This window comes from Silurus meridionalis, chromosome 4, assembly GCF_014805685.1.
Source record: "Silurus meridionalis isolate SWU-2019-XX chromosome 4, ASM1480568v1, whole genome shotgun sequence".
Lineage (NCBI taxonomy): Eukaryota > Metazoa > Chordata > Actinopteri > Siluriformes > Siluridae > Silurus > Silurus meridionalis.
The window spans coordinates 10752989-10825077 of record NC_060887.1 but is presented as its reverse complement, the minus strand read 5'-3'; the positions used below and the strand labels follow the sequence as shown (position 1 = coordinate 10825077).

Below are 72089 nucleotides of genomic sequence, written 5' to 3'. Positions count from 1 at the left end.
GAAACCATGGCATTATAAAATGCATTTTTACTTAAATTACAGTGCTAGATCTATAACCTAAACTATGAATAATAGAAAGAAGAGTATACAAGAATGTTTCCCAAAGGTGCCTTTTTCTTTGTTTTGGCTCTTTTAATTATAAAAAAGATATCATCTCCCTTTTTGTCTTAATTTCTTTCATTCAATAAAATATAGAAGAAACTTCTATGCCAAAGTTGACACTTACATTTTTGTCAATTGGCAGATGCCTCTATCCAGAGTGATTTATAATTGTTCCATTTATACATTCATACATATTTTCAAGGACCCAGGAGTGGGAGCTTCCAATCAGAAGTCCATTGTCTTAGTCACTGAGCTACCACTTTCCCTAAATGAAGCTGTAGTAAATGAACCAAGTGTGTGAGTGGAAAGTGGATGCAGAGGTTTTCTTAATAAAGAGCACACATAAAATAGACACAAAATAAACAAAGAAACTAAAAGAACAAAGGTAATAATGAAGATCATGGAGAGATAACCAGCATTAAATGGTGAATTTATATAGATAAGTGGTACATACACAATCATAGTCCAAATAATACCATTACTAAACAATATGAAAACAAATATGAAAAAACAAATCACTGAGCCAAGGTTTGGCAAACAGCAGAAAACAAAAAAAAAGTCAAATGAATATATTACTTTAGTAATTAGGTGGTGACCAAACACTTTTATTAATTTATTATTTTATTAATTTTATTACTTTTTTTAGTACCTTAATTTTCTTTGTTCACTCAATATGTTATATTCTACATGTTCTTGCAACATTTACAGGTAACCATAAAAACACACACATACCATAGCATGCTTAAGCCTTAAAGGGTTAAGCATTACATAATGAGAAATGGGTTGTGCTCATGCAAATGTTGCATGAATGCATATGTGTGCATTGTTCCCAACAATGGATTGTATAAAATAACAATTATAATATTTTCTATTTATTTTTTTTTAATTATTTTATTTAAAATAGTATTAATAACAGTACACAAAGGAATTTTTTTAAATGAAATAATAATAATAATAACAGTTTTTAGTATCTGAACTAATCTGTACTTTTATACATTTATGTAATTTTTTGAAATTGTTGTATTTTTATTATTTAGGTGTTGATAAGAGCTAACATTATTATTAGTTTTGGTTATCCAAATGGATTTATTATAATTAATAAGTTAATACGTTTTTGACCATTAGCCAAAAAACTGGTTAGGCCAGCCAGTGGAAACTTGTTTCAACTGATAATTTCAAGGCAAACACAGGTGTCCCTTAAATGAAAACCCACACACAAATGTGTTTGTCTCTTTTGTAATTTGTAAGGTGATATATAATTAATTAAGCAATATATATATATATATATATATATATATATATATATATATATATACACACAGTGAGGAAAATAAGTATTTGAACACCCTGCTATTTTGCAAGTTCTCCCACTTAGAAATCTGAGGGGTCTGAAATTGTCATCGTAGGTGCATGTCTAAATAGAGACATAATCTAAAAAAAAAATTCCAGAAATCACAATGTATGATTTTTTAACTATTTATTTGTATGATACAGCTGCAAATAAGTATTTGAACACCTGAGAAAGTCAATGTTAATATTTGGTACAGTAGCCTTTGTTTGCAGTTACAGAGGTCAAACGTTTCCTGTAGTTTTTCACTAGGTTTGCACACACTGCAGGAGGGATTTTGGCCCACTCCTCCACACAGATCTTCTCTAGATCAGTCAGGTTTCTGGCCTGTCGCTGAGAAACACAGAGTTTGAGCTCCCTCCAAAGATTCTCTATTGGGTTTAGGTCTGGAGACTGGCTAGGCCACGCCAGAACCTTAATATGCTTCTTACAGAGCCACTCCTTGGTTATCCTGGCTGTGTGCTTCGGGTCATTGTCATGTTGGAAGACCCAGCCTCGACCCATCTTCAATGCTCTAACTGAGGGAAGGAGGTTGTTCCCCAAAATCTCGCAATACATGGCCCCGGTCATCCTCTCCTTAATACAGTGCAGTCGCCCTGTCCCATGTGCAGAAAAACACCCCCAAAGCATGATGCTACCACCCCCATGCTTCACAGTAGGAATGGTGTTCTTGGGATGGTACTCATCATTCTTCTTCCTCCAAACACGTTTAGTGGAATTATGACCCAAAAGTTCTATTTTGGTCTCATCTGACCACATGACTTTCTCCCATGACTCCTCTGGATCATCCAAATGGTCATTGGCAAACTTAAGACATGCCTGGACATGTGCTGGTTTAAGCAGGGGAACCTTCCGTGCCATGCATGATTTCAAACCATGACGTCTTAGTGTATTACCAACAGTAACCTTGGAAACGGTGGTCCCAGCTCTTTTCAGGTCATTGACCAGCTCCTCCCGTGTAGTTCTGGGCTGATTTCTCACCTTCCTTAGGATCATTAAACCCAACGAGGTGAGATCTTGCATGGAGCCCCAGTCCGAGGGAGATTGACAGTCATGTTTAGCTTCTTCCATTTTCTAATGATTGCTCCAACAGTGGACCTTTTTCACCAAGCTGGTTGGCAATTTCCCCGTAGCCCTTTCCAGCCTTGTGGAGGTGTACAATTTTGTCTCTAGTGTCTTTGGACAGCTCTTTGGTCTTGGCCATGTTAGTAGTTGGATTCTTACTGATTGTATGGGGTGGACAGGTGTCTTTATGCAGCTAACGACCTCAAACAGGTGCATCTAATTTAGGATAATAAATGTAGTGGAGGTGGACATTTTAAAGGCAGACTAACAGGTCTTTGAGGGTCAGAATTCTAGCTGATAGACAGGTGTTCAAATACTTATTTGCAGCTGTATCATACAAATAAATAGTTAAAAATCATACATTGTGATTTCTGGATTTTTTTAGATTATGTCTCTCACAGTGGACATGCACCTCGATGACAATTTCAGACCCTCCATGATTTCTAAGTGGGAGAACTTGCAAAATAGCTGGGTGTTCAAATACTTATTTTCCTCACTATATATATATATATATATATATATATATATATATATATATATATATATATATATATATATATATATATTGTATTTCAGTTTAATAAATAATAATAGTAATTAATAAAATAGTAAATTAAGTCATAAATAATGTTCGGTTTATAAACAAGAAAACTTTAAAGAATTTACATTTGTCTAGTAGATTTGTATTTAACAGTCAGAGGAAGCTGCTTAACAGAATCTCTTACAACTTATAAATACACTGGTGTTGTTGCATTCTTTGGTTCAAATATGGCTCTTAAATTGTTGTTAGATTTTTATCAGTCCTGAATACTTTTAATTATGCACAAATGTATCTTTGAAAACTCACATACAAGCAAAATAAGACATTTTGTGTTAACTTGTGTACAATATTCTGTCTATAAACCTAGTTTACAGACTTAACTGAAGCCTTATTTCATAACTTTTTAAGTATATATTTTTTTCCTTTTTTCCAGTTTTACCACCATCTGACTGCTTTACACAGTATAAGGTTCAAACAAGGTAATCCGTATCAAATTAAAATTATTTATTTGATATTTCAAACACACAACACATAAAACACTACAAACAGCAATTATATATAAATATATATAATCATCATTGTCTATTTTGTTTTCAGAGTTTCGATCATTAATAATGACAGCAAAAACAGAATCAACCCTCAAGTTTGTCTCCTGGAACACAAATGGTCTCAAATCAAACAATAAGTTTTCCACCTTGTTGAAAATTCTTAGTGACATCCAGGCTGATGTTGCCTTTATACAAGAGACACATGTTGGGCCAGATTGTTATAAAAAAATCTTGAAAAATCATGAAGGCTGGAACGTCTTTTTCACTGTGCACAGCTCTAAAACAAAAGGAGTCGCAATACTGATAAAAAAAACTGTAAAAAAATTTAAGTACATATGCCACGATGAGGACTGCAATGGAAGTTACATTGTGCTTTTCTGTCATCTGTTTGGTGAACTTCACACCCTTGTTAATGTGTACAATCATAAGGCAGACAAATTTTTCTTGGCTAAATTGAAAGACTATCTGGTGGAAACAGCTGAGGGTGTTCTAGTGGTTGGAGGTGATTTCAACACGGTTTTACATCCCAGCTTCGATCGGAAATCTTCAAGTTCTCAAGCAAGACATTCACCATTTAGAGAATTTCTTGAATTGTTCATTGTTTCTCTCAATCTCAGAGACACTTGGTCATACTTACGACCGACTGATTGGGACTATACACGACGTCAGAACAACAGTTTCTCCAGGATAGACATGTTTTTGCTTCCAGAACACAGAATGGAACGTGTGCGTACTATCACTGTAAAGCGCAATATCACTGAACAGCCAAGTTTTTCTGATCATTTTCCTCTTGTACTAGATCTTACAGTTCGGCACGATACTGAAGAAATACTTCCGAAAGTTGCCTCAGTGTGGTGTAAGCCTTATGAACCTGACAACAGACCAGGAAAGATTAGTGGCGCAGAAATAGTGAGTGTCATTAAGTCATTGACGGAATCAGAAAAGCTGCCACTTAATGGAAAGGATGTGAAAAAGTTTAAAAAACAGTGTTGTCAACAGAGTGAGGTCTTAAAATATGAATATAATTCAATGATGGAGAACAAAATGAAATATGATCATTCAGAAAACAGACACATCTGTAATATTCAGAGTTTGATATTATCACAAATTTTGGCAAGGCGCCTCAGTGCATTTAATTCTTTCAAGGGCAAGAAAAAAATGGACCATAATAAATGTTCTTATGTAAAATTTCAGAAAGGCCAACAGAAAATCAAATGGTCTTTCCTTGAGCACATTGTTAAGAGACTACATCCTGAGTTTGCCAAACATGCCCTACCCCCAGATTTCAGATTTCTGAATTTCCTTCTTCCGAAAGACCCAATCTCTTCTGAGTTTAGACTTTTGGAGTCTGGGTATCCACTCACTAATGCAATCATTAGGCTGGCTCTGAAAGAGCTGAAAGTGCTAGTTTCAATTAATTTTTGTAAGGGAACTGTTTGCTATGAAAGACAGGTGCTGTGCATACATACAGAACTAAATTCTGATTTTCAGAATTTTTTCATGACCTGTATCCAAGAAGAATCAGGACTTAAAATAAGCTTTTAAACATTGAAGAGTCTGCCACAGATAAAGACCATCATTAAATCTTTATTTCTTACATACAAAGTGATCTTCAGTTATGTTACTTCAAAAGATCAATTCTGTTTACTTTACATCTGTTTTACTAATTGGGATTGTTTATTTCAATATCAATAGTTTTGATGGCTAACGTGATTGCAAATGTGCAAACAGACAGTAAATAAAATGCCATTTGTCAATTTATTTTGAGCAAGGCTTATTGTTTATTTGAATAGTCAAACACCATTTCTTAAATAACATTTTTCTTAACAATGGAAAAAATGTATCCTAATACATGCTTAAAAACAAACTGATGTATCTCATTTTTATATATACTAATAATCTCACAAGCTTAATTTCTTTGACAAAATATGGCAAACATAGATTTTTGCTATTTATTCTAGTCATAGTTTTATTATCTTGTCTTTTACATCTTCATATCTATAACAACATGTACAGTATATTACAGTTTTATGTCCTCTGTTATCTACATTAAAAAAATGTTTGCTCTTTTTGTTTTACACCTTCAATGTACTCATTGCAAATATTAAATGTATCTTGTCTAATGCAGTCAGTGATTCCATGCTTTACATCAGTAAAATGACTACAAGAACAATGAAATTTCTTGTCATCTGCTGTGATCTTCTCATGCTACCCATTGTAATTGCTTGAAAGCTATCTTTGTGTGACTTTAAGTGTAGAATGAGTGCCCTGTAGGTGAATAAAATGTTTCAATATTCTGGAATAAACAAAAACATATGCTGTTTTTTCTTTAAAGGTAAAAAGGAACAAACCCTCAATAATCTGGAATGTCCATTAGTAAGATGCAGTCTGACTCATGACTCATGAGTCAATTGCCAGCCTGGTGCGGCCTTCCAATCCAAATACCACAATAAGCACCACCCTATTGCTTGCTTGCTTTCTGCCATGGTCCAGCCTGAGTCCGACAAGGCGGCCTCTCAAGCCACTTTTAATGCCAAGCTACAGCCTGAGGCCGTCAGGGTAGCCTGCAATGCCACGGTTCACACCACGCTGCAGCCCTAGGCAGACGGGGCAGCATCCCAAGACACAGTTCCAGTCATGCTCCTCCCCCAGCCTCCCACACTATGCGCACCCCATGCTTGAGCCTGAGGCTGACAGGGCGGCCTCCCACGCCATGCTGCACTTAAGCCTGAGGTCGACAGGATGGCTTTTCATGCCACACCACACACTGCACTCAAGGTCAGGGCAAACCGGGCTGCCTCCCATGTCACATTTCCAGGCCCGTCCAGGCAATTCCAAGCCATAGGCCCATGAGGGGTTCTCTGACCATGACCAAACCATGTCAGGGGGCAACACAAAGGTCAACAGGACAGATAATGCCTGCCACCAGGACCAGGTGTTCAGATGGGCAGAACAGGGGACAGACCACCGAGGGGAGACATTGTAAAACAGCACTCCACAATGAGTGCCTTTTGGAGTGGGTGGTTGTCAGGGTTTACCAACTTCATTTTGTTTGTGGCACCAGCTATGGCATCCCCTCACTCCATGGCCCGGTCAAGCCAGGGGACAACAGCCTTTCCATCCTGCTCGTCATGCTCATGGCACAGTTTGGCAATATGACCTCCATCCAGCAATATGTCATCAGAGAGCTGGGTCCAGCGACCTTAACAAAGACAATGCCTGCCTCCAGGAAAAGGATTTCGAACGGATATTTGATCCAAATGAGTCAGACTACTGAGGAGAGACCTTGTAAAAAAACAGGTAGAGTGCCTTTGGGGGGAGGGGTGGTTATGTCAGGGATTCCCACCTTTGTTTTTTTTGGCAGCAAGAAGCACACAATAAAATGCATGCTGGCTGCATGGTTTGTTTTAGGTTTCATGAGCTTTTGTTTTGTTTCTGTCTCACATATCTTCTTTTGATTCATTCGTCATGTCCCGACATTGGTCCTTATATTAACATATCATTAGTTCACAGGTGTGCCCTTTTTCTGTGTTTGATTAATATTTGTACAAATACCTCTTTGGATTCACGAAGTAACTCGACTCCCTTGTAATGATTACACAGCTGTTTATGTTCCACAGTTCATGTGCATGGTTTCACAATTTTGCATCTAGTTTCAGTTTTACCCCTTTACACCTTTACCCCTTTACACCTTGCCTGTTTCACGTTTACATTTTTGTACTTATTTTTAAACTCAATGATTCGGAATATCTGCTTATTTATTTAATAATCACCTATCTGTACTTGCATCCTCTGTTTCGCTGTAAATTTGCTCAGCAAAAAATTATGTGTATTCTATTAAAAAAAAAACACATATTAGTTTCAATGATCTGTATTCATTGTGGGCTCTCTGTCTATAACTATAATGGTCATGCTATAACATAGTGAAATTTTTTTCTAATTATGTGTATTTAGATTATTTCCAGATTTCATGTAATTATTAGGTGTAGAAACCAAATAAAATGAGTCACCTGAATGACTATACCTAGTTCCCAGTTCCCTAATAAATAAATCTACACTGGTCCGCAAGATTACAAACTTAATACAAATATATCTCTTGAATTCTACAAGGCAAACTTGGAAGGTGCTAATTTAAGTGTTTCAGGAACAGGTAGGTCTTCAATTGTCACTTGAAGATAGTCAGGGACTCTGCTGTAAGGACATCTAGGGGAAGTTTATTCCACCACCTCGGTGCCAGAACAGAGAAGAGCCTTGAAGTATACGTACCTCTCATTCTGAGAGAAGGTGGTACCAGTCGAACAGTGCTGGAGGATCTCAGACAGCGTGGTGCAGTGTGAGATGTAATGAGGTCACTGAGGTAAGATGGCGCTGGTCCATTTTTGGCCTTGTAGGCAAGCATCAGTGTTTTGAATCTGATACGTGCAGCTACTGGAAGCCAGTAAAGGGAGCGCAGCAGTGCGGTGGTGTGGGAGAACTCTGGTTGATTGAACACAAGTTGTGCAGCTGCGTTTTAGATCATTTGCAGTGAACGAATAGCATTCAGGGGAAGACCTGCCAGCAGAGAGTTGGAGTAGTCGAGTCTTGAAATGACAAGAGACTGAACAAGCACCTGGGCAGCCTGTGTGGACAGAAATGGTCGAATCCTTCTGATGTTGTAGAGAAGAAATTCACAGGAACGAGCCACATTAGTGACATGTGGGAAGAAGGACAGTTCATTGTCCATAGTTACCCCAAGGTTACAAACAGTGGCTGAAGGAGAGAGCAGAGAGTCATAAAGTGTTATTTGGAGATCTTGACCTGGAGATGAATCACCTGGGATGACCAGCAGTTCTGTTTTGCTGGGGTTGAGTTTTAGTTGGTGAGCACTCATCTATGAAGATGTCTGTCAAGCATGCTGAGATCCGAGTGGAAGCTGTTTTATCTGATGGAGGAAAAGAAAAGATTAGTTGAGTGTCATCTGCATAGCAGTGGTAAGAAAACCCATGTGAGGATATGACTTCACCAATGGAGTGGGTATAGAGGAAGAAAAGGAGGGGACCAAGTACCGAGCCTTGTGGGACACCAGTGGTGAGTCTGCACGGGGCAGATATGGATCCCCTCCATGTTACCTGGTATAGGCAACCTTCCAGGTAGGAAGCAAACCATTCCCATGCTGTTCCGCCGATACCGAGGCTCTTGAGGGTTGACAAAAGAGTCTTGTGGTTGACTGTGTCAAATGCTGCTGAAAGGTCCAGGAAGATAAGTACAGATGACATTTCAGCTGACCGAGCAGCATGCAGTTTCTCAGAAACAACCAAAAGAGTTGTCTCTGTGGAATATGCCGCTTTGAACCCAGACTGGTTAGGATCATGGAGGTTGTTCTGTGAGAAATAAACAGATAGTTGGTTAAAAACAATTCATTCCAGAGATTTAGAAAGAAAGAAGAGAAGTGATACCGGTCTGTAATTGTTGATATCTGATGGATCCAGAGCAGGTTTCTTCAAGTTGGGAATGACCCTTGCTTGCTTGCAGATCTGAGTTCTCGTCGATTGCTGCGCAAAATGTCTGACAGCCATGGTGTGGAACAAGAAATTTCCTTGGGTTTTGTAGTCAAGGGACAAAGGAGGTCCATGGTTGAGAAGAGAGATGAGAGGAAGGAGTCGGTAGCAACGTCCAAGGGTAGAGAGGAAAAGGAGTCAGGGTCAGGAAGAGACAAAAGAGTACAGGAAGCTACAGAGGAGGGAGATATGGAGTGAAGGTTAGGATGGATAAGAAAAACATGTAAATTATTTTTAGGTTGAATAGGAAGAGTGATTGAAAAGGAAACCAGGTGATGATCAGAGATTGGAAGTGGAGTGGCAGTCATGTCTGTAGCTGGGGTAGGGTGGGAAAAACCAGGTCCTGGTCATTTCCTCCCTTGTGTGCTGGAGGGCAGCTGTTAAATGTCAAGGAGAAGGTATTTAGAAAAGGCAAGAGGCAAGATGACTGAAGTTTGTCAGATGGGAGGTTAAAGTCACCAAGAACGGCCAGAGGGGTGCTGTCAGAAGGGAAAGTACTGAGGAGTGTGTCTATTTCTTCTAGGAAGTCTCCAAGGGGACCAGGAGGGTGGTAGATGACAATGATGAAGAGGTTGATTGGAGAGGTAACTGAAACTGCACTTGTAGGTGAGGAGAGAAGGCCTGGGGAGGGCTGGGTAGACCTGGGGTGCAGTCAGCGTTCACATTCATTCCAAAGGTGTTCAATAGGGTTTTGATCAAAGCTCTAAAGCTGGAGATCTTCCACTCCAACCCATGCAGAGCATGGTGCAGGCTTGTCCACTGGGGCATTGTCATGCTGGAACAGGTTTGGGTCTCCTAGTTCAAGTGAAGGGAAAATGTCATGCTACTGCATCCAATGACATTCTATATAATTGTGTGCCTTCAACAGTTTGGGAAAGAACCACATATGGCTGGGAAAGTGAGGTGACCCAATACTTTTGGCAATATAGTGCACATAACATTTATTGTTGAGCAATACTGAGCACAACATCAACTAAATCATCATCATCACTAAAATATATTCAAGCAAATACAATACACAAAAGTGCGAAAAGTAGTGTCAAGAAAGTGTCAAGGTGTAATACTAGGAAGTTGGAATGCTAGAGAAATATATAAAAAACCATATAAAAAAAAATGAAGAAAATGTAATTATGTAAGCAAAAAGCCCGCAAGTATCGAGGTTTCACTGTATACATACAGTATACAATAGCCAAAAAACATCCAATACTAAGTATTCATTTTACTGTATATTGTTCAATAATAACTTTATTTACTCAAAGCGTTGTATTTAAAATGAAACATTTACAGGTTACCCTAAAAATATGAGTGTTCAGAATGTAACAACACACGTATTTCCCCACAAATGCTTAAGCTTACGTCTTAAAGGGTTTTAAATGTGTATGTGAGCATTGGTTGCTTTTTGCGATTCTATTTTTTATATATACAGTTGTGTTCAAAATTATTCAACCCCCAATGCTGTAAATGGTTTTAGGGAATTTAGTGTACATTTGTAATTGTATTCAGAATGAAATCCTACAAGGACTTCTTAAAGAACCATATGCAACTAAAATGACATCAATTAGTTTTGTAATACAGTAGTAAATGTTTCTTTTGTGAATTCTTCATTGACATAATTATTCAACCCCTTAAAGACTACCACTCTGAAGAACAGAGGTTCAATGAAGTGTTTTCAATCAGGTATTGATAACACCTGTGGATATCAGGGAGCAGCAATAAAGCCTAATAAGCACCAATTAGGCAGCTTTAAAATGACTGTGATACTCAGCTCCTTCTAGACATTTACTGGTGTGGTTACAAACATGGTGAGGTCAAGAGAATGGGCCAGGAAGACAAGAGAACAGGTGATTACTCTTCAGAGGAAGGGCAATGGCTATAAGAAGATTGCAAAGATGTTAAACATACCAAGAGACACCATAGGAAGCATCATTCGCAAATTCAAGGCAAAGGGCACTGTTGAAACGCTACCTGGTCGTGGCAGAAAGAAGATGCTGACTTCGACTGCTGTGCGCTACCTGAAGCGTGAGTGGAGAAAAGTCCCGTGTGACTGCTGAGGAACTGAGAAAAGATTTGTCAGATGTGGGTACTGAAGTTTCTGCTCAGACAATACGGCGCACCCTGCGTAATGAAGGCCTCCATGCCAGAACTCCCAGGCGCACCTTGCTGTCCCCAAAGAATAAGAAGAGTCGACTGCAGTATGCCAAAAGTCATGTGGACAAACCACAGAAGTTTTGGGATAGTGTTCTGTGGACTGATGAAACAAAATTAGAACTGTTTGGGCCCATGGATCAACGCTATGTTTGGAGGAGGAAGAACAAGGCCTATGAAGAAAAGAACACCTTGCCTACTGTGAAGCATGGCGGGGGGTCAATCATGCTTTGGGGCTGTTTTGCTTCTGCAGGTACTGGGAAGCTTCAGCGTGTGCAAGGTACCATGAATTCTCTTCAGTACCAGGAGATATTGGATGACAATGTGATGCAGTCCGTCACAAACCTGAGGCTTGGAAGACGTTGGACCTTTCAACAGGACAATGATCCCAAGCATACCTCCAAGTCCACTAGAGCATGGTTGCAGATTAAAGGCTGGAACATTTTGAAGTGGCCATCGCAGTCACCAGACTTAAATCCGATTGAGAACCTCTGGTGGGACTTAAAGAAAGCAGTTGCAGTGCGCAAGCCTAAGAATGTGACTGAACTGGAGGCTTTTGCCTGTTATAACTGTAAAAGGATGTTGTACTAAGTACTAAGATTGAATGTCACTTGGGGGTTGAATAAAACTGATAATGATGTGAGCTCAGAAAAGACATTTGTGGTTATTTCATTATAAATGTTATGTTATATTTGTCTGACCTACACGTGCCTCTTTGATTTAATTGTAAGCAGGATGACTGAATGATCATAATCAATGTCAAACCGACCAAAACAATCAATTTCAGTGGGGGTTGAATAATTTTGAACACAACTGTATATATAAAAAAAATGACTTTGTATATTTAGTATTAAGGTGTTGTTCTGACCTAAAATTATTAGTTTAGTACTTAGTTTATAATAGTTAACTCAATGGATTTTGTGTACAGTCACTCTACAGGCTTAAAATGCTAGCAGTCAAGGACATTATGTCTCACATCTATTTTCAAGACTTGTTTGTTATTGTGGATTTAAATGATGTATACTTTCATGGAACAGGAAGTCTTTCAGTTTTGCATTTAAAGGCGAAGCATACCAATTTCAAGTTCTTCTACCTTTTCAACAAAACATAGTTAGCTTACTAATTTACAGTGCATCCGAAAGTATTTACAGCGCTTAACTTTTTCCACATTTTGTTATGTTACAGACTTATTCTCAGACTTAAATTCAATATTTTGCTACAAACAATACCCCATAATGACAACGTAAAACTAGTATGTCTGAATTTTTTGCAAATGTATTAAAAATAAAAAAACAAAACACAAAATCGCATGTATATGAGTATTTACACCTTTTGCTTAATACTTTGTTGAAGCACCTACAGCACCAATTAAAACCTCAAGTCTTTTTAAGTATAATGCTACAAGCTTGGTACACCTATTTTGGGGCCCACCTATATTCTTCTTTGCAGAACCTCTCAAGTGCCATCACCAACTTCTCATTTCAAAGGGGTCTTGCCACTTGAAAGTAACAGTTGGCGAGCATAATCAACAAGAGCATAATCCTCTTGTTGATTGTCACAATTTTCTTACACGTGTGAGAAAATTAACAATACGTTTAGTGTTGAACAACACAATCATATCCCCAAGCATGCTTAAGCTTTGGTCTTAAAGGGTTAAACATTACATCATTAAAAATGGGATGTGTTTATGTAAATGTTGCATGTGTGCATTGACTTTCCATAAACACCAACTACTGATTTCAATCTTATGGACCAGCCATTTACTGTAACTAATTTGCCTGTGATGTATTTTTGTGTAAAATGCTTCAGTTCTTTTCAAGTACAAATGACCTTTTTCATTGGATACACTTCTTAATTTTTACTAGGTGAGTGTGCACAGTAAGTTCCCATTAATTGTAATGTACAGTATAAAATAATGTTTTTTAAATTATATATATATTTTTTAAGCTAATAACACAATACACTTTTTAAAATGGCATCCAACCTAAACTGTACTTTAATAATTTCTTTGTATATGTATTATTTTAGTGTAAACCTAACATTATTAGTTTTGGTTATTCCTGTCGATTTAATATAAATGATTAGTTTCGGCCATTCACTCAACATAGTGGTTTGGACAGCCAAACACTGTTTTTAACTGTTAAACAATTATTTTTAATGCAAACACATGTCTCTTTCTGCAGTTTTGAGCCAATGTTCTCTCTCAAGTTGTGTGTTTGGGCTGTAATGTTTACTGCTTTAACATTACTTATTGTACTGTACACTTGTCATGTTATGAGGAAAATGGTGGATGCAACTGCATGATGATGATGATTGTTTATTTAACAACAAATTCAAATCGCAAATGAATTTTCTTAAACAAATATGGGTCAGTCATTCAGCAAACAACATAAAGAGGGCAAGACAATAATGAAAATATGAAACCAAAACAAGTTTAAAAAAAAAAAAAAAAAAAAAACCTAGAACAAAGAATTGGCAAACAAGGGAACAAAGTCAATAGTAATCGAAATAAATAAGTGCTCTATTAAACTGTATGTGGACATAAACTGAACATGAGCTGGTGCTGTACCAACTACATCAGTCTTTGCACCTGTTAAGCAGTGGCCTGGTCAAGAAAATCCAAAGATAATTTGTCATTATGATACATTAAAATGGTAAATTACAGTTGTATTTTCCAGGCACAGTTTTATTATTTCAAGTGGTTGCATGTACAAGTAAGAGTAATCAAAAAATTAAACAATAATAACTATATAAAGTTTTCAAGAATTTATATATATATATATATATATATATATATATATATATATATATATATATATATATATATATATATATATATATATATATATCATGAAACACTTGATCTAAGAAATACATTAAAATGTTTGTGTAGAATGTAGAAACTTTTTCCAAGTTTGGTATCTAATGTTTGCATGGATAACAAACAAAAGGGTTTAGCCTGTTGCAATTGTTGTGTAATGGACACAACTCCAGCTCCATAGCTCCAGATACAATCTGGCTTAAAAAAAAAATATAATTAAACGGACTGTTCTGCTTATGCATGTACACTAGCAGAGGTTTTTATATTGGTTGGTTGTGAGCAGATTTCCACCTGCTCCAAAGAAATAGTTAATTATTACCATTACACTTAAATGTTCTTTTATTTCATACTCATAATGAATTTAGATTTTACTTTCCACAGGTTACTATATGAACACCTGCCATGTGATTTCCCCATGTAAACTGCTTGCTGTAGTTTGTTTGACTTGACTAAATTTTCTTTCAGATGCACATCATTTCTGCAACCAGCTGAATGTACAAGGTAAGAGCCCAGTAGCAGAAGCTATATAAAAATGCACAATATTTATTGAAAAAAAATAACCTCATAAAAAAAAAGACAGACCTAAAATAGAATTTTATACAATTGTTTTTATGATGCAAAACAAAAATATTACTAACAAATATTATAATACCATGCATTAACAACCCAAGGTTTGTATTCTGAAAGCAGCAGTATGATGCTGAACACCCCCCGACCCCCCCGTTTTACACATTTCTCAAAATATTTTATAAGACCTACTTTTAAATAACATACAACATTTTTTTTATATATATATCAGGTAATCATTTATTAATTTGTAGCAAATATAGCATTATTTGCTTTAGTTTGGTGTAGTAGCAGATCAACATAATACTCACCATAGCAATAGGGAAGTGGTAGCACAGTGGTTAAGGCTCTGGGTTACTGATTGGTAGCCCCAGTATCACCAAGCTGCCACTCCTGGACCCTTGCGTAAGGCAACCCAAACTATCTGTACTCAGAAGTGCTGTAATGTGCAGTAGTTCTTTGTTTCAGAGTTCACAAAAGCACAAAAGTGAAAACAGGCAAAATAGTCGAAAGAAATAATCCAGGTTTCAAACGAAAGGTAACTTAAGGATGGAAAATAAATACTTAAATGAAGTTTTAGGATTTGAACCAAATACCCAAAGCCTAAATGGGGAAAAACTAAAGCACAACAAACTGAAACAAAGTCTTTCAGAGGGGTAAACTTGATAGAAGGAAGGAGATTCAGGGAACACAGCACACTCGAGATCACATCAGTACAGACAAAACATAACCGCTAACATAAAAAAAGCCTAACAGATAACATATCATCAATCAGGAAAAAAGAAAAACGTGAACAAACCAAAAATAAAACATAGAGTCAGCAAAGAAGGACAGGCAAAACCGAGTCCTACACCGGGAAATCAAGAAACAATAAAAAAACAAAAAAAACACACTAGTAAAGCACACTCTGAGAGACAGTCCCAAAACTTTTGAGAATGAATCACATGACTCACAATACATTGTGGCATGTTATGTTACAAACACAGCCACAAAAGGGGAAACTTAAATGCACGGAGGTCTAACGAGACACAGGTGGAAACATTACCAACAGATCAGGGAGTAGATTTTTATGAAAATCTTGGAGGAAATTAAAAACCAGCACATCTACTTCACTGTTCATAGCTCTCACAGCAATGGAGTTGCAATACTGATAAAATCTGAGATGCCATTTGAGTACATATGCCATGATAAAGATTATAGTGGAGGTTACATTGTAATCTGTTGTTTGTATGATGAACTCTACTTTCTTGTTAACATGTACAATCATTAATCAGATATGAATGTCCTGCGTAGTTTGGAAGACCATCTAAGGGAAACAGCTGGGGGTAATCAAGTGGTTTTTCAAAATGAAATTGCAAAGACTTTGAAACTTTCATCTTCAGTACATAATATCATGAAAAGATGCAGAGAAACTGGAGACATCTCCGTGCAAGGGACAATGGTGAAAATCAATAGTGGATGCTCGTAATCTTTGGGCTCTCAGGCCCAAAAAAACAGCCCTGATTCTGTAATGAAAATCACTGCATGAGAAACACCTTTAGAAATCATTGTCTGTGAACACAGTTTGCCATGTCTTTCACAAATGCAGGTTTAAGCTCTATTATGCAAAGAAAAAGCCATATGTGAACATCCAGAAATGCTGTTGCCTTCTCTGAGCCAAAGCACATTTAAATTAGACAAAAGTGGAAAACAAATTTGAAATTCTTTTGTCAAACATGGATGCTGCAATCCTCTGAACTGAAGAGAAGATGGACCATTCAGTTTATTATTAGTGCTCAGTTCAAAAGCCTGCATCTCTGATGGTCTGGGGGTGCATTAGTGCCTTTGGAATGGACAGATTTAACACCTGGAAAATTTATATTAATACTGATTAATACTGATATATGATATACTGGTATATATTAATTTTACATCATTAAGAACATGGGAGTGAAGGCTGTAGCTCAAATTACTGAAGAAGTTAATGCTGTTAATGTTAAAAGGCACAGGACTGTTTTGGCAGCAAAAAGGGGACCAACACAATATTAGGCAGGTGGTTATAATGTTATGCCTGATCAGCAGCCATAAAGTTATGCCTGTTATAAAGATGAGCAATAAAAGATGAGCAATAATAACCTTATAAAAAATGCATGAAAGTGGCAAAACTGCAGAATAGTTTTTTTTTCAATAAAACATGAAAAAGCTTTATTTTCAAGGATATGAACATTATCAAAGACTATATAAATATCATCAAAACAGTATAGTACAGAAAAGTTAAATATATAATAATAGATAAGTATGATGTAATTAAATTTTTTTGATAATCGTTCATTACATTTGATTAAATTCTTTAATTAAAATCATACATACAATTATAAAATTATTTGAAAATGTATAAAATCTTTCTAAAATAAAACAGTAAATTGTTAGATCTCTAGTTATATGCAGTATATGTGGTGCTTAAAAACATGTGAAAGATATTAATCTAATAGATATAGAATTACTTAATCTTCTGCATCCGAAAATAAAGTAAAAATGGGTTTTTTTTCTAAAGGATTGTACTTGATCAGCAATCAGCATCTGTTCATGTTAACACAGTTTTAATGGAATAAAAATCTGTACACGTATTGCTTTGATCATGCCTATTCCAACTCACGTTTATGTCACACATCTTTTTTTTTTTTGATAGAACTAACAAAATCTATGTTGTCTGTATTACTAGACTTCATGTAAAATATTTACTAGTAATAAACATAAAGACGTGGACGAATGTGAGTGTTTTTTTAAACAAGTAATTAGTAAAGAAATCTTTAAAAAAATGATAAAAAAAATATATAAATCAATTTTAATTAGTACCCCCAGACATCTGCATCAGCCAATCAAGAGGCAGCAGCACAATGCAGAAAAGATTCAAATACACCTTGCTGGTGAGAAGGATCTGAGAAGAAGAGCAGACAAGCATCCCAGAAGGCAGAGCACATCAAACCTTGAAGTGGATGGGCTACAACTGCAGAAGACCACAGTGGATTTTACTCTTGTCAGCCAAAAAATAAGAATCTAAGGTTACCACAGGTACAGAGTCACCCAAACTGGACAGTGTTCTGTTTTGGTAGTCCATACACTTCCAGGCACATAAGTGATGCTAAGATGTTTTTCCACTCATTGTAGTAAGAAAAGTAAGGTTAAATAAATATCTTTCCAGGCAGATAAAAACAAATCTTGCCATTTTCCTGGCCATGACTTTTTACTGATGTGATTTTTATATGAAATTTCCAGGAGTTCAAAAGTCAAACCAGGCTTTCTGCTACCAACATAACGTTTCAACCTTCCAGTGCTTGATATAAACATCACCTAAAGGTCTTGACATGCATGTGGATTAATGTATGTATTGTGCTACTGCCACATAATTGAAAATACTGACATTATTTACATAATGGTTTAATTCATCTGTTCATCCATGTAATCCATAAATCATGCTATAAAATAATCAAGATTTATATTTGCACAGGTTCCACAATGCTGTCACGATTATATACAACTCTCCGTTTCGTCACCTGGAATGTTCGTGGGGTTAAAAGCACGAGGGACTTGCCAAAAAAGTTTTCAAATTTGTTGAGCAGCCTAAATAACCTTCAGGCTGATGTTGCCTTCATACAAGAGACACACATTGGGCCAAAGTGTTATAAAATACTGGAAGATGAGACAGAAAAAGACTGGAAAATCTTCTACACTGTGCACAGCTCCCACAGCAAAGGAGTCGCCATACTGATAAAAGACAAAGTGCCATTTAAGTACATATGCCATGATGAGGATTACGGTGGAGGTTATATTGTGCTCTTTTGTCATCTGCATGGTGAACTCTATACTCTTGTTAATGTGTATAATCATAGAAAAGACAAAAATGTCTTGGGTAGACTGAAAGAGTACTTGATGGAAACAGCTGAGGGTGTCCTATTGGTTGGTGGTGATTTCAACACCGTTTTGCACCCCATCTTAGATCGGCAACCTTCTTCTTCAAAGAATTCACAATTGACATCAATATTAGAAGATTTTACTGTATCTCTGAATCTTAGAGATAGCTGGTCATCCTTACGTGCCACTGAGAAGGGATTCACACGATGTCAGAGTGAGTGTCACTCCAGGCTAGACATGATTTTTATGGCGGAGGACAAAATTGAAGAAGGGTATAAAATCAAGGTACATAATAATGATATTTCTGACCACAAACCCGTTGTTCTACATGTCAGGGTTCAAAAGCAGTCCCAAAATAAAATACCAATTGTTGCATCAATGCTAAAAGAACTTAGATTTGATCCTGACAGGAGACCAGGGAAAATAAATGGGGCTGAAGTACTAAGTGCCATCAAGTCCTTGACTGATTCAGAAAAACAAAGATGTAACAAGTTGGAAATAAATTATTACAAAAGATTTCAATGTCCAAAGACAGAAATATTAAAGCTGGAATATAACCGCATTGTAAAAAACAAACGCATTCCTGAAGATTTCATAGAATCTCATCTTTCAGGTGACAGAAAAGTTAGTGTGGACTATTTAATATTCTCTCGCATTCTGGCTAAACGCCTTAGTGCTTTTATTGTTCCTCCCATTAAGAGAATTGGGAAAGCAAATCTGGACACCCTGCTTATTGTAACCTGCAAGATCTGCACACCAAATATCAAGTGGTCTTTCCTCGAACAAAGTCTTAGGAATCTGAAGCAGATCCCTTCTACACCACCACCTGATTTTAGCATTCTGGAATTCCTTCTTCCTGAAGTCCAAGGCTCCTTGGGGAACCTCAGAGATTTGCAGCCTGGCTGTCCATTTACCAACATTGTCCTCAGTCTGGCTCTGACACAGCTAGAAGATCTGATTCTCAAAACTGAGACCCAGTGCAGAACCATTGTTTGTTATCAAAGACAGACTCTGTTCATACATGTACACCCAAGCAAACATCAAAAAGTTCTTCAGATAGCAGAGGGTTTCAAAAAAGATTCAGGGATTAATATAAAAATGACTATGTAAATCCTTTTATTTTATACACTTTATACACTTACTCAATTTTCTACACCTGCACCATTGGGAGCGTTCTGACAGGTAGCATCACTTCCTGGTTCGGGAACAGCACCATGCAGGACAGGCAAGCCCTCCAGAGGGTGGTGCGTTCAGCTGAACGTACCACCCACACCCAGCTCCCTGACCTGCAGGACATCTACAGCACGCGGTGCAGGACCAGAGCCAGGAAGATTGTGAAGGACCTTAGCCATCCCAACAATGGACTCTTTTCTTTGTTGCGTTCAGGGAAATGCTTCTGCTCCCTGAAGTGAACACAGAGAGAATGAGGAGGAGCTTCTTCCCGCAGGCCATTCGGTGTTTATACCAGGAAACACCCAGGATCTAAAAACTGGTCCACTCTCTCCATCATTACACTCTTCTCTGCACATATCTCACCTTTCGCACCACGACACTTTAAACTCTGGACTTGCACAGCAAAGTGCACTTTATATTTATTTTATTTTATACCACACCATACTGCACATGGACACTTTATGGACACTTTACACCACACCATACCGCACACGGACCCTTACACCACACCTACCGCACACGGACACTTTATGGACAACCCACCACAAAAATTGCCTATTGTTTACACTTTGTTACACATTGTTTACTGTTTCACTGTCTACTGCTATTTTTGTATATACATTTTACTCTTTGTTTCACATACATATATCTCTATATATCTTTTATATCGTATATTCTTATTTTATTTTATATAGTTTTTTTATACTTTACACTTATTTATCTGCTTCTTTTCTTTTCCCCATTCTATTCCCTCTACCGGACCGTCATATAAAGCATTTCGCTGCATGTCGTACCCTGTATGTATGTGTATGTAATGAATAAAATTTGATTTGATTTGATGAACACCTGCACACCTACTCATTCATGCAGTTTTCCAATCAGACAATCATTTAAAATAAGCCAATGCATATTACCATGTAGATACATGAAAAACATTAAATTAATGTTCACAATAAACATCAGATTTTGTAAAAAAAAAAAAAAAAAAAAGCCTCCTCTGCCGTTTGACTAAGGAACCATAGGACTTTCTTGTTTTCACAACCATCTTAAATTCCAGGGCATCCCAGAATAGAGCCCCCACCAAAATATCTAGCTTCAGGTCCATTCTGTTTATTAAGACATTAAGGTATCGTAGGCTATTTGTAATGCGACATGATACTTATCAGTCTGGTTATATTCTTCTTTATCCTAAAGTGGAATACCATCACCTTATTAACATTTAGGAGTAGATGTTTCTACTAACATTAGCCATCAAAGTTGTTCACCAAATCGATACATTGCACTGGTACACTTCCTTCACAGACTTTCTATATCATTTCAGCAGGTGAAAATGATCCAGTTTGTACTGGAAATCAGTGAGGTACAGTGTAAATATAAATGGGTACATGCAGAGGTCTGACTGACAGCTGCTGATCTGAATTCTATCCATCTTTTAAATTAATATAAACGGTTGGATGGGTTTAAATTGCTTCTTCTTGCAGTCCTTCTGAAACATTATGTACAGGGTCCAGAAATGAGTTCACCTAAGAAGGTGAGCGAATGGAGGATATGCAGGTAAGGCAGAAGGCAGGTATGCTAAACTTGTTTTAAGACACATTTAGATTGTTGGCTCTGTTGAGGCTGGCTTTGCCGCCGCATTGCCTTGAAGCCAAGGATTTTCTTCATGCCCACACACATATCCTTTGCATAGTTCTATTCTGCCACTCAGCATTCTTCTGTATGCTTCTTTTAACTTTCTCGGTCTTGACTTCAGCTCTTTCTGCAGCACACTACTCAGATGTTTCTTTGTCCAAAGGCTTTCAAGTTCAGCAGTTTCTTTAGGACTTTGATAATCCAGGCTTGTACCATTCAGACTTTGTATCAGTGCAAACATGCAGAGCTTCCTGTATCCACCTTTTTTTCACAGACAACAGAACAACAGGCAGCTATGTGGGTGCCAGCATAACCAGGTATGATCAGACCATTTAAGTGGTGGCAAAACAGATTAACTGTATGCTTCCTTTAAATGTGCATACAGGAGGTCATTTACACGTCTCTCTGGTTGCATAATTAACAGACTGGTTAAACTTAGCAACATGTTAAATATGTAAAATAAATTATGATTATACCAAATTCCAAATGAAGATGAGTGACATTTGATGGTCAGGAACTCCAGACCGGGTTAGAGGAAACAATGCTCATGCTGTCGTACCAGGTGCTGATTACCATCAGACTCGTTCCACTTCCCCTTGACCTACTTGACTCCTTTGTTCTGTCTATGTGGTAAATTGAGAGGAACACAGCTGACTAAATGGTGAAGTAGTTAAAGGTATCTGAAATCGACCAAATCTCTTCTAATAAGTTAGTTAAATAAGTAACACTGATATTTACACTGATTTCACATCAAGACAATATACAGTTCGAAAATTGACACCATGCATTGGCAGAATTTATTTTTTTTTTTTTTTACGACTTACCAACTTATACAGTTAAATTCAGGATAAATATATAAATTGTCTTATGGAAATTTGTCTTAAAATTAGACCTTTTTTATTCTTGGTTTATTTATGATTGTAGATCTTCAACTGTACATAATGCTGTATCATGATATTAAATTAAACATTGCAATATTCTCATACTACATTGAGATACAGTATTTGATCACCTTGATTGAGTGATGAATAATATAGACACTTCATGAATAATATTAACAGTTTGTTGTTGCATTATAATTCAAATGTAGGAATAAGCTAGATTTCTATGTAGTCTTAGAATCTAATGCATTATTGTATAGAATGCCTCTATAATATTATAATTAAACGTTGAAATAAACATTCAGCAATGTATAAAAAATTCCCTTGACCTTCACTGGGGATACTGTTCAGTGATGGAAGCAGAACATTGCATTACCAAATAACCCAGTATATATACTCTGTATACAAATGTTTTTGGACACCTAACCATAAGATTCATATTAAAATTTCTTTTTAAAAATCCCCTTTGTCCCTATTTGCTGTTATACTAACATCCATTCTTGTTTCACTAGATTCTGATACAGTTTCTCAAGCTGTATGGCTGTATGGTTAGACTTAGGGAACATCTGGTTTAATTAGATTAAGAATCTCCGAGAAAACGATTTAAGTAATTCCATCCGTTTTACTTTAGCAAAACATAACTCATGGACATAAACAGAAAAAGGCCTATTACTCACATTTAACATATGCAAATTAACAGAATAATAAAGGAAGTTTAATCTGTTTTCAATAGGCTCATTTAGTAGGAACAGCATTGTGGCTGTGATTACTTGTGTACATGTGATTTCTCTCTTTCTTTCTTTAAAAAAAAAATACATTTGCAAAGATTTCAAACACACTTGTTTCACGTTGTCATTATGGGGTATTGTTTGTGGATTTTTAAGGAGAATAATAAATTGAATCTATTTTAGAATAAAGCTGGAACATAAGATGTAGAAAAAGTGAAGCGCTGTAAAGAACTCATTTCCGGATGCACTATAAATAGCTGTAAGTTGGTCTTTTGCTACCATAATGATTCTACTAATAATTATTATAGTAAAACCTGCTATTAAAATGATCTGATAGAGTTTTTAAAAAAAGAGGCCAGAAAAAAAGAAAAGTAATATATTATATATAAAATGTATATGTGAAGATTAAATGTAATAAAATAAATTCAGGTATAATGAATTGAATATCTCAAAATAAATATATATATTTCTTGCTGCAAATATAATAAATATCCCAGTGCAAGTTACATTTCAGAAATCCTGTATTTTAATCGAGTGTTATAAGACAATACAACCTTGGAGATGCAGTATTAAATCTCCATGTGATTTATTAACAACAGGTAACTCAAGGTGTTAACTACAAATATATTTTATTAAATTTTTTTGCTTTTTTTAATAGTATTATTCTAAAAACTGTATTAGTGACAGTGGAGATAATGAAGCACCCTTTGTGTATTATAAAAAAAAAAATTATGCCAAAATCTAAAATTATGCCAAAATCTCTGTTTTTCCAAGTCTTCTCCTTATTAATGCACAAATTGTATAATATTGAAAATGAACATGTACATAATTGAAATCAATATCAAGCTTATTTTGTTATATCAGTACAGTATGTATGCATCATACACATACATGGTCATTACCATATTGTAATATATACCTCTTGAAAAGACCTTTCAGATTGATGCTGACCAGATTCATTAGGGTGAATAGTATAAGTTTTGACTAGAAAATAAATCAATAGATGCATGTTGTGCGTTTCTGTTGAATTCACTGTCCCAGTAGACCTGAATTAGCTTTATTCATTCGATTTTCAGTTACCTGTTGCTAATGTAAATTGTTTGAGCGAATTCGAGATTACACTGTCGATAATGTCCCAAGAGTGTGGAGATTTAATACTGCATCTCCAATAGGGGGCACTGTCTTACAGCAATGATGCAGTAAAATACCATTTACAGTTTACTCATTGAAAGACTAAAAGCAGCAGATGATGATTAAAAAGACAAAATTATGCATCATTCTAAAAACTGTACAGATGGGAATACAATGAACACAATACAGACTAAGCAATTAGTCATAAATTAGTCAGTAATAAATTAGTAAATAAAAAAATTAAAAAATAGAATTTAAAACATAATTGCATTAACAAAGCAGAATAAAAAATAAATAAATAAAAAAAAATAAAAATTTTTAGTGAAAATGTCAAATTTAAGTTCCCTAATCCTGAACCTTTACAATGTCTTTTTAAGTATATAGTTAATAATCTCTTTGGAGCCGATTCTTTCTTTAAAAAAAGCATCTTTACGAAAAAAAAAAAAAATTTTTAGTGAAAATGTCAAATTTAAGTTCCCTAATCCTGAACCTTTACAATGTCTTTTTAAGTATATAGTTAATAATCTCTTTGAGCCGATTCTTTCTTTAAAAAAAGCATCTTTACGAAAAAAAAAAAAAAAACATCCACTTCAGGTGACAATAATAAACACAACCAATTTCAATATGTAGTCTTTTTTGCTGTGAAGCATTCTGGTGTATGTCTACATCATGCCAAGAATATAGAATAAACTTCAACCTTGACCTCAGAGAACCAACTGTTGGTGTTCATCATTTTGGGAAGGGTTATAAGGTTATCTCCCAACAACAACAAAAATTATATATATATATATATATATATATATATATATATATATATATATATATATATATATATATATACACACACACACACACACACACACACACACACACACACACACACTTTTTCATCTAGGTATAAGGTGGGAGTAAATGCTGGCTGGAACGTGAGCACAGAGCATCATGCGCACACACAATTTCACACACTCATTCACATCTATTTCCACTGTATGTCTCTCTTTAGCGGGATTGAACGAATTGGAAATTGGAATGAACTTCAATTTATAAAATCTTGGGAGCAAAGCCTCCATTTGAATGGCTCTATAAAAGAGACCATCGCTAATATAATGGCTGATCACTATCCATTATTTAAGATGAGATATACATTTATTCGTCTGCTAGGTGCATTTCTAAAATCTTATCCCTTATAGTACATGCACATTGAACTGTATAACTTGATTTGCATAATTTACTGTATAATGTTAAATTATTAATTATGCAAACATTATATCAATTATGCATCTAACTTACTGTGCTACTAGGTGAATTCCCTATCCATTTAGTGTATAGATACATAAATCGGTGTGCCTAAAAATATATACATTTATAATTATATTATTAATTGCTACACAATACAAGGATTTTTGCGTTAAAGAAATTGACTCTTTTCATTCACAAGGCAAAATTGCCCTCTACTGGACACAGAAGCGCATTACTATCGATAACCACCAAGTATTTTCACTCTTGTATTTATATATTGAAGTACACATATTGCTCACTAGCAATCAAAGTAGTAGTCTATAGTAGTAATAATTGTAGTTTTGGAAATAAACTTTAATGCATTAAGAAAACTGCCTAAGAATGTGCACAGAAATCCGAACACAGTAATCTGGTTGTAAATATTTTTCTTGTATTTCCTCTAATGCTGTTTATTTAAAAAGTATTCAGAAATGGCATCATGTAATATAAGGGATGCAAATGTACATATCTTTAGTAGGGTACAGGTGTAACAGTACACGTATTCGTACCAACATTTTTCAGTACAGGCGGACCACAAGTTTGTTTATACTGCGCCTTACACTTTGAGCGGATTTATTTAATATTATTATTAAACTTGTAAACAAATACAGCAATGCCAGGTGTATAAAAAAAGAATATGTTTAGCGCAGTGTCATTGTGGCTACTCACTCCGTAACTGAAATACGATAGGGTTAGCCGTTAACCAGGAAGTGGCTAGCAGCTAACTCTAGCGCTATGGATTCTTTAGCGTTTTATGTCCAGCTTGAAAATGTTTCTTAAAAGGAGCAAAACCTGACAATTCCACATATCGAGGGAGTGGATAAATGAAGGATGGAAGGAATGAAGACATTTGAAAGTATGCTGAAATAAGTGGAACAGTTACGTAGATCATATCTTTAGAAAATGTTATATTAAATTTAACACACACACACACACACACACACACACACACACACACACACACACACACACACACACACACACACACACACACACACAATCTGTATTACCCAAATGGGGTCTAACAAATGTAAATGTTTTAATTAAATTTTTCCATTTATTTCATTTTTTTTAATCAATTAAATTTGAGCCAATTTATTTGATTACTTAATTTAATCAACATAATAAAAGTGTATATCATTCATTTTGTTTTATTAATTTTTTTATGAAATAGAAAAAAATATACATATTTTTTAACCAAGCAGGTATTTTATTTTAAATTGTTTTAAATATGTAAACTGTTGATGTTCACACATTTTTTTTAATTAACTGTGTTATCTTCAAAAGACAAGTGAAGACCTTCCTCTTCCTGAAACACTAAACTAGACTTTAAAAAAACAAACAAACAACCCTTTCAACAGAGTTGTAGGTTGATTTATCTTAAGTTTGTAATCTAGTGTACCAGTGTAGATTTATTCATTGCAAGAGACTCAAAGCACTTTTGTGCGTCGCTCTGAACAAAAAAAACGACAAACAATTTTATGTTTTGCAATTCTTCTAACTGTACCGAAATTTAACCAAACTGTGACTTAAAAGCAGAGGTACGTACCAAACGAATTTTAAATATCGTTACACCCCTGATCTTTAGTAATAGTGCACTTGCATGAAAACAAAATATATAGTCACCCAAACAAGCGTGAGTGACGTCAAACATGAATGACAAAAGTAAGGACATCTGTTATGAGGTGAGGCTTATATACAGGTGCCCATTAATGGAAAACGGTAAACAAAGTCATGTGACAAAAGCTGGTGAAGTGCAACAGTCCAGTAGCATAATCCTGACACATGGCAAGGTGCTACTTCTTTTCTGCTAGACTTTTAAAAACGACTTTTAATATTCGGAATGCAGTTTTTTCCCCACATTTTCTTTTGTTGTTTTTGTTATTGAATAAAAGCTCAAAAAGCAAAACTAGACACTTAGTAATTAGAACCTACTAAAGACACTCTCTGAAATTAATTGTGTTCAAGATATTTGTTTTATGATCTACAATTACAAAGATGAAGAAGATGATGATGGCTTTTATGTTGTGTAAAATATTTAACAACAGGTGTAACTGGTAGCAGCCTGCCATAGTTACTGCAACAGTGCAGTGTTTTACCTCGTGACTGCAGTCATTATATATACATTTCATTTATATATACATTCACTGCATGTAATCTAATGTTACATTCAAATTCTGAAAATTTGGTATTTTTTGTAATTTTGTATAAACAAAAAAAAACTTTGAAACAGTAAACGATACTAATTAGAATAACAAATGCCTTTAAATGACCAATTATTTCTAAACAAAACGAGTAAATGACAATATATTCAGTAAATAAGACAATAAAAATGTTAAAATATATACAGGTATTTCGGTACCTTTTTCTTTTGTATGTGAGACTGAGCATTGTAGTGCTGTTAAATTGAAATGTAAAAATCACGCCCTCTACTGGACAACAAAATCATTTCATAAATTTGCATTTAGCAATCTATTCTAAAAACATTCTTTCCTATAATTTTCATTACATATTAGTAAATAGAACCTGACTGCAATTGTTCCAGAGTTAAAAAATTACACATCTTTCACACAGTTTCTATAATATTTTATGGTGTATCTTTGTAGTATGCGGTTAGTATTGTGAGTGCACCCCAGGCCTCCTCACCTCACCTACATCAGTACCCGACATTGGATTGGATGTTCAAAAACAAAAAAAATATATTGTTATAAGATCTGTTTATGAAGGCATCCATTCACAAAGATATCATTTTTAAACTTCTAACACTTATTGTTCATGGCCCAAAAAAAGTCCACTTGCATTTGGTAGTGTTTTGTTGCTTCTTTTTATTCATCAATCATAAATAGTGGTTCTAGTAGAAAGCTCAATCCAAACATCTTCTCTTTACTAAAAGGGATATCTAATAGTCCATTTTCAACCGCAACAACCTCAGAGAAGCACCTACAACTGAGATCTTCGCTCTCGCTTCCCTCATCACTATTCTCGCGGTGCAGTGTAATCAGGGGCACCATTCTTGGAAACTTCTCAGCTGTTCCACTTTGAAGAACTTTATTATGACCTTGATTGGGCTTAATGGTATTTGAGCTGCTTGTGTAGTTTTTATTATCCATTATCAGACTGCTGTAGGTCAACACCCAGCTGTTCATTTTGTGTTGAAAGCTTTTTAGTGGGACCCATGGGCAATTTATACATCTTTTAAGAGATGACAATTTTTTTTTTTATATATTTTTCTTTTTTATTTAGATACACTAATCAGAAAAAATATTGGGACACCTCACTTTCCTATGTGTTTTTTTCCACATGCCTTTGTATGGAATAGCATTCAATTTTCTCTTTACATGCCCCTGTACACAAAGCCAGCTCCATGAACATGTGCTTTACCCGGGGTGGAGTGGATGATCTTGAGTGGTCTGCTATTGAGCTCTGACCTCAACCCTATTGAACATCTTGTGGTATAATGAACACATCCTCACAAACGCACTTGAAAATCTAGTAGAACATCTTCCCTGTAGAATGAAGGTTATTATGAAAAAAAATGTAGATTAAATGTGGAATTGGATGTTCAAAAGCACATACCATATCTTATGGTCAGTTGCCCACAAATGTTTGTCCTTATAGATCAATCAATCAATCAATCAATCTCTCTCTCTCTCTCTCTCTCTCTCTCTTTAAAATCTTATCTTAAACTTTGTACAAAAAAAAAAAAAAATATATATATATATATATATATATATATATATATATATATATATATATATATATATAATCCCTTATGTGTGTGTGTGTGTGTGTAAAATATTATATATATATATATATATATATATATATATATATATATATATATATATATATATATATATACACACATACTGATAGTGTATACACAGTTGTAATTTTAGTCACCGTACATTTTATAAAGAAATTTTATTTTAAAAAAAAAGGAGAAGTTTTTCGCATTTGTATTATTATCTCAGTAATAGCAATACAATTCCACCCTTGATACCAAATACATTAACATATGTAAATGTCATTCTTATGTTGCACTGCTTAAGCAAATAAACTATTGTGTAAATCATGTTGATCATTTGACTCTCACATCACATCGAGCCGAATCTGTCTCAGCCGTTTTTTACTCGAACATGAACGTGACCAGGATTTTTTTTTTTTCACATTACAAAAACCCACCATTCTTCACAGAAGACACCTTTCCGCTTCACTAAAATGTGAAAAACACAAACTATTATCACGATAAAGAAAATCGTGATCAATCCAGCACGTCATATTTCTGTGTAAATTGACACGTGTGATTTGGATATATATGAATTTTTTTTTTCTTTTTCCCCAAAGTAGTACACTTGCACCCTTAATTTAGTACTTTTTTTTTTTTTTTTACAAAACTGATCAGCATTTCATATAAAGTGTAATTTCTTTTTAAATAACCAAAGTCAATTTGTTTTCTTTTTGCACAATATAAAAAAAAAATTAACTTTAAAACTAATTTTTATCAAATGAAATTTAAATAGGGTTGTTTTTCATTTTCAATAATAAAAAAAAAAATAACAAAAAAAAAACATTTCAAATAAATTCACTGCAGGTGTAAACTTAGTATTATTTCTGTAAAACTTCTTACAGCATGTTCCTGATTCACTTTGTAATGAATAAAAAACAACAACAAAAAAAAGATTCTTCTTTGAAACCATGAGTAGTTTTGTATTCTAAAAAACACACTGAACTTGATTCTTAATAATAAGTGAATTGGGTGCCGGTACATACATACAAATCTCTTGTAGACAGAACATAAAAAAAAATCTAAACCCACTGAAAATAAGAGAACATAATTACGAGCTCAGGAAGTTGTCCAGTCATCTTATATCTGAAGTGTATTGCGAAGAGCCGACCAACCGTCTCAGGTGTTACTGGCGGTGTGAAAACAACTGCCCAATTGCGTTCAACGTTGCTGAAATAAGAACAGCGTGCCCCTCGTGACCCTGACCAGGAAGCAGTAAAATCCTCTTCCTGTTGCTCCTATACATATTTAGTTCGTTTGCTTCTCTTCTTCTTAACTGCGTTCTAAATAATGAAAAAAAAAAAAGGACACGCTTTGTCTTTGCTACTCAGATACAGGTTTGTTAAATGTTTTATCTCGAATATAACGATGTCTTGCTTTGGCTCCAGTTTGTCCGTTGGCAAAATAAAGTCTCGTCCCTTGATCCTGAGCGCTGATGAATGAGCCGAAAGCTTTATTGCTTGCGCTGTGTCCTTGCACTTTTAGTTTTTCTTAGCAGCACAGGTGCTACAGGGACGTCCACTCCGCTCTCTACATCTCCTCCCCTTTGCCTCAGTTCAGTAGTGTACAGTAAGACCGTAGATGGAGGGGAAAGGGGGCTGTGTATGTGTGTGTGTGTGTTAAATGAAGAAAGGATTACGCAAAAAAGAAGAGCAGCAGGAAGAGTTCTTTGAAGGTAGATTAGTGCCAGTCGCTGGTAGAATGAAGCGGTGCAGAGTGGACAGAGAGACAGAGAGGAAATGGAGGGCGAGAGATTAGTGCCACTCCAAATACATGACAGTAAGGCAAGTGAGCTGAAAGAGCTGAAACAGCCGAGTGAGTGTGTGAATGTGTGTGTGTTTGAACGTGCGCTTAACAACAGACAGAGAAGGATCCTCATATGACCTGTTGGCAAGTCTTTGCTATTAGCCGGGTCGATTCGTCCAATTATCATAAAAAACAAAAGAGGGAAAAGACTGCGAGAGCGAGGATTGACAGGGGACTGGTTCCTTCACGTCGGGCAAAACTAAGAGGAGCTGTAGTTCCTGCGAAAAGAGATTTTGCGCATTTATACATCAGTGGAAGAAACCGGGCTATTAAAACCATTCCCGACATCATCAAGGCCTTGTTGAATAATCGGAATCTTCTTACCTTTTTCTTTATTTTCATTTACTGAGAAAAGAGAGAGAGAGAGAGAGGGCATGTAAGAAAAAAAATAAGTGTAAGCACTTTCACTATATCGGGGTAAAAACCCTGAAGATCATCTATGAAGGCAAAAAAAATAAAAAAAGAGCAGCAGGAGGGAGAAAAAAAAATGCACATGGAGAAAGATTTGCCATTACTCACACAGAAATGTCATGAAAAATTACGAACGGCTGTGCAACCCCAAAATACATCCCCGCTTCCTTTAAAGGTCGCATCCCGAAAAAGATGGCAGGAAAGCAAGAAAGCGATGGGAGAAGATTAAGCGTTCTGGAGGACCATGGAGAGACCTGGAAGAGAGAAAAGCCTCTAAAACTAAGATCGAGTGAGACGGAGGAGAGGAGATGTGTGAGGGAGGGTATAAAATAAATAAAGAAGTAAAGAAATTAAAGGAAGAGGGTAATAACAGTTGGGAACAGAGGGATGAATGGAAGGACAGAAGGAGAGATGATTAGGAGAGACAGAGAAGGGCGCTTGAATCCAAATGTAACCCTCGCAGCAGGTGGGAGACCGACTGAGGGACTGAGGGACTGAGGGACTGAGGGACTGAGTGACTGAGTGACTGAGTGACTGAGTGAATGAGCGCAGAGAAGGAATGTATGTTTTAGGCTTTTAGAACAGAAACGCACTTAAACTGTCAAACTACTCCAACTTCATTCAGTGATGCGAATGTGCAGGAGTTTTGAGAGCTCAGTAACACAAATAAGAAAGATTTGGATGTTTATGGGATTGTTCTTAAAATTGAAGTGTTTATCTCACAGAATCATACTGAGAGAAAGAGAGAGAGAGAGAGAGAGAGAGAGAGAGAGAGAGAGAGAGAGAGAGAAAGGAGAGGGAAATATGAAATGAGGAAAAGAAAAGAGAAAAGGAGTGAAAAGAGTGTGAAGAAAGAAAGAAAGAAAGAAAGAAAGAAAAAGAAAGTAAGAAAGAAAGAAAGAATTAAACACTAAAGTTAGTAAGACAGGGTGAGTCAAAAAAAGAAAGACAGAAAGTAAAGAATAGAAAAAATTAATAAGAAAAAGTCTGACAGAGAGAAAGAGAGTAACAGAAAGAAAGAAAGAAAGAAAGAAAGAAAGAAAGAAAGAAAAGTAAAACAACAAATAAATTAAGCAAAAAGGAGAGAGATTAAGAAAGAGTGAGTCAAAAAGAAAGAACGAGATTATTAAAATACAAAAGAAAGAACGAAACAAAGAAAAATAATAGAGTATAAAAATAAAGTAAGAAAAAAATAAAGTAAGAAAAAATTAAGAAACTAAAAAACAAATAGGAAAAGTGTCTGAGAGAGAGAGAGAGAGAGAGAGAGAGAGAGAATCCAGTGTTTGTCCTTCTTTTGAGAATCTAATGTCTTTAAATGGACTTAAATTCCTTGAATTTATTTCCCAATAATCATGTGAACACTGAGTTCGGAAGAGCAGAACTTAAGAACCCAACAAATCACAACTACATAATAAAATCAAACTGCGTTACGATGCTGAAATGTAGTGCAATGGAAAAGAAGTAGAAGAAAACCACATATAAATAAAAAAACGAACAAATAAATAAATAATCATACAAACACACAAACGAACAAATAAATGTGTATTTTGTTTTAGAAAATTCTACGCACACACATTATGCAATTTAAATAAATATTTATAAATGGTGACCACTGGAGTTTTAGATTTGTGAAATAGTTTTTTAATACCTCAGTATTTAAGACGTTTCTTGGTCACTGTTTAAATGTAAGCAAATGAGCTGCATTGATCATGTTAAGCATGTGAAAGGTCAGATTTTTCATGTGTTTTATCCCTTTTTCTTTGAAGCACTTGTTCAGACGACATGCTGACGGATTTGATCCAACACGGATCATCAAGTTTAACACAGACTGATGGACTGGTGTCAGCGCGAGTGTATGCAGTTATTAAAGCAGGACACAGCAAATACTAAGCAAATGAAATTTATATGAATAATGAATATTTAAAGCATAATATTTGTAAATCCGTATACACACACACACACACACACACACACACACACATCTATATATCTATATATATATATATATATATATATATATATATATATATATATATATATATATAAAACTACATACTGGTAGTATATATTGTATGAATATTTTGTATATTAGAACTGTATCAAATTGCTTATAATATATTATTATATGATATTATATTTGAGAGTAATAACTGATTTAACCAATAACTAAACATGTCTGTTGTGCTGCTTAACGATTAATATTTTTCTGCTTTTCAACCTCTCTTCAAAACCTTGACAAAATACACAAAAATGAAAGTAAAATGGTTTTATAAAAATAAAAAATAAAAAAAAACCCATAGTGTGTTCCCCTTTGCACTTTAAACAGACTGTACTTGTTTACTCACTACAAAATGGCAGGTTAATTTTTTTTTCACCCTCTCCTTTTCCTTTAAGTCTCTTTTTCCTAAAATGGCCGCTCCCAGTTAAACTTGAGTCGTCAAAAAGCACTGCAGCAGAACGTAAGCCCAAAAAATGAGGAGAGAAGCAAGTCAAGCAGGAGGCAGGGGAAAAAAAAAAAAAAAAAAAAAATCACACCTTTTCCATTCCACTTATACCATTTTAGACTGAATTTATTGGGATGGAAAAAGTAAAAAACAAAACAAAAAAAAAATGCTAATACGATTAGCAGCAAAGAATTAAGTTAATAGATGATTGTGCCTAGTTTCTTTTCCCATCAAATTGTACATTTAGTAAAATATACCTAGCACTGTGGGAGAAATGAGTACAAAAAAAAAAGATGGATAAGAAAGAAGATCAAGGAATAAAGAAAGAGAGAGAGAGAGCGAGCAAAAGATAGAGAGGAGCTGGAACAGGAAATGGCGTGCTCACAGCGGGAACAAGAAAGCGCATGAAAGGAAAGAAAAGAGAGGGATCAATTAGAGAGAAAGTCGAAATGACTGTAATGGTTCCTCACAGCAGGGAAATCGTGGGGAAGGGGGGGCTAAATAAGTAAGAGGACGGGGAAAAAAACAACAACAGTGGAATTAATGTTTTGACAAGTTCCCCTCAGTATCGAAAGGGGTTGTTTTTCTGGGGAACACAACTCTACATTGGCATTTTGGCCAGCTCGCATTTCTTTTTTAAAACCTTGTTTCAAGCCTTTTTTTTTTCCAGACCAATCTTGAGTACAAACTTCTGAAAAGTTTTCGCAAAAACTAAAATTCGAGGCTATGGAGGAAAAAAAAGAAAGAAAGAAAGGAAAATCCTGCCGGTTTTGCACTGCTTTCCGGCACGAGCCTGCTGCTTTTCGGAAACTGACTTTGGGGGGAGCTTTTTCACTGTGACACATGTTCAGCCATGTTGTTAATGAGCCTGCAATTCTCCTCAGACGTTCCCCCAGCATTGCTTTAATTACGCACCATCACAATCTTAGTCAGTCAGGAGAAAGACAGAGACACACACCGTTGGTAAACCCTTGTGAAGCTCGTAAAGAGACCGACTTCGCCGGGCTATTCCATCAGGTATCGCCGATGCCTACTCTGTCCTTTAGTTTCCCTCGAGTCGAGTCATTACGGTGCTGATGACCTATCCGGGAATTTTGCGAGGGGGTAAAAAAAAAGAAAAGAAGTCCTTTTAATTACACCTCATTGCTCCTCACGGAGCTGAACAAGCCGTGAGTCTGGCGCTGGCTGCTGCGCTGAGGTTTCAGACTTGACAGTAACCTTCGGCTGGTTGCGTCCTGTCAGATAAAAGCTCGCCACAGGAAGGACCAGAACTCACAACCGAGTGCTACCAGGGGGCACAAAATCCTGCTGTGCAAAAGCCTTCCCTCCTACGCCAACCCTTTTATTCTCACCTCTCATCCCCACAGATGCAAATTGGAAGGAGAGGCAGCAATGTGTGGGAAAAAAAGGTTGCAAAATGGCAACCCTTCTGGGTGAATATAAGGAACAGGAAATAGTGTTCCAAGATGCGTTTGATTTATAAAAAAAAAAAAAAAAGGGCTATGGATTAAACTGTGTGAATATGGAAAGAGGAAATTGGACTGAAGAGTGCAGGATGAAGGAACGTGGCGGGGAAGTGCAAAAGAACGAGCACGGACGGACAGAGAGAAGAAAAGGGACGAAGCTGGAGTCTAGTGGATGGAGCCCAGATTAGTTTTGCTCTGCTAGCGACAGATCATAAAAAATGAGGATGGGAGGGAGGAGAAATCGAACCACAGAGAGCCGGGGAGATTAGTGACACTCCAGGAATGACAGAAGACTAGAGAGGAGAGATAAAAAAAAAATGGGGTGGTGTAGAGAAGAGGGGATGCTACAGTTTAGTCTGGATTAGTTTCGGTCAGAGAACAGAAAAGAGTGTGTTAAATAAAAAAAAAATATATAATAAAATAAAAAAAAAAACACGGGGACACCGTCTGAGGTAAGTGCATGGGAAAAGAGAAACGGACAAAGCGAAGAAACGCACACCGCTGCTTAGTCACTTGTTTGAGCGACGCTCTCTACAGCCACAAAGCAAACGTCAATCAAAAAAACTTATACAGAACCAAGCGGGGATAAAAAGAAAAAAAAAAAAAAAAACTCCAGAACGCACCTTATCTAATGCCTGGCTGCTCTGATACCGTTCTGGGCTGAGAAGCCGTCTTATCCACCTCCTTTACACACACAAGCACATCACAAACGCACAACCCGGTTGGGATTACACACCGTAACACAACACATTCCGGTAAAAAAAAAGAATTTCAATGAATCAAAAACAGGGGGTGAGGAGTAAAGATTTGTGCTCATAACATCGCACTTTATGGGACACTAAAGGACCATAGCAATAAAAAATTTTATAATAAAATAAAAAAAACGCATACAGTTTTTGATTGTCGCTGCACATTTCATGCTTATGAAACCTGCACTGAAAATATTCGCACGCTGAATTATTACTCATTCTGGTGTTAATTGTAAAAGAGGCTGAGACGAATCCAAGAGGCTGATTTGGGATGCTGAATTGGACTGGACGGCCCACTGTATAATGTGTGTGCATGAGCGTGAGATAGAGAGAGAGAGAGAGAGAGAGGGAGAGAGTGTGTGTGTGTGTGTGTGTGTGTGTGTGTGTGTGTGTGCGCACGTGTGAGGTGAGGTGAGAGGTGCAATTGGAGCGGACGGTTCACGGACTGGGCTGCCATTTCTACTCTAACTGGGCAGCATTTCCCACTGCTCGCTCTCGTCAGCTCAGCCAGGCGGAAGAATAACATTACTGCAGGGGGCTAAGAGCCAGGACACACACACACGATTTTGCACGCACGCACACACACACACACTGATACACAATCTTGTGCTAATGCATAAAGGGCAAACAGGGCAAATTTGAAAAAATGTGTTAATGAAAAATGTTTTGTTTCTCGGTTTGCAGAACACAAGAGCACGGGACGGAAAAAAGCACCTTAATTCGACCTCGCAAAATCGTATAATGATTCGTTTACAGCGTGTTTTTTGAGCTCCAGATTGCGTCTTTTTCATTTTAATGTGGTGTATTATTAGCTTAGATTTAAGTGAAAGCATCCGGAAAGAAATGCGTGTGAAAAAATATACAATAAACAATAATGTATGATAACACTATTATAATATAGGATCATAAACAAGAAACAATCATTTATTATCATTTATTTAATTATGTATAAAAAAAAATTAATCAATAAATAAACGAAAAATTACGGATAAGCCGGCGAGAACATTGAGATGATAGGAAATATAAAGTCGAAGGAAAACAAAAGATAAAGAGAGATGAAATGAATAAAGAGAGAGAGAGACAGAGGCAGATGATAGGCGATGGGATTGCGTGCAAAGAAAGAGGGTTGCCTGAGTGCGTGAGATGGGGATTCGGGGTGGTGGTGGTGGGGGGTTGATGGGAGAGATGTGATATATTTTTTTTTGTTTTCTCCCCAAGAAAAAAAAGTGTGTGTGTGTGTGTGTGTGTGTGTGTGTGTGTGTGTGTGTGTGTGTGTCTGTGTGTGGGGAGGGGGAATACTTACTGGACTCACAGCACACAGTGACTTTGAGCTTCATGCATGGAAGGGGGGGTTTATCATCCACAGACAGGGCTGTAAAAGAGTGAGAGAAAACGAGAAAGACAGAAAAGGAACATAGTTAATGTGTGCTTTGGAAAGCATCAAGGGAAGAACGATAATCAATGCTCGAAAAGACAAAAAAAATATATAATAATAAAAGGACAAAATGACTCCCCAGGCTTTGATCCCACAGAGAGAGGGAAAAGAGAGATAAAATGACTCTTCCATTAGCGTTAGCCTGAAACACAAGACTAGAGATAATACAGAACTCCTTCACATTTTGGTGTGCAATTTTGGTATATTCGAATCATTAGCGAATAGTCAGAATGAACCTTCAGAACATGATGGACGACATTTTTTTCCCCCTCAAGTCAGCCTTGTAGAATAAAAAGGGTGTCCGGTTAAAAAATAAATAAATAAATAAAAAAAGGAAGCCATTCCAAAATTATAATGCAGAAAAGCAAAATTAGAATTATTACAAATTACAGATCGATTAGCATACAATTGTCAATCAATTTGTCATAAATTATAGAAAATAAAACATTTAAGTTCCATTTGAGTTTACCTAGTGCCCTTGCCTACATCATCCCTAAACCAAGGTGTGTGTATTTAATGCATTTGCATTAAACATGCTGTCATTATACAGTATGACAAACATCATCGATGGCATACCCAAAAATGTTTTAAGACAAACAACACTATATGGACAAAAGCTTGTGGATACCTGGAACAAATGGGAATCTTCTGGGAAGGTGTTCCACTAGATTGTGATTGTGGAGATTTTGCTCACTCAGCCACAAAGGTATTAGTCAGGTACTAATATTGTGAGGAGGGCTGGGGTGCAGTCAGCATTCCATATCATCCCAAAGGTGTTCAATAGGGTTGAGGTCGGAGCTTTACAGCAGGCCACTCAAGATCTTCCACTCCAACTTATGTAAAGCATATCTTCATGGAGCTGGCTTTCTGCACAGGGGTGAGGGTTTCGTTCTCCTAGCTCAAGGAAGGGAGGATTTAATACTTCCCCATCTGAAGACATACTATACTATTGCTTGCAAATTTGTTGTAACAGATTGAGGAAGAACCGCATATGGCTGGGAAAAAGTCAGGTGTCCCAATACATTTGTCGCTGTAGTGTGTATACAGCCTTCCCCACCACACACAGACACTAAAACTGAAAGACTTATGTTTTTTAAACAAGAAACAAGATAAACCAATCTATATTCATCATCAATGCCAATCAATGTGCATTTCTGGGTCTACACAAGTAAATAGGTTTAATAGTGTAAATGAAATTTACTACAGGTTTACACTTAAATAAAGAAAAAAAAAGAAATGAATGCTCAAAATCTCCTAAGGGGAAAAAAAATCGGACTGAATAAACAAAGTCAAGTGACCGAGGGAAAATGATCGATTGAAACGTAATGAGCTCGGTAGCAGTGCCCGAGGCATCATATTAACTCAAAATAGAGCTACAATGTCCAACGGACTCTTTCTCCGGCACTGGAGATTGCTAAGGACCGGAGTTGGTGTCACTTGAAAGCCACTAAAGAGTTCGATTTAACATTTAAAATGTGGTTGTGTAAAAATATAAGCTCTGATGCATGTCTGAGTTCGGGTGTGATGAGTCATTTTACAAGGTGAAGGGCGTTAGTAAAGTCAGGTACTGATGTAGTAGGTGAGGTGAGAATCCCTGGGGTGCAGTCAGCGTTCCAATTCATCTCAAAAAGCGTAGCAGGCCACTCAAAACCTTTCACTCCAACTCATGTAAACCATTTACAGTAGTGTATATTTAAACGATGGTTTATTCTGACTGGGGCTTCAATGGTTTAAACTATTTATTGCAAGAAGATCCATAAATAAAATAATTCCGATTCTGACGAAGCTAAGAAAAAACGACACTTTCTTCACTGGTTTCCTGAAGCTGCCCGCATCAGAATTAAAACATTGCCTACAAAGCCACTGACCCCTCTACCTCACAGCACTTCTCTTACCCCGCACTGCACCACATCACAATCCCTCCGATCCTTAACCACTACTCGACTGATCACACCATCTCTAAGGGGACGAGGAAGACTCTGTTCTGGCAACTAGGTGGTAGAACGCACTTCCACTTGATGTCAGCTGAGCCACTAGCAGCCTTCAAACGATGTGCGAAGACCTACCTCTTCCAGCAGTACTTAAATTGGTACTTCTGCTATGAGAAAAAACTTTTCTGTTTCTTATTTTTCTCCCCAAAAAGAATTTTTAGCCTGAAATTCTAAGTCTGTGTCCTAATGATTTGGTATCTGAATGCATTTATCGATCGAGAGTTTTAAAGCACTTTCAGATAAAGTCATGCGACAAATACGATAAACATTGACATCTATAGTATGCGCTAGAAAGAAATCGGCACTGCCTCATTTCTGCTTTTCAGTCTGTAGGTTTCCTTGACATCCACTAGAGGTGCTGCTGCACTTGTTTAAAAAGATATTCCATTTTAAGGCATTCACTAACAGCAAATGATAAATAGATAACCATACGAACTCCTGGTTCTACCAGTAAAAATCAATATAAAGTATATAAACAATAGATACTGAAGCCAACATAGCATGGATTATGTTCCTGAGGAAACTGAAAATCCAATGTTATGTTCAAGGAAAGGATTAATCGCAGCAATTACGCATGTACGACATGTGTGTCATCCTAGTGCAGAGTGCTCTAGTGTCATTGATTATCCAGCCTGATGATGTTAGCATGAATATTTAAGAAAGAAAATGCACACAATGGTTAATGTAGCAAGAAATTCCTATATCTATATAGACACTAGCGATTACCATAAGTCATTAGCTATATAACTCACTGATCACACGTTAATTAAAATTAATTATGCATTTTATATACCGCATTATTCCTTTTCACAGCTTTTAAAGACAATTCAGTTCATTGATGATACTCAGAACTATAGATCCAAAGCAACTATTTAAAAAAGAGAGAGAGAGAGAGAGAGAGAGAGAGAGAGAGAGAAAGGGAGGAGGATAAGAAAGAGAAACACACCGTCTGTTTTCTTCATCTCCATAAATGAAAATGAAAAAAAAAAAAAAAGGAGATATTCAGTTTACATTGACACAAATGAGAATGCCTGACTCCAGCTGGGTTGTTAGCACAAGCTTTGTGTGTGTGTGTGTGTGTGTGTGTATTAAGACACTTGGGCACCACATTAATGTGACATGAGAAGATGAGGATGTATGGAGAGTATTTTTAAGAACAGTGAGCTAAGCAAAACTGCCACATGGAGAAGAGGTCAACGCTAAGGATTGTGGGTAACAAGGTGCAGCATGATGATTTGCTGGAATTGCAAGAGGCCTTCGGTATTTCCGTCGCTAATTATCGAGCTTGTGTTTTAGGTGCTACGTATGTAACACTAGAGCAGAAGAAAGTGTGTGCAATGTCAACTTTCTCTTTGACTCTACATGATTTGCAGCTGGAAAAAAAAAAAACCCTGTCAGATTTTAGAAAAAAAAAAAACTCTGGAAAAAGTCAGGATTTTGCTAAAGCAACATTTGTTAAAGTCACTAATAACAAAAATGGACAGAAATCTCATCAATTCATAAAAAAAAAAAAAAAAAAAAACAGGGGTTACCAGATTTTCAAAAGAGCTACAAACAGTTGAGTAAAAGCTGCAGTTTTCATTTGCTGTTACATTCATTACATTTACAATTATTTTAAAAACTGTCCTAAATGGACAAAGGTATTGGGACACCTGACTTTTCCAGTCATAAGTGGTTCTTACAACAAAGTTGTCTTTACTAACACACTTGTGGAAAAAATTATTACAAAACTCAGACGAAATGTGAAATGGGAATTTTAAATAGCGTAAACATATCATTGTTGTCTTGTGTCCACAAATTTTTGTACGTATATATTGTATATATCAGCTGGCAATGTAAGTTTCTGATATCCAACTTGATCGTCTTTATGTTTAAAAAAAAAAATCAAAATACAGGCTGAAGATTAGCAAATCTAGTTTTCTAAACATCAGCTCGGCTCATGTTGCGGCATGTTGCAGTCAGTCAGCATAGTGATTATAGCAAATTGTTTAGCTGGAAGCAGCTCATCAAAATCAGAGACAGGGTTAGAGATGCTCAGAAAAGCTGAGGAAAGTTTTCTCATAGATTTTTTATTTGATTTATTCTTTATTCTCTCTCTCTCTCTCTCTCTCTCTCTCTCACACACACACAATATATATATATATATATATATATATATATATATATATATATATATATAGAGAGAGAGAGAGAGAGAGAGAGAGAGAGAGAGAGAGAGAGAGAGAGAGAGAGAGAGAGATTTATATAGATAAACCTTTAAAGTTTAAGTAAAAACATAAATGTGAACGTAAAACATTTTAAATGTATTATGCAGCTGAAATATGAAATAGATTGTACATACTAGAAAACAAAGCAGTTTTCCTATTATTATTATTATTATTATTATTAATATTATTAATAACTAAGAAGCCCACAAAAAATGGTTAAAAAAAACCCACACACGAACTAATGGATTTGAATAGAATCTACTGATCCTCTTGCTGCGGTTCGCTGGTCTATAGCTCTGAGCATAACTTACATCGACACGTCATTGCACAATTGTTAAAGTAAACAACGAGGAAACACACAGACAGAATGTGAAGTCTGTAGACCGAGTGACACAATAGGCTCTGTGCTGTCTATGCCCAGTCTCTTGCTTCAACAATGCTCCATTGTCTCCCTCAACAGAACGGCAATTTATGCAAAGATACTTTTGCCCCCTTGTCTGTCTCCTCTCTTTCTTTTCCCCCGCCCTTTTCCTTGGCCTCCGTTACCCTGCTCCTGGTTTTACCCAGGCGCTATCTTCCTTCCTTCTTTCCGGCGTCTTGGCTTGCTCCGTGACACCATTTCGTCTGCGCACTCTTTTGTTCTGACTGCCTCGTTCTGCGTCACCTTGTAGCCTTCTATCGATTTTTTTTTTCCTTTTCTCGTCTCTTCAGTCATGCGTTTTTGAAAATATTTTGAAGCTATATACTTTAGTCTATGTTTGGCAGATAAATAGGCACTTAGAATGCGCATACATAAATATACACAATATAAATATATATAAATATATATAAAATGTCATTTTAAAGCACCAACCCCTGCATTCCAGTATTGTGCAGCTTAAACCATATCATTTTCCCCCTTGTTATTTGTACGAGAAAAAAATTTACACAAATAACAAATTAGCCGGACCCTAATGCTCAAGTTACTCTACTTTTCTGGAACGTGAACTTTAATTTCAACAAGTCTGTCAGCTTTAAACCAGGCCTCAATCTCCTCATAACCTAAAATCCCAACCTCAACCCAAACCTCCACCAGACCAAAAGAAGTCATCTGTTTGCCCTTTAATTGCTTCAAGCGATTTATTTTTAGGACGTTTTACACAAAGTCGCAGTCTGGGCTTTGCAAAAGATCTAAACCCGGCTCACAGCTGTACCTTGACCCAACCTGAAAGAACGTTTGTGTTCTAGAATGTTCTTAGGACAAAATATTCTTCTTTTTTTCAAGGACAGAAAAGCGTTTTCTCTGTGCATAACTTGTTTGTGTAACATTTTCACAATGCTAGTTTTTAATCACGTGCTCTTTGTGCAAATGTCATTTTTGTGGCATGTACAAAACCTGGTGGAATCTGTGGAACTCATTTACACACACATATACACACACATAAAGGGATCACTCACAGCTGTAGTAATAGTGGTGTCCAGGGAGGAACTCGAAGCCCAGAGAGAAAGGTGTGAAGCGCTGGATCTTCTCAGAGAACCGGACAGGGCCGTAGGGAGCGTATGGAGAGTTGCACTCCCACCTCTTTATGGCGCCTTCGGTCTCGTGGCAGCCCCGAAACTGGTGCTCGGCTACCAGATAGAGCGCCAGATACTCCGGAGGGCCTTGCTCAGGGGACCTGGATGAATAGTGAGGGCACAGGATGTCCAGGTAGTCGTTCAGATTGACCTGGACTGAGTAGTCATCACTTGTTAACCTGAATTAGAGAGAAAGAGACAGAGACCGAGAGAGATAAATCAGTGGGTGTATTTCTATCACGAAGAGGATTCACGGCTATCATTGGTGTTAAAGATGGCTTTGCTTCAAGCTGAACCATGCTGGACTTGGGGAAGGCCGGTAAATCACGAGACGTAGGAGGTTAACGTGCAGATTCCAGCCCTTCTGTGAAATATCAGCGACAATCGATCACTCGGTCATTCTAATCAAGACTCCCCTCGCAGCTGCGCCCATTGCTCACACACATATCACAGCGAGGGTTTTAGCTGCAGGCCCGAGAGAGGGAGTGCAAACTCGACGATGCGAAACCGTTTGTGGACTAATTAAACTGAGAAAATTAGAGAAGGTTTGCGTAATGACTGCTCTGATTGCGAAAAGAGAATCCAGGGCTTGGAGAGTAGTGGGATGTTTAAGGGCCAAATACACTGCAAGTTCATGGCAGCTCTATGCTAATTAGGGAGAGAGAGACTGAATCTTGAGCGAGCACACACACACACACACACACACACACACACACACACACACACACACACACACACAGAAAAACTAAAGCGAAGCCCCTCTAATAGGCTGAGCATTAGCATATAATAGCCCTTTGGTTGTTTGGCAAGAGCACTGATTCTTGTTTACATCCTGTTGCCTTTAAGGAGCTGTTTACTAGTTTACCATCAATAAGAGAGAGAGAGATAGATAAAGACAGAGAGAAAGAAAGAGGCAGAAACAGAGAGAGAGAGAGAGAGAGAAATTCCCTTATACGTCTCCTTAAAGTGCAAAAGAAAGTTGCATTGAATTCGAAAGAAGGTCTAATGTCCAGAGAAAAGGAAAAAAAAAATGAAGGAAAAAAAAAACTTAAGAAAAAAAGGGTTAGAAAACAGGGGCGAGGCGAGACACAGAGGACGTGGAGGAAAGGAGTGACAGAAACAGAGAGAAAAAGAGAAGGCTAAAGAGGTGGAGGGAGGTTCTACTTTAATTAGTCGCCCTAGAGAGAGTTTGGTGGGAGACAGCAAGGAGACAAGATGGATTTTAATTGGTCTTTTCTGCACCACAAGTGTGTATGTGGGCATACATGTTCGTGTATGTGTGTGTGAGTACCATAGAGCACAAGGGATGCAAAAGGGCCCACAGAGGAGCAAAAAAAAAGACAGGTTGTGAGAGCAAGAAGACCAGTCCAAGCCGGTCACGGTGACTCTTTAAGAAGAGGTGATGGAGCGACATGAGACAGCAAGAGAAAGTGAGCAAAGGAAAGTCACTGGAGAGGAAAAGGAGTGAAAGAAAGACTGAAGACACGGGTGGGGGATTGGTTGGGGGAGTGGGTCATCCCAAATTAAGTGGGTGGGTGTAGAGGAAGACAGAAAAAGGCTAATGAAAAAGCAGAAAAGCAGTGAGGAGGCAAAGGAATGAGGATGAGATGTTTTTCTGTAAGGGGGGTCATGAGACAGAAGAGAGAATGTTATAGCAGGAAGAGTAAAGTAGGTATCCAACAGACTCTCACTACACCAGAGGTGAGAGGAGGAAAAGAACCATGTTCCAGTTATTCTAAAATATTGATGCAGAAATCAGCTGGCGTGAAGGGTTTTGTGTGTAAAAGCCACCGAGAACTAAAAATTGGACAGATTTACTAAACAAAACGGATACGACTTATTTGCTGAAAACTAAACGACCACCAAAAGCTGAAAAGGCGTAATGTGCTAAATCTTCCAATAACACAGCCCAGCCATTAAAAAAATTATACTAATAAAATCACACCTGTTTTACAGCACTATTTTTGTTTTCTTTGTCTCAATTCTTGGTGAAATTTCTGTTTGATTGCTCCCTGATGTGGGACATTAACATGACAGAAACTAAATCCATTCATTCAAACTGCAGTAAATTGCAGCTTCAAGCCTATGAATCAAGACGCGAGTCTCCCCGTTTACAGTATACATATATACATATATATATATTTTGTAGGATCCAAACGTCTTTTTTCTTTTTTTACTGGATTCCTTCATATAATACGACTTTTTTTGTAAATGCTCCTGCAACAATTTACACAAAATCCTCATCCATATTAGGGTTTATATACAGATAGTCCCTGAGTTATGACGGTTCGACTTCGATCTTACAATGACGATAGCGATACGACAAAATTATAAAAACTTTTTAAGTTTCACGCGGCAGGCGAACATAGCAGCAAGGTGTGAACTTACAATATATTCAAGTTATTATGGGGTCATTGGAACACAGCTCCATAGTAAATCGGGGACTTCCTGTATACACAAGGCCCACAGAGTGTATAGATTCCGCATCAGAACATCTCTTACTTTTTATCATTAGATACAGGGTGGAAAAAATGGTCCATCAACAAAATGTCTTATTAATCATTCTCAAATCAACTGATCCAGCTTTTTTTCTAGCTGTCTTCATCAATCAGAGAACAAATATTCGATAAAAAAAACGTATACAACCTGAAAGTTGATCTTTGGATTAAAACGTATGACTTCTCCACTCTTCTTTTTCTTCAAGTTAGTTTTTTTTTTTTTGCTCACTCAGCTTTTGGACAGCATACTTGCAAAGTCAGCTTGATAAACATATTTGATGTAAGAATATAATATCGTGCCCAGCAATAGCCTTGTATACCGAATAAGTACACAGAATATAAATGACTACTGTGTAACTACTGATCACTCTCAGTAGTGAAGCCAGCTGTGATTACATAGGCTTAAAAATAGGTGAGGGGAGGGTGGGCCGTGTGTAATTATATGGTAATAATATAACCAGGCGAACGCTAAAACCCAAAAACGGAAGCGGCAAAAACTGAGCTCGGGCTTAAGTTGTTATTTTCAAAGACCTTTGATTCACCGAGGTGAAATGAAGTGTCTTGGTAGAAGTCTTTATCCAGGTTAGAAAGCAGGATAAAGAGGGTGTGTGTGATGAGGAGGAAAGGAAGTGAGCAAAAGAGGTTTATTGCACTCGTTCTTCCGCCACGATGTGACCAGAGCTGTGTGTCACTTAACAGCGACCCGATCGATGACCATGAAGGAGTATTGGCGATCAATCTGTTTGACGGGGCTGCATCGACCGGGAATCAGTCAAACGTGTCGCTGGCAAGTCCCACTGATCAATACGGTGTCTGTGTTCGACGCCCCTCGAGCTGCACAACACGTCTCAATTAAAGCACACACACACACACACCTTAATTATCTCACGGCTAGAGTAGCAGCGAGGAAGAATAACGTAACCTGCGCACAATCATTTATAGCTTCTTGATGTTGTTTGAGTACTAGCAGGTTTCCAAACCCTACGGCCAGCTACGGCCATGTAGCTTTCTCCTTCTCACACACTTGTTTTACGTTACGTTTTGCAGTAACACCTGATCTGACTCTTAATACATCATTGTAATGGTATCATATTGGGCTCCACACCATGACATCAAAACAAAACAGTGATTTTACTTATAAGTTCAGGAAGTTTTCAGACCCCTGAATTTCAGAACCCTAGAACCCTAGTTTGTGTTCGCTTCTATTTTATTTTTTATTGTTTTTCATAAGATTTTGTCCTTTGTCCCTGTAATTTTATCCTTAATATGGGAGATGGTGAGGAAAAGATCCATGAGACGATATGAGGACGAAATCTCAAGAGGACACACTTTGCATTATTTTTCATTCCAGTCCCCATGGTGACAAAGCAAAAAAAACCCTAAAAAAACAATATGATAATTTCGCAAAATAAATAAATAAAAAACCTGAAAATTCACATTGGTAATAATATTTAGATGCTTGACAATTATCCTAGGAGCATACCATTTCTCTGACTCACCTCTAAGATGTTTCTATTGTATACTTGAAGTCCACCTGTGACTAATTCCCTGGATTAGACTTAATTTGGAAAAGGTACACACTTCTTACAAGTGCAGATCAGAGCAAAGAAGCAGGCCGTGAGGGAGTAAAAAATATGCCTGCAGAGCTCAGAGACAGGATCGTCAGACCTGGGGAGCTCAGTTTTCTCAATCATTCTTAAATGTTTGATGTTTCGAAGAGCCAGGGCTCTAACTAGAAATGGCTGCTGGGCCAAACATGAGCAAACAGGGAAAAAAAAGGGTCTTGGGAAAGAAAGGTGACCAATAATCTGATGGTCAGTCTGGATGGCCACCACAAATCATTTGTGGAGATAGGAGATGCTTGGAATTCATCTGGCCACTTTGCCATTAAGCACAGGCCTATAGAGTGCTGCAGTGGTGGTCCTGCAAGCTTCTCTCATCTCCACACATGATCTCTGGAGTTCAACGAGAGTGACCATCTTTGTTACCTCTTGTGACCAATGCACTTCTGCCTTGATTGCTCGGTTTTAGACAGATAGTCAGCTTTCGGAAGAATCCTGTTTGTTCCAAACTAAAGAAATATGGAGGTCACATCTCAGGAAACTTTAATACAACACAATTGTTGTAGCCCCCCTTAGACCTGTGCCTCGAAGACATAATCCTGAATCCCAATAGTTTTTTTTCTCTCAAATTTCTTTTTAGTAAAAATCCATTTGTTTTGTTGTTATTGTGGGGTGGAATGTAGACTGATGTCGGGGAAAGAATAACAGCAAATAAAAGGCAGCAACATAACAATGTTAAAAAAAAAAACCCCAAAAGGGTCTGAATACTTGAACGCTTCCAGAATGCTCTGTAGATCAATCCTGTTTAGGTACACAAAATAAATTGCTAGCTGCACTTGCGTTCTCATTAATTATACCGTGGTTTTCTCTTGACAAAGCACTGAAAAGGAGGATACGTCATTAGCGCATAACGAGGCTTCCACCAATTAATTAGATCATTCAGATCATTAGGAGGAGATGCGCTGATTCCCAACACCAACGCCAAACTGTTTAACATAGACACCCTGACACAAACATGGGCTTTGCTTGTAATGGATCGCTCTTGTTTGGTGCAGTGTCTTTAGCCAATGTCATGCTTTCTCTAAATGACCTTCCTGTACGTGATAGAACAACAATCTCAATCTTTGCCATACAAGGGGAAAGCATGCTTAATATCAACACACTTTAATTAAAGTAATTTTAAAAAACTAAGTAACTTTAGAAAAGAGAGATTTCAAAGTACAGGGAATGATTTTGAGAAACGGCAAGCTGATCGATTTCAAGGAAAGATGCAAGATCGTGAAAGAAGCGACAAGAGAAGGATAGACGATAATATAACTATTTCGCTTTAAGCATCTTTGTGAATGAAGAATGCGTAAAAGGAAAGAAATGTGCGTGTGCAAGTAAAGTCTGTTGGATCTGATACTGATCAGGTGAGCTTGCAGGGTTTCTGTCAATTTTAACATTTCCTTTCTCTTTCACAGTTTCCTCTTGGTCTACATTCAAAAGTCCTTCAGATTAGCCACTCCAGACATCCTCATAATAGTCTGATGCTCCTCTTGAGAATGCAGTTAAGCCGTGCACTTTGGTTATTTCGAGAGCTTTGAGAACTCATTGGAGAAAAGGACTGAATTCTTGAGGACTACCATAGGAAGGCAGTGTTTTTACAAAATGTGACACTGTATTTTCCATACTGTAGCTCTACTCTACTCTTAGCTAGCTAGTGATACAAAATTTGGTGGACCACCGGATCAATAACAAACTTATAAATCTAATTCTTAGAGAACGTATATTTTGTTTGCTTCTTGACCACAATTGTTGGAAAATTGCCACGAGGAGGCCATCAAGCGCTATAGAACATTCTAAAAAATAGGGATGTTCTGCCCTAAACCCAAAGTCCGTTCACACACAGCAGCGTAGTGGAGCCAAAACTGAACCATTATGGCGCAAGCTACATGGTTTAAATAATGGATAAACATTCACAGTAAATGTAAAAAAAAAAAAAAAAAATTAATAAAAAAAAAAGTGTTACTGTGAACGAGTGTGTGCGAGAATGAAAATGGAGAGCTAGCGGCAGCAGCAGCACCAGCACCTTTGATCCCTTTATAAAAGAGAATAATTAAAACATGAACAATTCCACGAGCGTTGCGGAGGAATACAAAACAGGCCGGATTGCGTGATTACCGAAATAAGCGGTGCTCTCGAGCCTTCGTTGTTCCGTAAGCGAGGGCGTAATTGCTAAATGGGCCTGATAATTGGGGAACAATGCTGATGTCCACATGAAAACACATAAACATGGTGGGAAGCTTGGTAAAATGGAACAATAGGGAGATGTGGGAGGGCTAGCAAACATGCAGTCAGGTCGGTTTACAGTTGCACCGGGAATGATGGAGGAATAGTGGAGTCTGTAAAGGGAAAGGGCTGGTAAAGAGAGCAGTCTGTAGATCTATGGCAGTAAACATAGACCCCCCCTAATGAGCAAACCAAAGAACCAGTAGCAAATCCAAGCTCAATGAGACAGCATGAAGGAAGAAATCGGACTCGAATGGGAATCCATTATTTTTCTTGTGACACCAGTTATGGTGCAGTTATAAATCATTACTCTTCAATAACTGAATACAACGACAAGTTTAAAGAATGCAACTGGGATACAAATACGGATACAAATAAGAAGTGCATTATAATTAAAAATATATTATAATAATGCGTTCTAGGCCACGCACGAAACAGACTTGCGAATGCACCCATAGAATTAATTATATTGTTGGGATGATCACAGGACAGTTATTAAGGTTACAGAAGCGTTTTTTTTTGGTATAAATCGGCATAAAGGAGAAAACAGAGAAATTCACATAAATCTGTGTATATCCTGTGTATAAAAAGTGTATATCCAAGACAATTTGCAACCTTGACAATGAATATCAACAATAGCATACAATTTTACAAATATAGCTTTTATTGAAAGATGAAGTGTTTAAATATGTGTAAAAATATGTGCCTCTTTTACAGATCGTGAGCATCTTATACAATTTGTGTGGCTCCAACTTTGTGTTAACAGTTTGGGGAAAAACAAACACATATGGCTGAAAAAGTCAGGTGTCTCAATACTTTTCCCCATATAGTGTGCATATAGGTATTAAAGATTTAAATCTGGCCTATTAAAAACCTTCGGGATGAATGTGAACGTTGACTGCACCCCAGGCCTCCTCACCTCACCTACATCAGTACCTGACTTTACTAACACCCTTGTAGTTTAATAAGCAGAAATCTCCACATACACACTCTAAAATCTAGTGGAACATCTTTTCAGAAGAGTGAAGGTTATTACAACAACAAATACAGTAAGGACTAAACTAACTGTGGAATTTCTGTTTATAAGGTTATATGCATACATACAGTATATCCATCCATATAAACCCACACCTTTATGCTTTGAATCCTTTAATTCCCATTAATATCCTTTAATATATATCACTTTTATTCCCCGTTCATTACGCAGTCGTATGGAGAAAATACGCCGTGCCAGACTCAATGCTGATTCAATACACTCGATCAGGACCAACAGTACAGGAACACGCTGTAAACGATAGAGTCAATGCTTGTATCCTTGAACGCAGCCAACATTCAGCTTTTGTGTTACACCATGTGTCCACTTGCACAGATTGTAGCCGAGTGCCACTGCGCGGCCCTCCCTCTGCTCACCAATACTGGCTTTCTTTGGATTTGGTTGTGTCAAATAAAAAAAAAATTTTTTTTTTTTCAGTAGATCTCTAAGCCGATCAATTGGCTGGACATGCATTGTTAAAGCCATGATGAGAATAAAGAAGGTGGAAAAAAAAAGAGGGGTGAAAAGGAGAGGATGCTGGAATTGCATGAAAAAGACACCGTAAATGAACTCATGTTGAATTACTGAGGTATTGATGTGAGCAAAGGGGCCTGGGATGCATGTGGCAAGAAGGTCAAAGATGCCCTTAGAGTTCAGCATTCTCTGACGAGAGAAAGAATGGGTGGCAATTTCGAAGAGGAAGTGCTAAAGGAAGCGTTGATAAGAGAGAAACAGTGAGAAAGAAGATTTGTTGAGGTTTTTTTTTATTTCTTCTGAAGGCTGATTGTGGGGAGACATGCTCAGTCGAGCTGAACTTCTTTTTCATGGGGAGATCTCCAGCATGGAATCAGGGCATGCACTGAGAGGAACCAAAAAAAAAAAAAGAAGGAAAGAAACACACAAACTGTAAGAGCAGAGAAGGCGAAATGGTATGAAGGTGGAAAAAAGAGTGTAGGGGAGTGATGTTCTATTGCTCCAATGCCTTTCATAACATGACCAAATAAAAATAGGTGCTACCAGAAAAAACCCATAGAGTTACTGAATAAAGAGCGTTAACAGTAAAAGATAATTTTGTGATTCTGCTCATCAGTAGTGATCACTCTCTTGTGCTCTCAGTGCTACGGACTAGAGTTCGTATTTTACTCGCTCCTCTTCCCTCCTTCCTGCACTGCTAAATATTCCATGTGACCTGCATCAAAGCCACCCTTGCCTTTCCCATTAACCCTCAAACCTCTTCCTCCGTCATTCTTTCTATCTCATCAGGTCACGTTAGTTAAGACACTGAAGGCTGAACGCTTGACTTCTAAGAGTTGTCTCGACATAAAACAGCATCAGGAAAAGTGAAAAAATTAACTAAACCAAACCAATTAAATAATTCATGTCTACTAGGGGGGTTAGTTAGTTTGATAGCCTCAAAGCTTTAGGCTCCCTAGTTCAAGCTTGAACTCGGGTTATTGCCTGTCTGGAGTGCTACATGTTCTTCAATTTCCTCCCCAAAAATTTCTAATGAGAATTTAGGTGGTAAAGAAATTTGCCAGTTGGTTGCCCTACTACTATAAATTGCCTATAGGTGTAAATGTGTGTAGTTGGTGCTCTGCAACGAACTGGTGTCCCATCTAGGGTGCCGTAACACCCAGCACTCTAGGGATAGTCCACCAACCGATCAGCAATCTCCGATACAATCCCATAAGGGTGCAGTGAATATGAATATTCCCTTGGTGAAAGCACAGCAATTAGACTTTCTGTGGAACGGTACAACCGGTCCAAGTCTGTCTCAGCAAGCCATTTCCAGTTCTAATGATAGCATGATTTGACCGCAGCGAAAAAGCTTTCAACACTGAATTGACACGACCGCATGAGGGGACTCAAACCTCTCATACGTTTTTGGAGTTATGAACAGTTTTCTGTACGGCTGCTAAACTGAGCCACAAAGACCAGCTGCACGATTGCATAATTTTTTAACCTACACACTACTCAGGCTTCATTTAATTACAAGCAGTGGGAAAAATTACGCAAACTGAATACACGACCCAAAAGTGAATTAGATAAGGAAATAGTAGGTGTAAGTATTTGACACTTTTTCAATCATCACAAGAGTTAAAGTAAATTTATGTCATATACACACTATAAGAAGAAAAGTATGTGGACACCTGATCATATAAGTCATATTCGTTCAATCCATGTAAGGCATATCTTTATTAAGATGGCTTTGTGCACAGGGTGAGAGTTCAAGAACAGGCCATTACAACCCATTTACATCCTATAAAAGTGTGCGTTCCCAAATTTATAGTAACAGTTTGGAAAAAGAAAGAAAAAGAAAAAAAAAAACATATATGGCTGGATAAGTCTGGTGTCCCAATACTTTTGACCATTTAGTGTGTAATTAAATTATCACTTGAAACATTTATATACATTTATTAGTGGATGCGCTATACTTTTTTTTGTTATTTACAGTGACCAATAATCTGTGACCAAAATTTTGATATGTAGATTGATTCTTTCTCGCCAAACTGTTTCTCAAGAGACTCTCAAGAATCGTATCGTATCGCATCAGTTCGACTTAAAACAGGAAATTTTGCAGTTTCAGCCCAGTTCCTGTATTTGCTTCTTACCATGAAAAAAAAAGAAAGTTTAAATCAGTATTTCAAACTGCTAAAAAAACAGGTTCTATGTCTATAAAAACAGTGTACCAGAAAATGAACAGTCCTTTGGACAGAACAGTAATTAGCTTCCAACGACAGCCCTCTCTTACACCACACTGTACCCATTTTCCATCCACTTTTTCTCTCCGTGACTCTCTTTCTTTCCTGCTCTCTGTTCAACATCCGTCCTTCCTGCCTTTTGTAACCTTAAGTACCCTCATGCCGTTTCCTCTGCAGCCACTCTTATTCTCCTGTACTGCTCGATACTGCATTCTCTTAAACTCTTTGTATTCAGGAATATTGAAGTTGCTTCGAAGAAAACTTGACCCTAAATGCTCCGGCGTTTCCCAATGTATAGTCTACACATTACAATGTTTTTGTGGTACACACTGACCAGGTGTGACAGCTGGAATGAGAGTTCATGTCTTCCAAGCTTTTTCACTGTGCTTCCTGGAGACGAGCTGGATTTCCTCTCGACACACACAAAAAAGCTCATGGCCCTGTTTTTCATTGTAAGCGTGCTTAATGCTCTTAAGCAACTCGCTTTGTCTTTATGCATCGAGTACGTCGCCGTTAAATAGCTTTAGCTCGTCCTAATACCGCTTCCGTTTCTGACTTTATTGCTTCGATGTGCGACGAGGCTCGAGCTCAGACAAACGGCAGGCGAGATTAAAACAAAAGGTTTCATTTGTCCACTAGTGTGATGAAGAAGGGGAAAGTGTATTGCAGCCGTTTTCATTTATGCGAAACGCATTGCTGGAAAGACCACAAGGACGTGCTTCTTATTTCTGTAGAGCAAGCATTCGTGTGTGTGTGTGTGTGTGTGTGTGTATGTATGAAAACCACAGTATAAACTGAGTACCCTTTGAAAGTATTGTGCTCAATGAGTCTGAATCAACTGCATTCCGGGTTTACACAACTTTTACAGGAAATAATATTTTATAAACAATTTGCAGAAGATTCTTCAGAGCAGATGGCGAGTTATAATTCCTATCTGCATACCAGGCAAGCAGCTGATGGGTGTGTGTAAGGCAAATGCACAAACCGGTCCTTTTCACTAGAACTGCAGGGCAACTCCTTTGTAAATGCAATCATATGAGGCTGGGGTTGTTTATTTGTGTGTTTGTGTGTGTGTGTTTGTAAGGTAGGCAGGTGGTTAGCATTTAGGAAGCCACTGAAAAGCCCCTGGAGTTTAAATGCAATTATCAAGCTGAGAGCAGTGGCTATTTTCTGCATGTTAGCTCTGCGGCCCTTTCGCCCGAGAGTCAGCAGGAGCAAAGGCACCACCGAGAGCAGAACATAGTTCGCTTTAGAATAGTGTGTGCGCGAGGAAGATGGTGTCAAGGTCTGGAAGATTATCAAATGGTCATTGCAAAAAAGTCTCAACGTCGGCTCGATCCGCTGACGCGACACTAGCGAAGTGGACATTGAAGTGGGGCCCATTTTGTTGTGAAATGCAGATATGAAAATGGCTTTCTTTGCCTTTTCATATGAGAAATAAAAAAATAAATACAAAAAAATACAAAAATGTCTTATATTGAACTATTGTATTGGACCTTGAAGAAACCAAAAAGAAAAATTCCTATTCATTTATGTGGAAACCAACGCGCAAAAATGTGTGTGTACAGTATGTGTTTAGCTACCGTTCAAGCCACAAATCTGCATATTGTCTTGAGTTTAAGTAACACAGATTATGTAGCAACTTCAAGATGCACAGGAGTGTTTGTGTCTGCATTGTGTGTCTGTGTGTGTGTCTGTGTGTGTGTGTGTGTGTGTGTGTGTGTGTGTGTGTGTGTTTGTGCATGCTGGGGGTAAATGGGGTCAGAGGTGTCGTGGCCTGGTACCAAGCCATTCCGGAACCGGGCTCTATGCCAACCTTCCCTCCCTCGTTCTGCCCGTCCCTCCATCTCCACTTCCAAAACCTCGAGCTAATGAGAGCTCTGCATGTCTTAAACACAGCCTCGCATCCTGAGCCTCAACCCTCATGATCCGTTCAAAAATGACTCATTTTAGGCCTCAGAATTTTTCCAGCATGAAGCTTTATCTCCTTTACTTTACTTTTCTAACCAAAATAAAAAATCCAAATAGGAAGCAATAGAATACTCTTCCAGCTGTGGATGCAAAAATGTAAGAGCTAAGGGTGGACAAAATGAGACAAAAATGCCATACTGCAATATTTCAATCAATTTTGACACTGGATCAGGACAATATAGTATGTATGCTATATAGACAAAAGTTTGTAGACACTGCCCATAAGATTTAGTATCTTTTTAACATCCCATTTCACATTTGGAACAATTAGCTGTTAAAACAAGCTCCGTATCCTATATATGATGGTAACAGTTTGGAGTTGATCCACATATGGCTGTCCCAATAGTGTTGCATTAAAAAATATATGTGAATTTCATTTCATTTTAATATACAGTTATCCCTCGCCACATCACGGTTCAGCTTTCGCGGTCTTACTGTAGCGCGGGTTTTTACGCGGAACATATCTAATTTTGTTTCGCGGATTTTTTGCTGTATCACGGGATTTTGCGTTATATACAGTAGGTAGTATTGTTAATAGTTCTTTTAATTCTTTTTGCGGTTTTCTAGCCTAAAAAAATAAGCTTTCGGAAGAGCTGTAATACTCTTCTTGGGTATGCAGTACATTAATTTCATCGTCGTCACCTTCATCATCTTTAGTACTGAACACTGAATTCATCATCATCTTCATCATTCAACTTGTACCCATATAGAATTAATTACCCATATTGTACCCACTTAGTATCCATATCGAATTTCTTATGTTAAAATTACATAGGTTTAAAAATATTGAGTGTTTAAGATCAGAGGAAAGGTTTATAAGGCCTTAAGATATACAGTATACTGTACTGTATGGACGAGGGATTACTGTATATCATTTGAATATTCATAAGTTTTCATATTCATAATGATTTTCATATCAAATCAGATACGTCCAAAAAGTGCAATTGCTATAAATAAACAAACAAAACACAAAATAATCACAATTAATTAATTCACAATTCTCAAAAAAAAAAAACTTACAAAAAATCTATTGGGACATAAATTTCTTCATTCATTTAATTCATACTCTCACTACATACATACGTCGTACAACGTCCCGATTATCACCAGCTTTCTTTTTCGTTCTGAAGGAAGATTTTCTTGTGATGGAAAATCATCTTGACATACAAAGCTAACGCTGATGACTCCTGATGTAAATGTACAATCACGTTTCCTTATAGCAAGCTCCACCATCTTGTTAACGACAAATTTTTTAAAACGTGTTGGCGAAGGAGCTGTTGCTATAGAAACAATAACATCCATTTAATATTAAATTTAGATTTGTCTTGCAGCTGACACGACTTTCTGAGCTGCTGTTCCAGAAAATAAATCATGAATTCAATATGGTCTAAACTGCTCGTACCAGACAAGAATCGAGGGTGTTAGATATCATCTAAGATTTCATTACTGCGCTGATACTGTACAGAACCTGAAGGTTCTAAAAGAAAGGAAAGCTGAATGGTGAAGCATATGGTGAAGGTCTGAATGCCCAGCTGGAGTAAGCGAGTTTTGGAGGGGACTGAAAATGGTGCCTGCTAACGAAAAACGTTACCGATAATTCAGAGCTGCTCTGGGCATCAATCATTGCTAAACTAGGTCATGCTTTTGATAGGGCTAGAAACAAACTGCCTTCTTTGTGTCAGTCTGACTGGATTTCGCTTCGCCATTGGCTCTCCATTTTCTTCCCCGTCTGACAATCGTATCATCTCGTTCTTTCAATACATTTCCTGTCTGTGTAATGAGGGGTATCTTTTGAACCTTGTTCAAAAGCTTGATGTTCACATCAAGTTCTGTGCATCTCTGTAGCCAATACAGTTTATACACATCACATGCACACGTACATCAGACTAGAAGATATTTCACAGCTCTTGTATTCTTTCATTTGCTTTCTCTCTTCCTGTCTTTCTTCTTGTGGTGTTCATTAAGTCTTAACAACATCTCTTCACCTCCCTCTGTCAGTCGCCCGATTCACTTCCTTTTCCTGTTAAAAAAAACTCTTTCTGTCATCACTCTCTTACGCCTTCCTTCTCTCCCTTCTCTCTCTTAGTCATCTGTTTTCCCAACACTCATCCATACCATGCTCAGCATTTATTTAAACTCTTTCACGGTCAGTGCATTGTAATCTTTGGGGATAAAAGTCCCTTTTACACACTCTCTCTTTCCATCTCATGCCTTCATTTCCCTCGCCCTCGCTCTCTCCTCTCCATCCGTCTCTGTCCAAATGCTTCCAATTCAGGCTGCCTGATTGGGTTTCGGCGTCCAGCCGCTGTACCTCAGAACAAGCTCGGGTCACAAAGGGCCCGGCATCACAAGAGCTCAGAGCCTGCGGTGCACAAAACAACGGCGGCCATGCTCTACAGCGCGCTATGCGCACAGGCACACACACGCACAACAAAAGCTGAAAAATCTCTCGTACAAACCACTGCAACTGCCGACCTCCTTCTAACAAAGGGAGAAGAAAAGAGCATAATTAAAAACTAATTGCAGATCTGACGGAGATTAAACCGCCCCAATACAAAAAAAAAATAATCATAACGTGAAAACAATAAAACCATCAAAAGAACAATGGCATACAATTAAGTCTTACTTACACCATGCATGAGGTGTTGTGTTACAGAGAACCAATTAAATATGGCTGCAATATGAAGCAAAGTCTATTCGTAATACTGAACCAATAGATGATGGCATGCAGGACAAGCAAATATTGACCGTGCTTGTTCGTTCGTACCTAATGACCAAGAATTCTTGTGTGCGCACATATATATACACACACACACACACACACACACACACACACACACACACACACACACACAGAGCTGTTATAAAAAGCATGCAGCTTTATTAAAACCCTGCTTCCTCCAAGCTTCACACATACACAGCAGTACAATTTTGACAATCCCATGCAGTGAATAACAACATAAAAATCCTACAATGTCAACACAAAAATTTGTAAGAACATCTCCATCCCTCATTCTCATATCAAAGCCCAACCAGGAAGTCACATCAGAACGAAGACGGCTTTCCCTTAGCCCACATTCGGTCCCTACCTACGTTAGCTAGACGAGATTAGCTAGCCACTGTATTGTATATACAGGCTAATTATAAAAAGTGATTTCCAGTTTTTTATTATTTTCAATTGTTTTTCAGAATCCCTGACAAAACTCGATCATATTCAATGAGTTCTAAGGCATGTAGTATCATTGACAACATTGGTATCTAAGAGTATTTGTTTAGCACAGAGTCACAAGGAGCTAAAAGGCTATAAGGGCTAGCTGTTTCCTAGGTTTTGAAGCGTGTCTCCAAGGATGTAATTACCTGCTTTTCGTTTTAGGTAAAATCGCTAAACAGAACGATGTCGAACTGCATTATTTTAGCAAAGAGTCGATGGATCCAGCTACAAGGCTATAAGGGCTAGCTACGGCCTTGTTTATGATTTGAGGCCTGCGGTAAGAGATTACAAGCTCTTCCAGGGTCTCAGTCTCTCTCAGGGGGTACAAAAAATGCCTTGTAGAAGGGGAAGAAGAAAACCGTTAGCATGCCTGCAGCTCTTTGTTAAGCTGAACCAGAATTGACAATGTCTGTACTTTTTTTCAGGCTTGCTGACGTACCCGAGCTGGTGTATGATGTGCGCTCAATAAAAAATAAAAAATAAAAACACCTGCCCTGACAAATTCCAGCTCTGACTACGAGATACTGTTACGATATTTTCTCACAGGAAAATAATCTTAACAGTGTTTTTTTCCTCGCAATGACCCAATACCGCTTTTTTTTCCATAATGAATCATTTCGAACACAATGGCTATGTGAATTCTTCGAAATTTTGGCAGAATTTCCTGCAAACACACTGTACCATATGTGCTCCCCGAACAGCACAGTCAGGATGGAGTTCGGCTTTTTCTTTTATAGTATCCTCTACACTTCTGGGAAGGCTTTCTCCTTGATTTTTGAATGTTGATGTTGTCCAAGGAGGTTTGGAGTGTACTTAGTGTTTCGGTTCATCCCAAAAGTATACAGTGGGGTTAAGGTATAATGGGGCAAACTCAGATTACAAGTGTGGGTAAATGACATTTTCTTAATGTTAAAGGCAAACGAATATAAATTGTAGGGCATAATCCTAAACATAGGACAGACAAATAGTTGGCTGATGAATACTGTTGCTGCCTCCCCTGGAAAGTGTTTACTTCATGTTCTATTTCAATAAATCCTTTTTTATTTTAATTGTAAATTCTATTTTATTTGATCTCATTGCTGTTACATTCCGTTTTTATTATCTTGTAAATTCAGGTCGTGGTGTGCATTTCACTGTCTGACTTACTGTGTATGTGCTCTTATCCAGAGCGACTCATATTTTTCTCATTTATACAACTAAACAGCAATCGGGGGGGTTAAGGGCCTTGCTTAAGGGGCCCAGGTGCGGCAGCTTGGTGTGGCTGGCATTTAGAACTCATGACCTTCAGATCCAAAGTCCAATGCCTTAACTACTAAGCTACCCCCTCCCCGCATATGTATATGACCGATCAAATTTGAATATGGAAAAAAATATGTGAATAAAGGACACAAAAAATGAAATCAAAACCTATTCATGAAACAGAAGGTGCAAACCAGTGGCAAAACGGCAAACATTTCATTACAGTTTATTACCAGAAACAATATTTAAATAAAAGAAACTAATTTATGGACACAGTTATGGACAAAAAGGACAACACGTTCTGTGAGCTATGTGTTGAGTTCTTCCACTACAAGGTATAAACCAGGACTTCATTCTCTTTGTGCACAGACGCATTGTGATGCAGGTTATAGGCCTGTAAGTGCCTGTAAAGTCAAATTCTATTCTACAGCACACAAAACCATTCTATACACCCCAACTTCGTGGCAAAGGTTTTTGAAAGACCCATATATGACCAGAAAAGTCAGGTGTTTACAATCCACTGGCTATTATTATACAAGCTGGACTGGGTATGTCTTTAAACTATGTACTTAGACCCCAATTTAAACATGTCAGCACTAGTAGGGTCAAAACAAGCAAAAATAATTATATAAAGAATATGCAGGTGTGAAGATGACTGGGAGAATACATAGAGGGGAATAATATCCAGGATTGAAATGCACTTTTGTTCTTTTAATGAACCTGCACCAAACAAACACAAGCCATAATATTGTTTTGAATGGAGCGAGGGATGATAGGAGATGCGGCATCAGCACACACATACAGAAGGTATATTTTCTCCTCATCCCAGGTGCCAGGGTAATGTAGATATTCCTATATCACATCAGACAGGCGCCTGTAGGTGTGTGTGTGTGCGTGCGCTAATACCATGCTGATGTCGTTAAGAAGACAGAAAACGAATCCGGTCTGAATGGTCGCAGCTGACTGAAAATGTCCCCCCCTCCCCGCACTCATTTAATTCTGAAACTGAAAAGTGAAATATTTGTTCGGTCCAATTTCCACACGTAATAACGCCGTTCATGCGAAAGCTCCACGAGAGTTATTATTCTGAGGCCTCAGCAGGAGTGTTTGATACTACAGATTAAACACTTCAACAGGCCGATCCGCTCGACAAAACACCTGAACATCAAGTTGGCGTTGCCTTCACACACACACACACCCACACACACACACACACACACACAAGTACGATAAATCCGTTTTTAACAACCTGAAAATCATGAATCGCCTGTTCTCCACACTACAACAGCTATCAATAGAAACACACCCAAAACTGCACACGCAGAGAAAAACACTGCAGGAGTCACATACAAGCGTGCACACGTTCCTTAACCATGTTCTGATCCGTATTAAAACCCACTGATATGTCAGGCATTTTAACTCACGAAACTATACTCAACATACCATTCATACCATGTGGTACAATCTCTAAAACAAAATAACTCTTCATCCTATCTCTCTTTCTCTCTCTCTCACACGCACACCACACGTTTTCACCCATTACAATAATTAAGTCCCGAGCCTGTTCTTGTATAATTATGTAATTACAGGCAAATGTAAACACCTAAAACACATACACCACAACAACACTTTTGCACAAACCACACACACACACACACAAACACACGCAGTGGTTTGACGTTGAATACGCATCCCAAATGTCCTCCTGTCAATCTCAGGATGTGTGTGTGTGTTTTTTTTTTCCTCGCCATTCCTCCAACCTGACACTGACAGTAATACCAGCAGACATCTTTTCCTCCCCTTGCTCCCTCGCCTCGTTCCCTTTTCCCTAGAGCCTTTTTCCCCCACCTTGCAGTTTAGGAAGAGAACCCGAAAGCTGTGCGCTCGTCCTCTGCCCGTCTTCCACCTTCTTTCCCTTCTCTAGCGCCTAATGCCTTTTTCTCCTCCTCATCTTCGCCTCCATGCATCCATCCATCCAGCATGGGCATAATGTCTTTTCCATCTCAGGAGAGAAAGACAGAGTGAGAGAGAGTGAGATAGAAAGGGAGTGGGAGAGATTGAGAACACTCTGCCGGGGTTAATGGAGAGAGAAAAATGGAATGATGAATTACAAATTGAAACATGAACTGGCCGTGTAAGCGTGACGCGATAAAATTAATGCTGCTCTCTGTGACGTCTGAACTTAGAAGAACAAAAAAAAAAAAAAGTTGCACAAGTTACACGAGGGGAAAAAAATAAAAGCGTGCCTCCCTTTAGATAAGAGAAAGACCAAGAGATAAGGAGTCGTGCTTTAAATCAGCATGCCACACACACTGTAGGTGACTAAAAGCGCAAATTATATACACTGTATGGGCAAAGGTTTGTGGACACCTGCCCATAAGATTTGTAAGAGCTTTTTGAGCATCCCATTCCTCATTTAGTCCCCACTTGCTGTTATCAGAACCTCCACTCTTTTGGGAAGATGTTGATTTTGGAGTGTGTTTGTGGAGATCACAATCTTTTAGGCGCTAAAAATGTCAGGTAGGTGAGCGATGTAGGTGAGGTGAGGAGGCCTGGGGTGCCGACAGCGTTCCAACTTATATTAAAGGTGTTTAATAGGGATGAGGTCAGAGCTCTATAGCAGGCCACTCAAGATCTTCCTCTTTAACCCATGTAATGCATTTGTTAATGGAGCTGACTTTGTGTACATTTTCATGGTGGAACAGGTTTGGGTCTAGTAGTTTCACGTGAAGGAACATCCTATACAATTGTGGGTGTTGAAGGTTAGGGAAGATCCACATATGGCTGGAGAAGATAGGTGTCCCAATACGTTTGTCTATATAGTGTACGTCCATACATTCATTGTTGGAGACACAATACAAACCGCATACATCATGTGCTGCAGATGCACATTATTATTATTATTATTATTATTTATTATTATTCATTCAGTACAGACATGCAGCAGCACAGCGCAGTTCTGGAAAGCGACGTGGCCCTACAATTTTCATAATGCAGCTGGCATAGATTCCCATCTCTATATCTTGTTCTTTCTGGCAGCCAATCATCATTTATATGCTTCGAAGCGTTTGGTGTAACAGAAAAATGAGTGAGTTGTGTGGCGTTCAGGAGGTTGCAAGGTGACGGTGCTGCATGTTTTTCTGCGTAAAAAAAAAAAGTGTAATAAATAGTATCATTTACCGGATTACAACCTGCAGCGCAACGGACTGATCGTTAGTTCAGACCTCCTGCGGAGCTGCGTTTCGAATACGTGGCCCTGCTGTTCGGGGGGAAAAAAAAACGACAAAAGAAAAAACCAAGCGTACAATCAGTGATCTTGTGTAATGTGTAACTCGCTGATACGAGCGGCCATTGTTTTAGGAGTGTTATTAACCTTTAACCGGCTACAGCTAGCCCTTAACACGGCACATAGGTTACAGATTAGCCAGTTTCAAATTTAACCTGAGATGATTTTTTTTGTTGCATCATATTTCAGTGTTTCTCTCAAATACAAAAATAAAAAAAAAATATTTACATAATATAGGAAAGGTCTCTTTCATGTACAATACGAATATGGATTTCTGAAATCAGATAGTTTTAATAACTGGTAATTGGACGGTTTTCCAAAGAAGGAAAAACAAAAACCTGACAAGTACATAAATCTTTTTGTATTTATAGCTGAAGTATGCAAATAATCTCAATACACTGTGAACGAGCTCAGACAAAGAAATCAAAAGAAAGAGCAACAATGAGCTCTGAGCTCGTCTTTCGTGCCCTATTCTCCTGTACACACACACACACACACACACACGCACACACACATAGGAACAATAATGGCAAAGTTTGTCATTAATGCTCATGAAGTATGGCCTGAGGTGTACATGTGTGTGTGTGTGTGTGTGTGTGTGTGTGTGTGTGTGTGTGTGTGTATGTGTGAGAAAGGCATGTTTGTGCTCTCCTTTCCTAACCTAAAGCAAACAGCGCAACAGAAACAACAGCGACGCGTGTCCCCGGAGTAGGAGCGTGCGCCTCGACGGGATTTGTTCCCGAAAAAGAACTGCGAGCCGCACCGCAGGGGGGATATACACTCTCACGTGCCAATATCGCCAGGGTTAATTTAACACGTAGCGTTCGATTTTGGATCTCGTACGTGCTTGACGCCATTCATTTCATCCTACGTAGGATTAAACCGAAGAGAAAAAAATACCAATAAAATTCATTCAATAACATTGCCAATTCGCAACTGATCCCCATGACAGGCGACGGTGCGAAAAAAAAGGAATATCTCGGCAAATAGCTTTCTGCTACACTCAAATATCATTTAGCAATGAATGCAAAAAGAAAGAAAGAAAGAAAGAAAAATACCTTGGCAGCTCAGTTTTCTCCAAAAAAAAAGAGCGAGTGCAGGTGTGCTCGGGGATTGCGGTCGGTTTCCAAGACGAAGGCTGAAGAACCTGACGGGATTGTTTTCCAGAACAAAAGAGCAATGGACGACAAACCCTACGGAGTGCACCTGAGACCCACTATTCACTCAAACACATGGAAACACTCGGAAAGACCCCTACAGCTCGAGAGAACGCTCTCGCTGAGCCAGAGGTCCAATCAACATGCACTTACAGCAGCGAGTCTACGGTTTCCCAAGAGTTACGGTTCTCGACGTGTCATGAGTTCGGAAAAGGGTCAAAATACAGTGGGCAATTTCTTTCCTTTTTCACATAACAGTGTTTCTCAACTGCATATTCATACCCTTTCTTTATATGGAAAGGGCCTTCCACAATTCAAGGCCTTCTGAGCAGCCTATAGCTCATCCGTGCTTTACTCCACGTCGAAACGTTGCCAAAGTGGTTCTTTAAAACGGAGTGATTCATGCAGATGCACTCAAACGCTCTTTCATCAGATGCAGGCCTTAATGTCATAAGAAATGAAAACGTGCACACACTCGCAGGTGAGATTTTGCAAATCGTATTATTTCCTTTCCTACGCGTTCACTATCAATACAGAACTCGATTCACCTTTGTACAAAAGTTATACGTATATACAGCCCCCTCACACACACACACACACACACACACACACACACACACACACACACACACACACAGTACATAAAAAAGACTTTCGTTTAGTCACACAGGAGACACGTTGATCCGATCCCTGCCTGCCACACACACACACATATAGACACATGTACACACAGGGCATCCGAAGGGTAGCAAAATTGCAACGGTATTGACTCGACCCTGCTGAGAGAAGCGCTACTGGTCAATATGGAGCTGGGAGATAATGGTGCGTCGCAGCAGATAACATCTGCATGGAGAATGGCTATCGATATTAGCCAAATATCCAGGAAGCCTGCTTTCTTCACCGCGCCGATCCAGACGCAGGGTAGCCGACAAGCCCTAATCACCCACATCTCATACATATATATAAAACGATGACCTTAAACAGATGCATTTAAACCCTTTCTGAGGTTTGTCGGGGGTTTCAAGGTGAGGCTCTGTACGAGCATTGGCAGACCATATCATGTCTTATTTTTTTTTTATTTTTAACCGTCTACGTTAATAAATGTAGCATATATCTCCAGGCTGTTATGTCTTGGAAGTGGAAATGTAGCTCCGGCGCAGTTTGTAGTAGGCTAATACGTCTGGGGGAAGTGCGCTTTAAGGGCAAGCGGCCTGAAAAATTGCTCTGCGCAATCCAGAACTTTCTCAATCCCCCGGTGACCGAGCGTCCTTTAGAGGGAAAAAGAGTGACAGATGAACATTTGCAGGAAAGAATTTCAGGCCCCCGCAAAAAAGAAAAAAAAAAACGACGTGCTTTTACGACAAGCTTGCGATTAGAAACCGAGCAAGCTTCATCGTTATGAAAAGGCTGTGTTTTTCTGATTACGGCGCCATCACGGGGTAGGTCCTGGAGATCGATAAAACATGAGAGAGAGGAGATGCTGTGTGCTTTGTCTTAATTAAGACCGAGCAAGACATGCTGTTAGGCAGAGCACGCTGATATATTATATTTTTATATATATATATATATATATATATATATATATATATATATATATATATATATATATATATATATAAAAAATCTTGGTTCAACCTATAAAAGATGCCATCTGAAAGCAATAGAGAAGCACAAGTTCTCTTCATGAGCAGAATCAAAAAGCCTTCTAAAGGGGGTAAAAAACAGGAAGGTAATTATTTAGAAGTAGGTCTCTTGATTGCACATTCCAGTAAACTGGCAGTTTACGTAAAGAAAGGGGAGCAAGCAATAGACGAGTGTTAGCCTTCAGAATTCGGGGCAATCATGAAAGAAATTGCAGTGGTGTTCAGAAAACTGATTCGAGCCCTACGTGTGTTTGATGGCCCCACCCCCTGCATCTCCACCATATTGCTAAACAAGAGAAAAACAAGGAGAGGCGGGACGTAGTTTTTTTTTTTTTAATAGGACAACAAACTCAATTAGGCATGAACACAATCGGACTTCGGATGAGGAATTAGTGCGTGATTAATTCCCACCCGCTTAAAAAAAGAAAAAAAAGAAAAAGGAAGCGTGATTATTGTTGTCCGAGCTCGCAGCTGAAAAACAGCAACAGATTTAAAGGAGGCGGGGCTAAAGTAAGAAAACAGAGATCGAGATGGAGCGAGAGTGAGCGAAGAGTGAGAAAAAGACAAGCTCCTGGTGTTTCATAACGAGAAATGTGTCCAAGCTTGCTTTCTTGAGTCACGCACATGAAACACACAGGACGCCGTCGAGGAAAACACGAGCTCGGTCCGCGCTTTCGGTGTGGTACACACATTTTAAAAGGAGCGAAAGAAAGCTAACCAAAAGAAAAAAGCTAAAAAATGAATCGCATGTTCTGCTAACAGAGCGTTGAACCTTTTACGATAATAATATCAGCAGAGAGACTTGCATTCCTCCTCCAGGACCTTCAGAGTCAAGCAAGAAGATGAGAGGAGGAAAAAAAGAATGAAGCGGATGGTACGAATTGTGCAAGTGCGGTACGAAAAGACGCAACATTCTAGAAAAGAGAAAAAAAAAAACAACGTTTTCCAGGCTGCCATGATGCAATCAGGCAGTGGGGGAAAAAAGAAAAAAAAAAAAAAGCTCTGGCTCACGAACGCACTGGTTTCTAACTTGCTTAATGATACACAATCTGATACGAAACACAAGCAACCCTTTTTTTATTCGAGGTGCAGCTTCCACTAGGGGAAAAAAAAAAACGCTGCCGGAAAACATTCTCATCCTGAAAGCATCACATGCAGATATAGTGACAATTCGGAACGTTCTGTAAACCAAAAATAGGAATAATGATGTGTACACTTTTTTTCAAGAGGAAGGAAGCATTTTAGTTCCCCGGGTCCGTATCAGGAGACACGCGCCTGTCCACGTGGCTCACGCGGACAGGAAGGAATGCACAAACAAAACGTTTTTTTTTCCTCCGACCTCCTGTCTCCGACTGAATGAAATTGTGCGTGACACGCTCGAGTCTTTTAGAAGCGCCCCATACATGGATTACTGCATTATTACCAGCTTGCAGTCGGTAACGAGAAACACACCTTATAGATTAAAACACGGCAGCATGCAAATCAGGATCGTACTTACAGTAAGCATGTTTTCTACCTGTAATAATAATAGTAATAAAAGTAATAATAATTCAAGATATCCAGCAGGGCAATTAATTAATAATTAAAGAAGTTAAAGGAGTATACAAAAATCTGAATATCCTCTATCTATCTGTCTGTCTGTCTATCCATCCATCCATCCAAAGGAGTTTCCAATATTTTTCTACCAAAACGTGCACACACTCTATTACTATTCGCATTCTCTTTACGTACTGCCATTGCCCTGCTGGATCTCTTGAATCGAACTCCACAGATCACCTCAGTACACGTTTTACGCCGTGACCCTCCGACTACACGGATATCAGCCTCGTTATTTAAGCGTGTACAATTACGTTCATGGAAAGCGCTCAGCGTTTCATATTCACACGTGAGTTATTAAGGATTAAACCTATCAAAGCTAGCCAGTCCAACAAGGTGATATTATGATTAATTATTATTATCATTATTATTAATAAGAAGAAGAAGATGAGGAGGAACCTAATAATGTATTTTATAACCTTGATATTGCTAGACTAAAAAAAACATTAAGCTCTGCTTTCTGAATCCGCAGACCTAAACAAGTATGTTTACTGTCTGGATACACTATGATAAGTATCAGAAACCCTATTTACTGTATTACACCACGCTTTTTTCCCCCCTCTTCTGTGCTTTGCTGTAGAGCTCTTATAAAGACCATCTGGCCTTCCTACAAGCCTAATGTTCCAGCTAGAGTCTGTGTTTACTGTGCTCGAAATTACAAAAAAGATCCTCCAGGTCCTTTAAAGCACAAAGCATGCACGGATTTAAACAAGGCCGAAGGAAGAGGCGGCGTATAAGGCAAGCGAACTCAAATGCTAGAAAGCGCAGGTGTACTTATGATCAAAAAATACAAATCCAACACCTATTAAGACTCTTGAGACTCTAGAGGATTGGGGATGTGTTTGTTCGTCCCCCGATCCGATTCATCTCCCTGCCTTTATTATCAGAACTTTATTTTTTTCTGTTTTTTAGTTTAGTGGTTGTTGATTTTTTTCATTTTTATTTTTTCCACCTCCCATAATTCATGCTCATTTTCCAAAACAAAAGCGCGACGGATTATACAGCCATCCGAACGCATAAGCGCTTTAATAAATCTGCTCGGCCAACATTTGTGTTTTATGACTTTTTTTTTTTTTTATTATAATACAGGCCTTATATATTATTTAGAATCTCAATATATTGGTTCTTCTCATGCGTTATTAATGCTGATGTTGTTTTATTTAGTACATTAATTAGGCCAGGACACAACTTTAATATCAGTCGCACAAGAAAAATAACAAAATCTATGGTTAAATTTTAAGTTCTCATCAGGGATTTATGAATCTCTGCTTTATTTTTTTTTCCCTGGAAAAAAGATTTCTGTGTTTATGCATGTGTTCGAAAAAACAGCGGTTATTCGTCTACGCCTTTCTAAAATAGGTGGAACTCGGATTAGACCTCCAGGCCTTTTACAATCCGAACAGCCAATCAGGGTTTAGGTAACACCTGGCAAGGCAGGAGACCCTCAATAAACTACTGAAAAGGCAGATTTTTTAACATCAAACCCTGGCATACCCTGCACCCTACCTGAAAGAAAAAAACTGTAGTTTATGTCTCTACATGCCGAGAACAGCCTCGAAGCAGAGACTTCTGTAGATTAGTGAACGCCTGGAGAGATCTAGTACCATCAGTCAGCACTCGGTCCCTGCCCTAATCCAGAAGAACCTGATCTGCTCTGATCTGCTCATATTGAAGAACAGGGTTGATCATGACGATGATCACTGCTTAAAGGAATGATGAGGTTAGTCACTTAAGGTTTCTTTACCAAAGGTTCTTGTATGATACTCGGCTTCAATCTGGCTGCACGTCTTCTGCTTAAAAAAAAAAAAAAAACTCACAAGGACTGAGGACGGTTCGTTAAAAAAGCAGACAAAAAGCCCATGGATGGAAATACCAAATGCTTGGCGAAGACCCCTTGTGTCACATTAAATGCACCAAGGGGAATCTGCCTGGCTATAATTTACGCAACATGCGTCCTTCACAAGGTCACAGTGAAGACCATCACAGAGATAGAGTGGCACAAGGCAGGGGATCATCCTGGACACTACTCAAGGTCACAATCACACACACTTCAGACAATTTGAACATTTTTTGGACCAAAACACCCTGAGAAAACCTTAAAAACAAATGACAAATTCGGACCCCGAACCCCAGAGGTGCAAAGCGAACCCCTAAGCCAACGTTGCCCCGCCCCTAAAACGTTTGATCTTCATTCCTTTGATCTTATCTTCCAATAAATATCAAGGAAACAAACAAGAGGGCTAAATAAGCTGTGGTTTTACCTGGTGTTGGTGGAGTTCCAGTAGACCGTGTGTCTCTTTGCTGACACACCCGAAAGCCCATGCAGGAGCCACATCCATAATAGGAACGTGTGTGAAGGTCCTGAGTACCAGCCAGAACTCATCTCTGCATCCAAAACAACCTCTCTTATCTCTCTTTCATATATACATATGGAGTGAGCAAATGAACTGATGAGAAAAGTCCTTTAGAAACCTTTTCTCTTCTCTGAGAGGGAGAGCAGGAACTCCAGGAACCTCCTGAACTTCAAGAACTTCAGGAATATATGTTCAGGTTGCTCTCTTTTAGCAGCATTTATTAGGGAAAACAAACTTTCTTGTTGAATAGTGGCTAAGTTTTTGTGCAAGCAAAAGAAAGTGAAAACACAACACCTCGAAGAATGTCAGATCTTTTTTTTTTTTCCTCTTCTCATGCAAGTCAGACGTATTTCGATCAGCCCCAGGCGTTTCCGTGTACTTCCATATATCCACTTTTCCAAGTTTGAAAGATTGGAGTCTTTAAATGGATCTTGAGTCTGTTTTGTCAACTTTACTCCTTTGTCGCCGAATCCGACAAGAGAAAGCTAAACAAACACAACAAAACAAAACAAAACAAAAAGCAATCAGAGCCGGAGAGAGGTGACACTGATTACACGCGGCTTCAGTCCGGTCCTGAGTTTACGAAGTAAACGTTCAAGAGAGGTATAAAGCAGGGGGAGGGGCCACGGAAAACTTTGGACCAATCGCAATACAGCAGAGGCGGGGCTTCGGCTTGGAGGTGAGTTGTGTGCTGTATATTCATATTCATAAGGATTTCCTCTGGAAGGCTTTTTTTGTGTGTGTGTTTGTTTTCAGTTTTATATTTGTATATTATAATTCAAATTTATTTCAGTATTTCTAATTTATTGCCAATGTATTCCGTGCAGTTTTTTTTTAAATCATTTTAGACAGCACATCCATTTTCAAAATATCAAGCTTAGCATTCACCCAACAAATATATATATATATATATATATATATATATATATATATATATATATATATATATATATAAATGTTCTGATGCTACACTTTATTTTGATTGAAAAAAAAATCCACCTTTAGCATGAATAACCCACTTTACACAGTTCATTTCTCCAAACGTTGAATATTACCTTTTGGAAAACTTGCCGAAGGTCTCCTTTACTACATGGAGACTTATTTTGACCTTGTGGTCCAGTTTATCCCAGTGCAGTTCTACAGGATTTAGCTGCAGTGACCATTCAGTGATAGATAACACTCTAGTCGACTGGTCTCTAAATAACGCATGAAGAGCTTGGAAGTATGCTTCAGATCATTGTTTTGTTGTATAGTTGGTTCCAATCAGCTTCATTGTGATGATGTATGGAATGGTAGCCATGTTGTTCAAGTTCCTTTCACCTAAAATTAGTCTCCAACCTTCCCTGCTCCAAAACAACCCCCAAACCATTAAACTTCCAACTCCAGGTTTGACTGTAGGGGTGAGGCAGTCTGCTAACATCTTCTGCCCTGTTCTCCATCTTACATTAGTTCTTCTGTTAGAGCCACATACGACCAAATAGACTCATCTGTCCATAGAACTTCCTCCAGTCATTTGCAGTCCAATTCTATTTCAATTCATTTACTATTTAAGATTTCACACTACTTCTAGGTCTGTTGTTTGTGATAGTGATCAACACCATTCTGCAAAAAGCCAAATTTAATTTAAATATATTGAACCATGTTCATTTACATCTCACACTGATGACTTTAATGACCACACCTATTGTAAAACGTTGGTAGACATGTGACTATAACATTCTTCTGGGTTTTGCCACAAAGTTGGAAGTACACAAATGTATAGAATCACTTTGTATGCTTTAGCATTTCAATTTACTGAATTTACTGTATATAAGAGGCCTAAATATGCAATTTAGAAGCAAGATTCATGTCCATACACCTTGGTTGGAGTGAAAGAACTGCACAGAGCCCTGATCTCAAACCAATTGTACACCTCTGAAAGAATTTGAAGGCCCCATGGCAGGCAGAATAAACACAAATCTCAATACTCGTGCCAAAATCAAGCTTTTCCAGAATACTGGCGAAAATCAAAATGAGTATAAAATCTTGAATGTAATGTTTTATAATAACATTTGGGGGAAAAAAAACTAAATAAATATATATACTTATATTTAAATATTTTACTACTTTAAATGTAGTCCTATTTATATTGTAAATTCTATTTTATTTATTGTTTGCATTGTTTGTTCATTGATTTTATTATTATTATTATTTTCATTATTATTATTATTATTTTTATTATTATTATTATTATTATTATTATTATTTTTATTAGTTTTTCAGCTCTACAATCTAACCAGCATGGACTTGTCCTTACCATTAAACATTCTATATACAATAAACATTAAA

General features: G+C 37.8%; 3 protein-coding genes across 5 annotated transcripts; 2 read left to right on the top strand and 1 right to left on the bottom strand.

Annotated features, from left to right (window-relative positions):
- Window positions 1-3493: 3493 nt before the first annotated feature.
- Window positions 3494-7705, top strand: LOC124384229. Its single transcript, XM_046846917.1, has 2 exons — window positions 3494-3535; window positions 3654-7705. The coding sequence occupies exon 2, from the start codon at window positions 3671-3673 to the stop codon at window positions 5147-5149; it is 1479 nt and encodes a 492-aa protein (XP_046702873.1). The 5' UTR covers window positions 3494-3535; window positions 3654-3670; the 3' UTR covers window positions 5150-7705.
- A 5344-nt stretch (window positions 7706-13049) lies between these two features.
- LOC124384228 lies at window positions 13050-19686 on the top strand. Its single transcript, XM_046846916.1, has 5 exons — window positions 13050-13151; window positions 14573-14608; window positions 17507-17725; window positions 17930-18034; window positions 18162-19686. Exon 5 carries the CDS (start codon window positions 18170-18172, stop codon window positions 19673-19675), a length of 1506 nt encoding a protein of 501 aa, XP_046702872.1. The 5' UTR covers window positions 13050-13151; window positions 14573-14608; window positions 17507-17725; window positions 17930-18034; window positions 18162-18169; the 3' UTR covers window positions 19676-19686.
- A 9607-nt stretch (window positions 19687-29293) lies between these two features.
- Window positions 29294-70333, bottom strand: si:dkey-246i14.3 (ephrin A4). 3 transcript variants are annotated; one of them, XR_006925363.1, is made up of 6 exons: window positions 69669-70333; window positions 43122-43417; window positions 37355-37423; window positions 31501-31646; window positions 31306-31326; window positions 29294-31199 (listed from the first exon to the last, which is right to left on the bottom strand). XR_006925363.1 is itself a non-coding variant. In XM_046846928.1 (5 exons), exons 1-5 carry the CDS (start codon window positions 69788-69790, stop codon window positions 31105-31107), a joined length of 603 nt encoding a protein of 200 aa, XP_046702884.1. In that variant the 5' UTR covers window positions 69791-70332; the 3' UTR covers window positions 29294-31104. The 3 variants fall into 3 exon arrangements, 2 of the variants coding, with proteins under 2 accessions (XP_046702884.1, XP_046702886.1); XM_046846928.1 differs by lacking the exon at window positions 31501-31646 and having other exon boundaries at window positions 69669-70332; XM_046846930.1 differs by lacking the exons at window positions 29294-31199; window positions 31306-31326; window positions 31501-31646 and adding an exon at window positions 35961-35986.
- Window positions 70334-72089: the final 1756 nt, after the last annotated feature.

Bases quoted from the DNA above. Each gene is read 5' to 3' on its own strand.
- si:dkey-246i14.3 (XM_046846928.1), bottom strand. From the start codon at position 69,790: ATGAGTTCTGGCTGGTACTCAGGACCTTCACACACGTTCCTATTATGG. The intron at 37,424-43,121 runs GTGAGTGATCCC...ACTCTTTTACAG, and splicing joins ACACCACTATTACTACAGCT to CCCTGTCTGTGGATGATAAA. The intron at 31,200-31,305 runs GTAAGAAGATTC...CTCTTTTCGCAG, and splicing joins AAATGAAAATAAAGAAAAAG to GAACTACAGCTCCTCTTAGT.
- LOC124384229 (XM_046846917.1), top strand. From the start codon at position 3,671: ATGACAGCAAAAACAGAATCAACCCTCAAGTTTGTCTCCTGGAACACA.
- LOC124384228 (XM_046846916.1), top strand. From the start codon at position 18,170: ATGCTGTCACGATTATATACAACTCTCCGTTTCGTCACCTGGAATGTT.